The sequence below is a fragment of the Petaurus breviceps genome, unplaced genomic scaffold (assembly GCF_028583685.1).
Source record: "Petaurus breviceps papuanus isolate PSGF00001 unplaced genomic scaffold, PetGlider_PUasm1.0 457, whole genome shotgun sequence".
In the NCBI taxonomy this organism is placed as follows: Eukaryota; Metazoa; Chordata; class Mammalia; order Diprotodontia; family Petauridae; genus Petaurus; species Petaurus breviceps.
The window spans coordinates 1-54,941 of record NW_027186344.1 but is presented as its reverse complement, the minus strand read 5'-3'; the positions used below and the strand labels follow the sequence as shown (position 1 = coordinate 54,941).

Genomic DNA, 54,941 nt, shown 5'->3' with positions numbered 1-54,941 from the left:
AGAATGTAACAACCTTATTGACTCACTGGCCAATCAAGAAGTATCTACTGAAAAACAAGCCTCCCACCCCAGGCTTCAGGTGCACTTTAGCGTAGGGGCAGGGAAGATCTTTAAATTTGCATTCCCATTACAGGAGGGAAAGCACATTATAGTGAGCTCAGTCTCGAGTCCAGGTGAATGACTTCCCCAATCCGAATCCAGCTGATTTTTGAGAAATGACCTCTCATTTTTAACTGGCACCACAAGTCGAGATGTAGCCAGGGTGGGCCAGGCATGATATGGAAAAAGGAGGCTAGTAAGTGTTGATGTCCCTCGATCTGACAGCGGGGTAGATGTCCTCTCCTAACGTCAACTTCAATGCTTATTTGCATACTTTCTCTTTCCTTGGGAAATAGAAGTCACAGGCAGGCAGGATTGTGCCGAGAAACGGCCTGGGGCTGGGGGGTGGGGGGCGGTATGGAGGGGAACCGGAGAAGGATCTGTAGTCATCAGTCGAAGAAAAAAAAAAAGGTGAAATGAAATGTAGAAAGGCTGGCACGAAAAATTAAGGCAATGCACTTCAAGTGACCAAGAGGGTGCATGAAAACGAAATATTATATCCTGAATAAAAAAAGCAAGAGTCTCTGCACCATTTAAGCCATGGGAGGTTCGACACCTAAAGAGAAATAAATCATCGCACGAAAACGTGGCCGAGAAAGCTGGAACGCAGCCCCACGGCAGTCATCCCAATCAGCAGAACAAACGAAAGGAGTATAGCAATATTGTTTTACGAAGACAGTCGTAGCCCTGTTAGTTGGTCTTCGTACTTATTTCTCTGCTTGTCTTTTCTCTGTATTTTCTCCAAGTTCAGGGTGCTGACCTTTCCCCTGAACTAGTGAATGTAATTAAAAGTAGGATAGTTAGTTAACCCCTTTATGAGCAGTCTTTCCTTTAAAAGCAGCTAAAGAACCCGTACTAGCAGGCCATCCTGGGTGTGCTAGGGTGCTGGGAGGTTGTGCATTGCAGCAGGTGTCAGGTTTCAGGGTGTCTGGCCCAACTGTTCTCTTGCCAGGTTCCTATGGTTGTATGTGTGTGTGTGTGTTGCTTTTTGGAGGGCAACTGAGGTTAAGTGACTTGCCCAAAGTCACACGGCTAGTAATTGTGTCAAGTGTCTGAGGCCGAATTTGAACTCAGGTCCTCCTGATTCCAGGGCCGATGCTCCATTCACTGCGCCACCTAGCCGCCCCATGTATGTATATTCTTATGTTGATTTCAATTCTGCCTAGCACAGTGTCTGTTGAAGAGTGCTCCACAGCTTTAGGAGGGGGAGTGTATGTGTCATTTCAGTATTTTTTTTATTCAGAAATGACTATTTTCAGAGCTTATCACCTTTACCAAAACAAAGCAAAAAAAAAAAAAAGTAGGCATCACAACTAGCAAAAAGGTTTTCTGACATTCAGTACCAGTTTTCACAGAAGTCACAGACAATTTAATTGTGTCCTATATAAATATAGACATAGGTTTATTTTTCCTTCTGGTCTTATGCATTCAAATTGTCCCAGTTGCTTTGCTATAGAATCCCTGAAGAAGCAGCTGTCCCTTTTGAGTGATTTGCCTTAGTTTGCCAACAACAAAGTAAATACCTTTTGCTGCTGTGGCTGTTTGTTTAAAAACACTACTGAAATATTAAATGGATTGTGTATATGTTTACATCAGAACCAAGACTTTTATTCATTGATCCGACCGTCAGGGTCGGGGGTGGCCGGGCCTTACCTGCTTTGGCCTTTGGTGTGCACTGGACGTGGGCCAGCCACGTTTCCCCAAGAACGGAGTCACAAGCCAGGAGAGTCAAAGAGTAACAAGACTTTATTCAGCAGCTTCTTTTGCAATTACATCCTAACTTCCACCAACTCCCCTTGAGCTTCCCTCCTTCTATCCCCCTTCAGTCCCCCTTCTCCTCAGGCAGGAGTTGCCACAGTGCCAAGTCTGAGCCAAATCCAAGGCTACAAGTCGGGAGGTAACGGAGCTCTCCTCCTGGAACAGAGCATATCTCAACCTCTGAGTCTCCTCCACAGTGCCTGCGCCAAGGTCGGCATGCACGTTATCACTGCAGAGTCAGCACGTTCCTGGTCTCATGCCTCCAGGGGAACTGTACGTACACCCCCTAACAATTCATGATGAAAAATGATATCTATATCCAGACAACTAGCTACAGAGTCTGAAAGCAGATCAAAGCATATTATTTTCACTTTCGTTGTTGTTGTTGTTTTCTCGTTCCCCCTTTTGTTCTTTTTTTTTCCTTTTACAACATGACTAATGTGGAAATATGGAGAAACATGATTGCACATGTACAACCCATATCAGATTGCTTGCCCCCTTGGGGAGGGGGAGAGAAGAGAGGGGGAGAAAATTTTAGAACTCAAAATCTTATTTAAAAAGAATGTTGAAAACTATCTTTACATGTAATTGGAAAAAATAAAATACGATTAAAAAAAAAGAACCAAATCCTTTGTGATTCCAACTACTCAACTTCTTATCTAGTGCTGAATAACCAACTGTGCTTAACTCTTCTCTCCATCTTGGGAAGGAGATATGTTTAGATGAGGAAGCAGATGACTTGGAGTAAGCAAAATTTAATTTTAGAAGAATATTTTTACCTTACCACTGTGTTCTGTGAAGGATTTAGTAGAATTTAATTGCCTAGGTAAATTAGAAGCCAAGTACAACAATGAACTAGCAGAGGGGCGGCCAGGTGGCTCAGCGAGTAAGAGTGCCGGCTCCAGTGTTGGGACGACCTGGAGATCGAATCCTGGGCTCAGACGCTCAGCACCACACCCAGAGATAACTGGCCGTGTAACCTGGAGCAAGTTACTTAACCCCGATTGCTTAAAAAAAAAACAAACAAACAAACAAAAAAAAAACAATGAACTAGCAGGTGTCCATGGAAATCCGGGAAAATCAAATTGCAAAACTCCAAAAGCCAGTGCAACATACGACAACGCAAAACCATATGTTAGCAAATGTAATTTAGGGATATCAAAGACATTGTCATGCAACTATCATGAGCCTACAGCAGTAGTGGAGAACCAGTTCTTTAAAAGTCATCCAAGTGAAAATAAGATAAAATAACATCGCCAAATGTGTGATGCCATAAGCATATATCTTTAATATTTAAAAGATGAAAAATACAGTTAACTAAGAAAGAAATTGTTCAATGTGCAGAAAATATACGTGACCGTAAAAAATAAATTAATATTGCTAACTTACTCAGATCTTTGATAAAAAAAAAATTAAGTCATACCTGACTTACTTTTATTTCTTTCTGGGTTATCAAAATGCCTCATTCTGAAAATACATAGCTCTACTCAGTTGATCAATATCCTGACCCAACGGCTGGGCAGACAACTGCTGCGGATGCTTAGATTTTTTGCTTATCCTGAAAGTATCAAAGGCCAGCTACTTTTTAATTGATCAGTCACATGGATGACTGTCACTGTAATGGTTTGAAATCAGACCAAAGTAACTCTCCTACTTCGACCTGAAACTCTCTGGTTAATATGAACTTTGGGCACTCTAAAGGCTCTTCAGCAACTGCTCCAGCATGGACTCCTACTATGGTAAGGCATTATTTACATTATTTACACTATGCCATAACCGAGGAAGAAGAGTCTCAATATATGCCCTGCACCTGCAAAAAAAATCGTCATGTACTATTTAAAGTGCAAACTGCCCTCCTTCATTTCAAGAAAGTAAAGAAACCAATGTAGCAAGTTATTCGCATGTGTATCTTTTCTTCCCTGGTTAATCACTTTTTGCCTGTAGCATAAGTGAGTCTCATTTCAATGAATATTCCTCTTCCTCCAGTTCTAAAGGCTATCTCTGAAGACACAATCACTTCCTCACCCGCCCTGACTTCCAACCAGTTTTGACTCTTGTTTCTATCTTGTTACATAGAATTGATGATGCACTATCCTGTCAGTCATACAGAACTCTCCAGGGTTCTGATTCTGTACAATTTCTGTAACATCCAGTCATAAATTTATTGGGAATAAATCCAGAACTAAAAAAAAAGTTTTGGAAAGAAATTTATGACATCATCTAGCAGAGGCGAGAGCTAAAATAGATGACCCACTCACCTGGATCCCTGAGAGTTACATACTCAGGATTGAAACAATGGGGCTAGAACACCCTAGCCGACTGGCCAGCGTGGAGGTCGTTTCCAGATAAGGCTGGCAATATATTCAGCCAATAGATGGCGGTCTGCAGTGGGACAAGTTTGGTGAGTGACGTCGGTGAGGGACAGACCTTTATGCAGATGAGGAGACTTGTGTTAGCGTTTTCTGTAGGCAGATGGTGCGACTGGAAAAGGTGGTTTTAAGGATGGGTGGGGTGGGGAGCTTAGACGAGTTGGTAGGGGTTGAAGCGCTTATGGCTGAGAGGTTTGTGTATGTGGAGAGTGCGTTGTTGGACTGTCGCGTGAGTGATCGTGTGTGTAGAGTGTGTATGCGACGAGGGAGTGGTGGAGTGTGGTGATGAGTAGCATACTTACCTGGCAGGGGTGATTCCATGATCACGAAGGTGGTTTCCCCAGGGCGAGGCTTATCCATTGCACTCCGGATGGGCTGACCCCTGCGATTTCCCCAAATGCGGGAAACTCGACTGCATAATTTGTGGTAGTGGGGGACTGCGTTCGCGCTCTCCCCTGATCGAAGTGTCCTCAAGAGTAGTTGGTTGTCTTTCCAAGTTTTTTCTTCAGGAACCTCCGATTTCAGAAACTCGCTAGGTAGCTCGAATTGCTCCGCTGGAGAGCTTTACCTGTGGTTTAGGTCAACCTAGTTAGTATCTCCTATGTTCATGTTTCTTTGGAAACTTGCAGTTTGTAGCACTACAGCTCTGTGGTTGCAGAAATCTTCTTTCGACAATGTTGGATGCATGATGTTGTTTTCCCTTTCCTACCCCATTCTAATTTGGACCTCAATTCATCGCAATTATTATAAAACTCAGTCCCTCTTGCTCTGAATGGCTGAATGTACAGACTGACCAACGATACTAGCCATCCTTATCAACCTGATGGGATTTTTGAAAGTTGCATTTTAAGGCACCTGCTTGAACACAACCAAGTCATCTGCCTCCCTCTCTCCTCCAGAGTCACGACAGTACAATGGCAGCATACAGTCCAGACAACTGGTGATGGCTCAAGATGCAGTGCCTGACCTTGGAGTCTTCAATGTCTAACCAAGCTCTAAGCGCTCCAGAGCGCCTGCTTCAGCTGCCTTCGCCGCCGGTGGAACAAATTGCTCTCATCTGCCCATTCCACCGGGGAACATCTTCACATGCTTGAGGTAGACACTCCCATGGATCTGAGACCCCTCAGTTACCCTCAGTCTAGTTTTAGCCAATCTGCTGAAACAGCTCCCCTGGGTCTGAGGCATGTGCCTCTTGGAGGCAGAGGTGAGAGATAGGTGGAACAGATGGACACCAAAGGAGGAAAGCAGCCCTGAAAAGGACTTGGCAGCCTTCCCACCAGAAGTACTAGTCTTCCCTGCACCACACATACATACATGCACACACACGGATATATTTATGTTTATGTATGCATCTGCAAGTATATACACATATACACACGTATACACACACTAGGTTGGGGGGGGGGGGCAACTGTTGCTCCAGAATGATGAGTCTAGCAAAACTATAATATCTGTAACTTAGTGACTGTCCAATCCCAGTCAACTAGGAAATTTAAATTAAGTCTCAAAAGCACTATTTGCCTTATTTGCAATGAACCTACAGGGCATAGCTTGGACCTACAAGATATATGTCCCCTGAGAGAAAGTGTTCCTTCCTAGAGGTTCTGGAACTCATTCTTTAGCTCCCGCTTTAAGTTTGCCCACAAATAGCCCAGGAGGGTAATTTGTGCAAGTAGTTATTATGCCCATTTTATAGGGGACTTAAGTTCCATTTCTCAAAGATCATGAGTCCAGTCATGGTTTGGCCTGAGAATGGATCCCCATGTGGCATTTAGGGTTTTTCCAACCACATGGGATGAACAGACACAACGTCATATAACATATACATACTACATAATATAGTGTCTTTTTCCTTCTTCCAGCCCCCCTCCTTCCATTTCTGCTTCTTGAGACTCAAAACCACCTAGATGACAGTCCACGATCCTGCAAGATTTTTTTCTGATTTTTTCCTTAGTGTCCTAAGACTATTTTGCTTAAGAGTTTTTATTTGCACTTATATTCTCTTTATGTATTGGATGTGATTCATTCTTTCTAGCCCTTTAAAGAGAGGCATCATATGGTACACACTGCTGTATTCCTTCCTCCTGCCCCAAACCCCTCACCTCCTAGTCCCAATAGATGACACAGAATAAAGGCTTATTAAATATTGGCTTCATTAAGTTGAATTGCAGGGTACTTTCATGTACATGATCTCATTTGATCACCCAAATAGCCTTGTGAGATAGAGTACAAGTCCAATTTTTTTTTTTTTTTACCATTAGGTGTAGAAACCAAAGTTTTCATAAGTTCATGGGACTTGTCCCAAATCATAGCTAGACTCATTCAGAATCATGGAGTGTCTATGCTAGAAGGAGTCTCCTTGAGCAATGGATAAAGCACCTCATGTTCCAGATCAATTAGTCACAGAGACATAGAAAGATTAAATCACCTGCCCAATGTAAACAGCTATAGATTCTCTGACCTAAACCTGGATCTTCAGATTGCCACTCCCGTCCTTTGTCAATCCAGATGTAAATGTCTAAGCCTTCAGGCCCTCAGACACTAACTCTCATGCTTTTCCCACTATATAAAACATATAGCCTTCCTTTATTTCTTAATTATGTTCAGTCCCTGATACATCAGAGAATCAGCCAGGAGATATCTATTGGAGCAGTAGAGGGAGTCAGGTTTGAGGTTGGGAATTTGTCTTCTTCGCTCTGCTGTATTTTCAGCCCAGTCGTCCATTTATCCATCCACAACTATCACTCCAGCCATTATTTTACTCACATTCAGGAATGTATATATAAAGTTAAATCACCTATGAAAACCAGCCTTCTTACTTCAGAGTTCATATGAATGTGTGTATGTTGTATTCCCATACACATCAAAATGGAAGAGTCAGTAGTTTGCCCCACCAGAGTTACCATCACCTTCACATCCTCCCCTTAAAGTCAAAAAGTGGCAAAGACTAGGCAATAAGCCCAAAATGGTATATGACCCACTACAGGAATCTTTATGACTCCTCCAATTGCCCCCCATAGACTTGGTTGGGAAAGTGATTATTGTCAATCCAATGAAGAAAGTGAGGCAATTGATCTATGAGCCAGAAGCTATTACCCATAACCCCTGATGAGGGCACAAAATTTTTCCTCCATCTGAACAAAACTAGAGCCTGTGTTTAAAAAAAGAGCTTCTGAATCCCTCTTTATACTCACGAGTTGACTGTATTGATAGCAAAGGCACCACAAAATTCGGGTGGCTCGCGTGAGATTGTTTACCTGATCGGCTTTGGTGATTTTTTGCCTCTGGGTTCTCCTGTGTTGTCAGTGATCAAGGGACCATCTCTTGGAGCAGAGCATTCTGCCAGCTGCTGAAGATCAGGAGGCACAGCATATAACAAAGGCTTTGTCAAGGTGAAACCCTTATCTCCAGCTTAATGACCAGTGATGGACCAGGGGATTCTGCCTCTTCAAGGACCGAATCTTCTTCTCTGGCAGTGGATCTGTGAGGCGGTGAGTGTGACATTCTCAAAGCACATAGGAGCAGGGTGTTATTACCTGCCCAGGGCAGAATGAAGAGGACGCTTCACTCTTGAGTCCTCAAGCATCATCACTGTCAAATTTAGGGTCCCATCTGCACAGTTGGCATTGAGGCATTAGCTTGGGTCACTGACGGGTAGAAGCATTTGACTTTATGACCTTGCTTGCACACTGGAAAGCAGGAGTGTATTTAAACGTGATCTCTCCGCAGAAGAGACAATCAGGTCGATGGCTGTAGCAATCTTCACTGTGTGAGGTCGAGGGAAATGTGCTACAGCAATTAAGGAAGAGGCAGTATGGTAGAGGGGAGGGGACTTGGGATTTGGAGTCATTGAACCTGCTGGGTTCAGCTAGCCCCGGACTAGGCAGTGAAATGGAATTTTGGAAAAGCGGGACTGGCCCAGGAATATTCCATCAAAATGAAAATGCTTGCTCCCTCCTTCCTCCTAAGCCTTTTCTATTTTTCATGGTTCTGACAAGACAGTTGGTCATTTCAGGAAACCAGTAAATGGGGCGTCTGTGAAGGGGGGGTTCCCCATTAAAGAGATCAGGGCGTCCTGATTTCTTTTCCTGTGAGGCAGATTTCTCCACTGCTTTTGGAGGCTCTTGAAGAAGAAAGGGAGGAAGAGGAAAGGGAAACTGAAGAGAAAGAGAAAGCACAGAAGGGAGGAAAGCTATGCAAATGTTGAGCAAGCCAGGAGGCAAGGGTTTCTCGAGAAAGTAGCAGGAAAGTGTCTTCTTGCCCGAAGAAAGGGCTAAAATATGGTGCAGGTCCTTTTTCTGAAGTGTTTTTAGGCGATCATCTGTGCGCGTAAAGGTGCAGGTGTGGAGACCTTTTCCTCGGGTGGAGGAGGTAGCTGATTGCGAGCGGGGCTTGGTCAAACCTTTTGTATTGGGCTCCAGTGGAAAAAGGATGCTGTCTGGAAGGAGTAAAGGAGTGGGAGACTTGTTCTCTATAGGAAATGAGGTGGGAAACCCTTGCTCTGCAGGTCGCAAGTGGTCTTCTAGGGACTCCAGTATGTATAGTCCTTGAAATTTGAGCTTTGCAGAACAATTTAGTTATTAAAAGGACTTGTTCTGTGAATCTTCTCGTGGTCCAAATTTCACAGAGCAAATTTTATTCTGCGAGATTTGCATTCTCCAAGGACGTTGCTTGAGAACCTAGAAGGTCACATGTGGCCTAGAGGCCAAAGGTTACCCACCTCTACCTTAACTAGTATCTACTATTCCCTCATTCTGAGGGCAATATGCTAACTGGATTTGTAAAGTACTCCACTCCTCCGACAGGGTATTGCAGTACTGCTGGGAACTGGCCACTTTACTATGGGGAAAAGAAACTTTGATAATTGTGCTATTTCCTAAAAAGCCTTATAAACTTTTAGAAACAGTACAGTACTTCTGCTCTTCATTCTGTGTCACTAGGGCATGCAGTTGAATTTTGTTTCCTTGGGTGCGCTTGCCAGAGGTTGGCCAGAGTGACCTTGCATTTGTTCCACTAAACCTATTTTGAGGTACCTGAATTTTCAAGACAGCAATCTAAAGGACACGTGTCACCCTCAGGGAAAAAAAGCTTGTGGTTTCTCTTTAGTCACTTGCCTTCAAGCCCACCCTCCCAATACACAGTCACACAAGCAAGGTCCTAAACCCTGCAACACCCAAGATCTGTATAGAAATGGCCCCTCCAATGGCAGCAGCTTCTGGGCCTGCTTCGAGGTCTCCTAGATTCCACCTTCTGACAGAGATGATCCAGAATGGTCCAGACTGGAGGCAATTTTTAAAAATATGTCCAAGGAGGCAATTTGTTTTGCATGCCTACTCATGCTTGTTACAATAGTTTTTGTTTTCCCAAGGGTGAGAGGTGCAAGGTGGTAGGAGAGAAAATTAAATTTTTGTTCATTGGGGGAAAAAAGATTTCCAAAGCAAAATCTTTTTGACTTGACTACCATGGTCAGGATTACCATGGTCACCAGAATTTCCCCATGCAGTCCAAGACAAGAGGAACAGGTCTGAATGTCAGGAAAGTCTAAAAGCACTTTGGAATCCATTTCTTGGAAACCATGAAGCAAGGTATAATGTGGTAGAGTCTCTCCACTTTTGGGGAAATTACAGAGGTCAACACACTCAAAGTGCAAATTCCTAGGCCTTGAAAGGAGAAGGCCTAGTTTGATCAAGGTATCTCCCTGCAGTGCCAACACAATATTCACAGCACCTCTGGTGACTATGAATATGGCGGCACAATTCTGAATCACAAAATATATCAGACTCTCCATATAGAAGACAGAAACAAAACATTTATTCAGACACCAGAAAGTCAAATCCCAACACCAGGAAACCAAATCCATCATAGCAACAAAGAAATGAACACTGCAGCACAGCAGGAAGCCACACCATCCTTCAGTCTTCCCACAAACACTCACAAACCTCTGCTGTCTGCTTGCCTGCAGTCCTCTCTTTCCCACAGTGCTAGTTGCTCTGACTCCCAGCTTCCTGTGGGCTCTGCTCCACCCTTCAGCAAACTCCTCCCACCCCAGGCTCCATGTGATTACATTCAGCCTATTAGGAGGCAGGGAAGATCTTCAAAGCCCCACCAGCATTACATTCAGCCCCAAGATCTTTCATGTCCTTTCACAGCAAAAATACATTAATTGACATAGGTTAGTGGGAGTTTAGGGGTAACTGGTGTCAACAGAACTTTACAACAATATAACAGGGGTAACAGAAAATGAGCACATAAAACAATACCTTAGGGTGTGGGCTTGGGCACAAGCACATCTTAATGCCCTCCCCCCCCCTCCCCCATGAATGGGCCTTGAAATCTTGGAGTAAAGAGTGAAGGTCTCTTCTTCCATATTTACTTCCTGCTGAAATTGGATGTAGAGTTGCCCCAAGAGGTCCCATCCAAGAGGTTACTTCTTTAGCTGTCAACTAGAGCTTGTCTGATGCAAGGTCCAGGGGTGACACATCACATTCATGGACAGAGTGTAAGGCTTAAGGGATCAGGCATCTACAGGTGGAGGTTATTAAGCCTGAAGGGAACAAATCTTGCAAACAAGTTTAACAGACAGAAAGTCAAAAAGAAACAGATAGAGGGCCAGTTGTGCTTCTGGAGTACGTGAACTCACTATCATAGCCTCATTCACACTAGACTATAGGAGTAAAGGGTGCAATTTGGTAATCATTATCTCTCGAATAAGCAACAGTTACAGTATTATCTTTCACATGTGCTAGAATTTCTGCAACCTTGGTTACAGAACATGGTCTGGCTTATGCTTTACCTATACTTTAGCTCCCACTTTTATTCTATCAGTAGAACCAAACCCTTCAGTTCCTCTGATAGTTATTTCAGAAGGAGGGTCAGTTTTCACAAGGGGTATTGTTTCACAAGGCATAATGATCACTTGAACTATTCTTTCATTTTTACAAAACTGTATGGGTTCTTCACCCAAATTTTGGAATGTCACAAAAATTTCTCCTTGATAATTGGACTCTGTTACTCCAGTGAATACATGTATTCCTTGAGCTGCTAAACCTGATTTAGGTAATATCTGCCCCAAATGAATTTTAGGGATTCTTTTTTTTTAAATACTTTATTGACTTCTGATTTACATCATCTGTTTCCGACAGATTTTGAGTTACAAATTTTCTCCCCCTTTCTCCCCCAGCCACCACCCCAAAATAGCAGTCCCACAGGATATCCCCTCCTCCAATCTGCTCTCTCCCACATTTTCCCCCAAACCCCTTTGCACTTTTCCAGTGGATCTCTATGCCTCAGTGCCTGCACATCCCATTTCCCAATTACATGTAAGATGGTATTAATAATAATAGTATATATATATATATATATATATATATATATATATAATACACACACACACACACATATATTTGAATATTTGATTTCAAAACTTTCAATTCCAGATTCATTCCCCTCCTTCCCCGTCACCCACCCCTACTGGGAAGATATGCAGTTCAGTATAGGTTGGGCAAGTGTGGCTAATGCAAAACAATAACATAGTAGATACATTGTAAAAGACTGACTACAATTCCCTCCCTGCCATCCCACCTCCCACCCCCTCTACTCTCCACTTTGATCCCATCTATTTTCAAAAGTGAGTGCTTCCAACCTCCCTCCCCCCCAGCCTACCCTCCCTTCTATCATCCCCCCTCTCATCCCCTTCCCCCCCTATTCTCCTGGAGGGTGAGATACCCTATTTAGTGTGTATTTCACTACCTCCTCAAGCCAAATTCAATGGGAACAAGGTTGACCCATTCCCTTTTGCCTTCCTATTCTTCCCCTCCATTGTAACCATTTTCCCTTGCCTCTTCTGTATGAGATAGTTTACCCCAATCTGTCTCTCCCCATCTCCTCTCATTATATTCCTCTCACCTCTTAATTTCACCTTTTAAGTATCATCTCTTCCTGTTAAATTGGTCCTGTGCCCTCTATCTATGTATACCTGTAAACATATATACACACATTCACATATGTATTCATATGCCCATATACCCTCATATATAGACATATATAGACATATATATATATATATATATATATATATTTCTTATCCCTTCAACTACTGAGAAAAGTTTCATAAGTTACAATTATTGTTTTGCCATGTAGGAATGTTAATAGTTCAAATTTGGTAAGTTCCTCATGATTTCTTTTCCCTGTTTACCTTCTCATGCTTCTCTTGCTTCTTGTATCTGAATGCCAAATTTTCTATTCAACTCTGGTTTTTTTCAGCAAGAATGCTTGAAAGTCCTCTATTCCACTGAATGACCATATTTTCCCCTGAAACACGATACACAGTTTTGCTGGGTAGGTGACTCTTGGTTTTAATCCCAGCTCCTTTGCCCCCCGGAATATCATATTCCAAGCCCTTTGATCCCTCAGTGTAGAAGCTGCCAGATCCTGGGTTATCCTGATTGTGTTTCCACAATATTCAAAATGTTTCTTCCTGGCTGCTTGTAATATTCTCTCCTTAATCTGGGAATTCCAGAACCTGGCTATAATATTCCTAGGAATTTTCTTTTTGGGATCTTTTTCAGGAGGTGATCGGTGGATTCTTTCAACCTCTATTTTGCCCTCTGGTACTAAAACATCAGGGCAGTTTTCTTGGAGAGCTTCCTGGAGGATGATTTCTAGGTTCTTACTTTGGTCATGGCTTTCAGGCAGTCCAATAATTTTTAAATTATCTCTCCTGGATCTATTTTCCAGGTCAGTGGTTTTTTCCCATGAGATATTTCACATTGCCTTCTATTCTTTCATTTGTTTGGATCTGTTTAACAGCATCTTGATTTCTCATAAAGTCATTAGCTTCCATTTGCTCCTATTTAATTCTGAAGGAATGATTCTCCTCAGTGAGCTTTTGAGATTCTTTTTTCCATCTGGCAAATTTGGCTTTTTAAGGCATTCTTCTCCTCGTTGCCTTTTTGGGCCTCCTTTGCCATTTGAGTCAGTCTGTTTTTTAAGGTATTATTTTCCTCAGTCAGGCTCTCATTTCATAATTTTCTTGCATTGTTCTCATTTCTCTTCCCAATTTTTCCTCCACTTCTCTTATTTGGTTTTCAAAATCTTTCTTAAGGTCCTCTATGGCCTGTGACCAGCTTGTATTTTCCTTTGAAGCTTTTGGTGCAGGAGTTCTGACTTCACTGCTTTCCTCCTGTTCCATGCTTTGCTCCTTTTTGTCCCCCAAATAGGAGTGTATTGTTGGAATCTTCTGTCTGCTTTGTTTCCTTTGCCTGCTCATTTTGCCACTCAGTTCCTTGACTTATGGGCTTTTTGCCACAGTAGCACTCTGCCACCAGACAGGGGAGCTTTCGTCCCAAAAGCTGGGGTTTTCTCAGCTGCCGGAGGTATTAGATGGGTGCCCTCTCTGAGGTCTCCACACGCTCTGGCAAGCTGGACACACACCCCAGAACCTCCACCCTAGACTGCAATCCAGATCCAAGCAGGTTAAAGCAAGAGCGATTACCCCCTCAGACTGGTGCTTGGTCCCCCTACACTCTGCAGGGCAGGAGCTGAAGCCGGCGCCACGTGGCGCTGGCTGGCTGTGCTGGCGTCTCACCGGCTTCTCGCCCCAGGGGTAAAAGCCACGCACTCCCACTTACTGGACCCAAAGTCCAGACTGTACTGACCTCTCACGTTGTCCTTTGTGTTGATACATCTGGAAACGGCCACAGCTGCTGCTGATCTGGAGTCCCTCTGCCTGGAGACTGGTCAGGCCGCCCTGGGGCTAAAGCCTCGGCCTGGGGAGGGGCTCGGCTCTCAGAGCGCTGGGCTGGATTCCTGCCGGCCTGCCGGTCTGTCCTCAGCAGGAGGTTAGCTTCTCTGTGTCATTTTGTGGGTTCTGCAGCTCCAAAGTTTGTTAAGAGTCCCCTTTTTACATGGATTGGGGAGGGTGGAAGCCGGAGCTGCGGGAAGGTCGTGCTTCTACTCTGCCATCTTGGCTCCGCCAATTTTAGGGATTCTTATACATATTCCAGTGGAGATTTTTATTGGCCTTACAATCCACCTTTGCCACCTTGACTTAACGAATGCTTGAGTCTGTGAATTCATTCCAGATGACCCTTTCAGGTATTCCAATCTTGGGGGGAGGGTCCCTGAATCACACATCCCCACCGCCAACTGCATCACTGGGGTCTGTAAATTGTATGTCTCTGGTCTCTTTCTACTTTAGTAAGTGATTGCTTGCTACTCAAGGTAGGACATTTTCTGAAGAGGAAAATCTGTTCGATTCTGCTTTTCCCTTACTTTTTGTGAACCCTAAAATAACCAGAAAAATCCTGGTCCTATCAGACCCTTCCCTGTAGTCATACAGATTCAACATTTCACTTTTCTTCACTGCTACTTTCTCAGTCCCTCACATCTTTATTTCTAAATCCCAATCCATCTTGAGAACTAGTCTTCTTTACTCCACTGAATTTCCCCTTTGTAGATGAACATGTTTTGTTTTACAAATGAAATTCATTACAGGGCTTTTACTTTTCCCTGATCAAAATGGAAACTTCAGGGCTTACAGTCGGATTTCCATTTTGGCAGGTAAGTCAGTTCTAATTTATTTTCTCATGTAAGAGCTTGCAAATTCCTGGTCTGTTTTAATTCCTTTTAGGTGACTTTCTAATTTTCCTGGGCAATTAAGTGCTACTACATCATTTGCAAAAGACCACAGTGGAAAGGCCAAACCACTCTCCTAAAATGAAATACTTCCTAGGAACAGGCCCATCTTTCCCCTATCCTCAAAAACCCTCAACCTCATGTATCTAAACCCTGCAATTATTCTCCTTTAGTCAGTGAGAGTGTCAGTCAGTCCCATATCTCTGCTCCCTTTCTCGTCCTTCCTTTTTGAAGCAGACCAGTGACATCAGCAGGTGATGTCTTGACTTGGGGGAATTGGATTTAAGTGAGGCAATGGTGCACAAAGTAATCAGCCTCACTCTCACCCAGAGGATCCATGCTGGACAACACAGTCAGGAGGGCTTTGCTCAGCTGAGTGAACTCTGGGTATCTTCAATGCATGTGCTCATGGAATTGTCCTGTGATGACTAAACTGAATCTCCTTTCCTTAACTATGGAATGACCTGCAAGTGTCCCCTTTCGATCTTTTATTTGGGGGGTGGGTGTAGGGGGAGGCAAGGCAATTGGGGTTAAGGGACTTGCCCAAGGTCACACAGCTAGTAAGTGTTGAGTGTCTGAGGTCGGATTTGAACTCAGGTCCTGCTGACTTCAGGGCCGGTGCTCTGTTCACCGGGCCACCTAGCTGCACCCCATTGCGATCTTAAATCCAAGAGATTTAAGAGACCAGAGACCTGGCCTGAGTCATGCCTGACCTAGTCCAGTCTGCATTGGACCTAGGGTACAGAACGTCAGAGATCAGACTCTTTGGAGTGCGTTACAATCAGCAATTTTATTGACCGTCCCCACAAGCAATCATAACAAAAGTAATCACATTCCCTATTAACTTATATATAGTGTTCTGTGAAGCAATGCAAGTTCCAGGCACGGTCCTGTGAAGCTTTCCATACTTTCAAAGTTAACACTGGAGGGAGGTGACAGACAGTCCATGCCTTGATGGGGACAGAACTAGGGAATGGAAACGTCCAAAGAAAGTCCTAGTTCACAAAGATGATTTGGCCACAGTGGCCGACACTCCCGGCTCCCTGACCAAAATGCTTACTTTTTAAAACTGGCGGTTTGCTGCCCAGATAGTTGTGATTGGTGTACTTTCCGTGCGTTTTGATTCTAGATTTTTGCTTGGTTTTCAAGTCATTTCTGAACCCATTCTGTCCCTATGTGTCGTTACCAGTCGAAACATCTCTGCTAGGGCAAGGAGGCGCGTTGTAGCGGTGAAGCGGGTTTGAGCAAGAGCTTGCTCGCATACTCCCGTCTTACTGCCCAGGAGCGTCCCATCCCGTCGAAAATGCCATCTTTCTTTTGTACCCTTTTGTGTTGCTCGGGGCTCCGACAAGGTCGGTGGGGCACTGAGGAAGCCAGTACCGGAGGGCGTCTGTAGTGGTGAAGGAGGTCAGGGAGCCCTGGTTGCACTGCCTGCAAGGTGAGGTGGGTAGCTCGGCCGCCGGCAGAGGCGGGGGAAGAGAGCAGGGAGGGGAAGGAGCTCATAGGTGTATCCAGGCAGTTTCCGGGGCCGGGTGCCTTCTTTGCGCCTTGGCACCCCCTTCGGGAAAGCGATTGGTCGGCTCGGCGGGTAAGTGGGGAGGACTATGCAAATGAAGCGTTGCCGAGTAGGCAAGGTTTTCTGGGTGTCAGAAAAGAGGCTTCTTGCGTGAAGAAAGTGCTCAAAATCTGTTAAAGGTCCACTCTGTGGTGTGCTTGTAGGCGACCTTCTGGTTGCATAGAGGGACCGAACTGGCGACTGGGCTGCGTGTTCGGGTGTGGAAAATATAGGAGGAGGGTGAGGCTTGGTGAACTGTTTGTCGGTCGGCGCGTGTGTAAAATGCCGTGGTTGTGCAGGGGCGGGGGACCATGGGAAGGGGTGGTTATCGCTTCTCGGCCTTTTGGCTAAGATCAAGTGTAGTATCTGTTCTTATCAGTTTAATATCTGATACGTCCTCTATCCGAGGACAACATATTAAACGGATTTTTGGAGCAGGGAGATGGAATAGGAGCTTGCTCCGTCCACTCCACGCATCGGCCCAGTATTGCAGTACTTCTGGGAACGGTGCATCTCCTTTTGGGAGAAAGTCGTGGTTTGGAAAGTCAGAGTTATGTAGACTTGCTCTTTAGGAATGGTGGCTTTGTTGGTAAGCATACTGTGTGTTTCCTGCTCACACTTAACTTTCCTCAATTTCCTTTTTCTTGGCTTTCGCGCGCTTTCTTTGGGGTGAAGCGACTCTCGTAATTCCGCCTTATTCACGTTTTTCGCCCTGCAACACTCCCAGCTGCGGATGCCTATCATCGTTGCTGCCAGACAAACGTTTGGCCCAGACCACTCCCTACTTTTGCACTACTTACTTGGTGCCAAGCACTGAGAATTAAGTGAGAAACCTCTTAAGCCTATGAAATACCTAAGAAGGGCCTGAGGCCAGATTTAAACTGGGCTCAGAGATGTCTTCCTGATTCCTGATAGATTTGTAGTTTGATGAACACTCTTCCTGAATGACCAGCTCTGTAATTCGATGGGTCTTGAGAAAGATGAAAACTCTCGGGTTAATCGTTCTCCTCCACAAAGGGAGGCCCTTCTCTCTGACTTCGGAACTGACTAGTTATTTCCAATGTCACATTCTAGAGAACAGCAAAGCATCAGCATACTGGACCAGTGAAGGCCTGAAGAGTGACGAAGAGTTCCTGGCTCGGAAGAGGCACTTTGACCCGACTGGGTGATTTCTAACTAGAAGACTAAAAGGAAAATAATAAGCGATTCTTCTGATCTCACCATTCAAGACATTTCAAGCAGGAGCCACGAGTCCAGGGGACCGCAGAACAGTTGCTCTTCCATCTGTCCCTCCCCTCCTCACCTCCTTTGGCCTTCCCTTAATGGCTTAGGAACATAACTCTCCATTGCAGTAAATTACTGGTGATTGACATCAACAGCTTGCCTGTGGGCTAGCTTGGGATCACTGAGGAAATTTGCTTTTGATATAAAGATTGAAATGAGACACTTGTATATCGTTCCCTAGTTAACAAAAAAAAAAAGGGGGGGGGGACTTACTTAGCCAGAGCAAAAGGATGTGAAAAATGATTTTAAATCTCAGTGATCAATATCTTGGAGACTCAAAGTTCCAACTCTTCCTCCCCCCCCTCACCCCCACTCCCCCTTAGAAATCCACTCTCTCCTTTAGAAGGACATTACTGGTGATGAGACTGCATTGAATCTTCTCATCCTGGTCAAACTCCAAAGTGAGCTTGAATTGATTTAATCCACTCAGACTCGGGTGGAGTTAGGTTCCTCTGCCTCGATAGCCCAAGACTGGGAGTGCTCTTGCGTGGAGGAAGGTCTGAGAGAACAGATGTTTCCTTGGTCCAGAAGGTAAAATGATGGTGGGTGATATCAACCCCTGTTGGCAAGGTATATAACCCTATACCCCCAAATCGAGCCCATTCTGAACTGACCCACTTAGGGGGCCTAATTCTGGACTGCAACTCCCATGAAATGCATGTCAAGCCATCTTTTTCTCTTCTTTTGCTTTTTGGAGGGGGGAAGCCTGGGCAATTGGGGTTAAGTGACTTTCCCAAGGTCACCAGGCTAGTAAGTGTTAAGTGTCTGAGGCCGAGTTGGGGGCAGAAGGAGGAAAGGGCAGGAAAAAGGTTAGACTATTACTTGGGAGTACCATGCCCTTGTTCATAGCATCTATAAGAATGTTTGCTATTTGGGATTTTTGAAAGTGGAAGTCCCATTTATCTTTTGTAAGTGTAAACAAATCTATATTACTTGTTAGAGAACTTCTATTTGCTTGTGTTGAAATATTGTAAAGCTGAGACCACTTCTGCTTAATGTTAGAATGCTTGTAAAGTTCCTCCTCTTGTCCAATTTGTGACATGCCACATTCCTTTGTGAGATCCCAAAGTAAAGTTAAAAATTCTGAGCAAAAACTCTTTTTCTCACCCAAAGAGCAAAGCCACTTCTCACTAGCCAGCAGTGGTTTTGCCAGGGTGGTGCTAACATCTGGGACTAATTATCCTTCCTTTCCTGCTACCCGCACCCCTCCCTACCACCTGACCTAAGACTACTGACCTTTGAATTGCCCAGGGAGTTGGTGACAAATCTCCTTTGGTGTTGGAACAGCCTTCTGTAAGGGTTATGGGATTTAAAGATCTTCCATGCCCCGTTGGACTTGCTGACGTAGCAGGAAGGGGCGGAGCAAGAGGAAGCGGAAGCCAAGCTAGCGTTCCTTCGGTGGCTGGCGGTGGTGGTGACAGCGGCAGCAGCAGAGGCAGTGGCAGCGCGAAGCCCTTTTTGAGTTAGGACTGCTAAGGACTTTCTGCTAAGGACTCCTGCTGAGGACTGCCAGGGGCCGGAGCTGCTGGGAGCGCGCTTCCAGGACGCTGGGTGGTTGCTGTGAGTGGGGAGAGGAGGACCTTTGCCTGAGGTAGCCTGTTCTGTTTGAAAGGCTTGAAAATGTGGGTGCTTTCTACTTTATCTACCTGTGCCAATATCATAACCACTCTGATGGCTTTCACTTTCTGGTTTTGGGACTCAGTCTTTTGGTATCTTAATAAATTTTCTAGTTTATTTCCTCATATGGCAAACATGACGTATTTTGTAATGGATAATTATATCAGCATATTTGTAATCTCTATAGGCATTGTGAATATGGCATTGCTGATACACCTTCCAAAACTCATGAGTTGCTTGAATTGTGATCGTGTTCTCCTCCCATCCGTTTTCCTTTCTATAATCTCAAATAGTGTGTGAAACCTTAACAGAGGAACCTGATCTGAGGAGCAGTCCATCTCTTGAGTCATCCCAAGACTGACTCTACTGCTTACTGAGAAAAATGATTATTTCTTATATTAATAACCAATTATTGATTGAGGTTAAGATTTTTTCTATTTCTTCATTCAGAAATAAACCCCTGTAGGTTAACACAGGCAGTCTTTGAAGGACATTAATGAACTTTTTTACACAACAATTTATCCCCACCTGGTCTTTATCTGGATGGAATGGTTCCCACTGAACTAGAGAAACTTTACAAAGAGATCTAGGTGAAATCTAGGTGAATTCCTGTGCCAGCAATTCTACTCTACCGGCTTGGGTGGGTGGGGTAGATCTTTGTCCAGATGGCCCAGGCTGGGAGCAAGAGTGTACTCAAAGTCACTTTCCCCCAGACCCTCATTGGAATAGCACCTCTCCTGATGATATTCATTCTCCTTTAATTGTTAACCAATCAGAGTGGATTGCCTCCTGTCAGGATCATCCACTCTTCCAAGGGTGTATAAATGTCAAGAGGCCTTCAGGAAGGGTCTTTGGTTTGTAAGAGATGGCCATGTGATCTTCCTTTTGTGAAATATTCACTAGCCATAATGAATAAAATGATCACTTATCCAGAAATGATGTCTCTCAAGCTTTTTATACATCACGACTAATAAGGATTTGTAAATTCTATGTCTATGACTCTTTTTTTCTTCCCTGGGGGTGCCAGTGATTGATCACAAAAATCATGTTTTCAGAGGGTGACTTTTCAATTACCCTTTGTGAACCTTCAGAATGACCCTAACTGCTTCAGGGAAAACCCAGTAGGCATTACAACCTTGGACAGCAGCAACAATAATTCTGGGATACTGCCAGGGCCTTTCCCCATGTCTCTCTACCAAGCACAAGGCATGTTTTGTAGCAAACAATGTTCTCCTTGTGCTTTTCATTGGTGTTTCTACTGAAGTGGTTTCATCCAAAATTGCTATTCTGCATTGTTCTTCAACGATGCCATTACTTAGAGGTACTGCTGTGACCTGAAAAATCAAAAGAGAAAACATAAGGGGGGGCTCTATCACTTCTAGACTAGCTGGAGGCCATGGTCAGTGTCTTCAGGAATCAAAAAGCTAGGGCTTTGAGGCTCAGTTACCTCGATTGTCTTCCTACTGTTGTGAGTAGCTGGTATTATGGAAAGTATTTCTCCTGGGGGATATTCATCTTTCCTAGACAGAAACAATCTATCATCATGGTAACTTGTAAGTATCTAGGAATAATCAGCTGAGACGAATGTCTTCCTAATGATGTGTGATCCCTGGTATCAAGCGAATTGGCATCATGCACCTTAGATCATGCTAATGCAGTTTCTGTTAGATTTGATGAGTCAGAAAACCGAGAAGAATAGAGTTCTTTGTTCTGTCAGAAATCCTATGTTTTCTGAAAACACTGGAAGCAAGAAACTAACAATCACACAAAAAGGAAAGAAGAAGAGGGAAGACCTCACTGGAAGCGAATCATTTGTGGTCTGATCATGTGGTGTGTGACAACATCGTTTATGTATGGATGTATGTGTTTGCTTACCTCTGCAAAAAAACAAAATCAGTTTCTGATGCTGAGTGAAGGGAGCAGAACCAGGAGAACATTGTACACAGCAACAGCAGCATTGTATGATGATGAACTATGATAGACTTAGCTTTTCTCAGCAATACAATGATCCAAGAGAATTCCAAAAGACTCTTCTTGGAAAATGCTAACCACATCCAGAGAGAGAACTATGGAGTCTGGATGCAGATCCAGTCATGCTATTTGTAATTTTTTTTTGTTTTTTTTTTTCTTTCTTGAGGCTTTCTCTTTTTGTTCTGATTCTTCTTTCACAACATGACTAATGTGAAAATATGTCTAACATGATTGTACATGTATAACCTATATTGCGGAGGGAGGGGGGGAGAAGATGAAAGGAGAAAAATTTGGAACTCGCAACATTTTGCAAAAATGAATGTTGAAAACTATTTTTACATGTAATTTGAAAAAAATACTATCAAGAAAAAAGACAATATTCTTGTAGTACAAAAAATCAGTTATTGTCAATAAAGAACAAAAAAGCGTCTCTTAAGCTACTACCTGTTGTCTGTGAGAAAAAGTATACAAAAGGTACTTATGTACTGAATATATACGAAATAACAAGGTAATCTTAGGAGGGAGGACTTCCCACCTCTTAGGAGAGGTGCAGAATGGGACATAGGTTTCTCACAGGGTCAACAGTGGGATGCAGGAAGCAGGAAAGGGGACTGCTTTTGTTTAAAGTAAGCCTATTTGATACAAGGGAAGGTTTGAGGAAAATGGGGCAAGTGGGTAAGGAAGAGCTATTGAGTCCAGAAAGAGAGGGAAGAGAATCAGTGAAACATTTTAACAAACAGTGCTACAAAAAGAGAAGGCAGAGTAGTTCAGCTGGAAACAGAGAGGAGCAACTGGAAGGAGTATGTCAAAATTGTTACATACTTAAAAGAATAAAGCGTCCTGCAGTTTATTGTGTCATAGGCAATCTGCTGTCATCTCTCGTTTGCTTTTGGAAGCATTCACATTCATTGATGTCTGTCAAATTTATAATAATACACAATACACATTTTTAAGTGGGGGTGGGGGTGCAGGTGGGGGTGGGGCTGGCGGGGGAGGGAGGGCCCTGCAAGGGCTTCCTGGAGAAGGTGGTGCCAGAGCTGAGTCTTAAAACAAACAGGGGCTATTAAGAGGGTCAGGTAAAGAGAGAGTGCATTGTAGTGGTGGGAGAGAGTCCTGCAAAGGCCCAGAGGGGAGACGGTGGGTCCTGTGTGAGCAAAAGCAAGAAGGGGAGTTGGGCTGAAGTGTAGAATACAGGAAGGGCAGGAATCAAACTAGACCAAAAAGGTAGGTTCGGGTCATTTTGTGAAGGGCTTTCAACGCCCCCAAGAAGAACGACTATTTTATCCCAGCGGCAAAAGAGCCAGTGGAGTTGACGGAGTAGGGGAGTGAGGAGGTCAGGAAAATCAGTTTGGCGGGTGTGGGGGGAAGATGCGTGGAGAGAGGAGAGAGCTGAGGCAGGAATTCGGACCCGGAGAGGTGGTTTGATGTGGAGGCGTGGCTTGATCTGGGACCGATTGGGAATTGTGGAAAGAAGGAAGGAGAATCGAGGCAAATGGAGAACTCATTTTAATATCTCTGTAAAATGTTGATGGTCTCGGTTTAAAGGGGAAGAGAGGGGAGGGAGAAACAAAAACCGAACCCAGTGTCAGGCCATTGGCTAAGCTGGGGAAGTGGCAAGCGGCGCATACGGGCCGTGGCATTTCCTAGTACACGTTCGGGTGCATATACTGCGGGTTAGCTGACTGTCTCTGGAAGGCTGGGTGGGTGACATCACGAAGGGGAGGGGGTATGCAGATGTTGAGATTTCTGGTCCCATTTTCCGGGTGTTGCATAGGTCGATTTCCAGGTTTTGAAGGTAATGATGGTGCTGTTGTGGTTTGAAAGTCGAGATGTTTTGGGACTTTTGAGGATACGTTTGTTAGAAGTGAAGTGTAAGTGGTGTGAGCGTGCTGCCGTGTGTTGAGTGTGCGTGTTTGTTGAGGGAGCAGGCGTGCGTGGAGGAGCGCCGCATACTTACCTGGCAGGGGTGATTCCATGATCACGAAGGTGGTTTCCCCAGGGCGAGGCTTATCCATTGCACTCGGGATGGGCTGACCCCTGCGATTTCCCCAAATGCGGGAAACTCGACTGCATAATTTGTGGTAGTGGGGGACTGCGTTCGCGCTCTCCCCTGATTAGCGAGTCTCCAAAAACAGCGTTGTTGCGTGAGTAGACCTTGCATTCTGTGTCTTTCTGTGTTACTTCCTTTTCCGGAAAATCTGCTCTCCCCTTTGCACACGTGTTTTTAGGTTACTCCTCAAGTGTTTAGAACCGACAGCTCTTTCTTCCGTTGTCAGGAAGGTAAAAAAAGAAAAAGATTTTTCTTTTCTTCTTTGTCTTTCCAGTGCAGCCTTAGTCACTTGAAGAAGTTTCTCTGAGTTTTTCGCCTTGGTCCTGCGTTTCAGTCCCCATTCCTTTTTCATTCGCTATCTGATAGTTATAGATAGGTCCCTTTTTCTCGACTTAGTCGTCCTATTGAAGCCTTCCCTCTTGAGCTAAGGGAGTAAAAAATACGCAAGTAGGTTACTTAAAATGTCAAGATAAATCTGAATACAGCACGCATCTATCTACCTGTTGACTATTTTTAACCTTATTTTATTGCTAATTCCTAACCCTATTTCCTCCTCATTAACTTTATTCTAATTATTAGCCTTCATATTGTAGCATGAATATTTATGTTTACCAAAAAATAAGAATAATAAAATAAACCGCTAGATACGAGTGAAAGTAGAGACAAATGATTTTGAAGGGGATAAAGTACTGGAGTTAGACAGGAATCCAAATCCAGCCAGAGACACTGATGTGCTCTGTAACTTTGGGAAAATCAATTAACTTTTCTTTGTCTCAATTTCCTCAACTGTAAGATGGGGATAATCATACCTGCCTCAAAATGATATTGTGAAGATCAAATGAGATATTTGTAAAACCACTTAACAAAGAGCTTGGCACAAAGTCTCCACAACATAAATGCTTGTTCCTTCATTTGCCTCTCTCAAATTAATGGATAACTTAATATGTTATGCTTTAGTGAGCAGACACTAATGATACAAAATAGTAAGAATATGTACATATAGTTATATATCTATGTAAAAAAAAAAACGAGAGCCACCATCTTTTGAACCAGAAAGGGGGAGGGGGGCACATTGAGGTTTTCAAAAAGAAAGAATATAAAGTATAGCAGTTATTAAAAGAAGTTGTAAAAAGATGATAAAATAAACTATATGTGTGTGTGTGTTTTGAAAAAACAAATTTTAAAATTGCATACGTACATATATTGTGGTATATAATATATTATTAAAATATGTAACATTTCTATAACAGGCAGCTAGATGGTGAAGTGGATAGAATGTTGGGCCTAGAGTCGGGAAGATTCTTTTTCCTAAATTCAAAGATGGCCTCAGATACTTACTAGCTGGGTGACTCTTGTCAAGTCACTTAACTTTGATTGTTCCGTTTTCCTCATGTATCAAATCAGATGGAGAAAGAAATGACAAACTCCATTTTCTTTGCCAAGAAAACTGAAGAATTGGCCATGACTGAACAATAGCAGCAAATTACATAATTAATACAGTTACCATATTACATTATGTAGTTTTTATTATATAATGCAAGATACATTTTGTGTGTGTATGTATATATGTATCGTGTACATGCGTATATACACGATTTTTAAAAATTCACCAAGCACAAGGAGTAGAGCAGGGAACTTGGATCCAGAGTAGTAAAAAAAAATTCTGTAGAGGATAGATCCAGCAGATCACTGTAGGTATAGGTCTTCATGAACTAGGGATCACAGTAGTTAGTAAAAGAAAAAGCAAATGAGAGCAGATTTAAAAATATTCCATTAATCATGATTCCACTGATGGGGAAAAGGATACATTAATGAAAAAAGAAAAAGAAAACTGGGAACTCATTGACATAACAGAGAAGCCTGATTAAGGTAAGAATCATCATAGCTGGTAAAAGCAGGTGACAGAAGATTAAGACCTAGACTTTACATGGTTCATCATTCTTAATTACTGGTAGGTAGCATGAAAATATTACCTGGCACCTCCTATGTCTAAAGTGAAGCCTAAGGGGTGGCTAGGTGGTGCGGTGAATAGAGCACTGGCCCTGGAGTCAGGAGGACCTGAATTCAAATCCGACCTCAGACACTTAACACAAAAAGTTGCCGTGTGACCTTGGGCAAGTCACTTAACCCCAATTGACCTCCCCAAAAAAGGGCCAAAAATAAATAAAGTGAAGCCTATTCTATATCCATGATATTTTGATATGTAAATTTAAACATTAATGCAGAATCAGGGTCACACAGATAAAACCAGGTACCTTCGAAAGCACAAGAATAGAAAATTAGAGAATGAGATAGCAATAAACAAAGCCTAGAGAAACACTAAGCAGTTTCATATAGCCTTCTTTGTATGTCCAAATATTGATGATTGACAGGCTTACAATTAAAAAAAAAAACATTTTCTAATTATCGGTTCATTGCTGGAATCCCAACCTCCCAGAACTCTCATGACCAATGCATTTCAATATATACTTCGTGACTCATTGACCCTGATGCTGGATGTTTGGAATTTTTACTCTTTTGACTCAATCAGAGACAGTTTATTTTTTCAAATAAAGCCATTGCATGGATGATTGTGGCTGTCAGTCTTTGGGCTGGAATTCTCCTCATTGAGGCCTGGAATGATCTGGTTAATAGGAAGCACAGGCCCTCTAAAGGGATGCACAGGTACCTCCTTGTGTCTATGGCTTATGCCATTGCTGAAGTGGTGATGATAGAGTCACAGTACAGGAGAAGTGTCTCCTTTGATGCCTTATACCTAGAACCTTGAACCAAAACTTCATGCATCAGAAAAGAAAAATTATCTGATCTTAAACAATGCAGGAAATCCCAGTTTGGCAAAAAGTGTCTCCCAAAATGCTCTTCCTTAGCTGAGTTTATTAATCCAAAGTTGCCTGATGACCCATTAATTCTCAAGTTGGCCTAGCTGTGGAGCACATTTCATTCTGTTCTTTATTGTCTGTCCTTTAAAAAAAAGTGAAATAAAAAATTTAAAAAAAAAAATAGCAGAAATGACTCAAATCCACATACTTAATTTCAGTCCATGAACTATCGGGCTGATGTCAGAGGCAAAAGTCAAGGGCAATAAATGAACTTTTCATCTTCTAGGGTAAGTAGAGTTAAAAGCTTCATCTCTGGGGGATGTGCTTCAGGTTAAATCTCTGAGGCAGATTTAACCCTCCCATGCCTGAATAATAGATCTAGCCTTGGAGATCACACCATTCTTTAAATGAAATGAAGGGACAAATTTTAGTCAGGGAACTACCCTGGTTGCTCAGCCAAGTCCAGTTCTGCAATTCCTTTTACTTTGGCATCACTGACTGAATTTCCCATTGTCAATCCCAAATAGGCAGAGGCATTTTACCCTGTCATGCTAGAGAGAGATTTATCCTGGCTTTACAGTTGTGTGGGAATTACATATTTGTTTGGCTATCAGTAAAGACTTACTGTTTTTTGACATTAAAGTGAAATGCTAGCCATTGAATGAGCTCACTCATGATTTCAAAGATCCAAGGAAAGGTTTCTGAAGAGTCTGGATGATTATCTGCAAAGGGGAGAAGGTCTAGGCTCTTGTCATGCATCTGTGATGTTGATGAACAGATTGCATTATTATTTACATACGCTCATGATAACAACTGATAAATTGTGTAGTCCCTTAGTCTAGATCAGGGCTTCTTAAACTTTTTCCACTTGAGACCCCTTTTTGGATTTGGTCACATTTGTTGACATTGCAAGGCCCGGGGACACTGGAAGAGAAAGGTGCACATGCTTTGTGTTCAGAACCAAGGCTGCAGTGAACTTGAGCAATGCAACATGGGCAAGCATTGCCAGAAACACCTCAGATTTGTTACACACTTGATTTTGAATTAATTTGTGATTGTTGGTGTTCAGAAACCTTTTACTGTTGCCAATTTTTTCAGGACCCCACATGGGGACCCATACAGAGACCCACAGCTTAAGAAGTGTTGGTTAATTCCGATTGTTTCCTGGTTGTCATCATTTGATAATTGTAGCTAACTAGAATTGACTGCTTGGCAAGCAGGATGTCCATAGTCCTCCTCTTGATCCTTCCTAATGAAATTAGATATAATAGACTCAAAATCCAATTCTTAAAATATACAATCCAATTAGTCTAAAATGCTAATAAATGCAGATTGCCCTAACTAAACTCTAGTATCAGAATATTTTGGTTAATGTAATTAGAATATTTGACCTCAACTAAGGAAAAAAAAAACTGTTACCAATCTGGATAAATTCATTATGCTTCCAGTTTCCCAGGTGTACAACCTCTGGAATTATCTTAAGTCCTTTCTCTCCTTCACAACACAAAAGCAATTAGCATCGGTCTTGTTATTTCTATGTCTTTCATCTCAAACCCTTTCTATTCAGGTTACTAATACCACAGTTGAGGCCCTTTAACAGCTCTCACCTGTAAGTCTCCCAATGGGGCTTTCTGCCTCAAGTTTTCCCCCATTCCAATCCACCCTCCCCACAGCTGCCAGTGATTTTCCTAAAAATAAAGCTGACCATGTGACTGCCCTACTCAAACTCCAGAGGCTCCCTAAGTCACTCTAGGATTAAGAATCAATTCTTCTGTGTGGCATTTATAGCAAGGGTCTCATCATCTTATCTTTCCACATTACAAATTACTCTTTCCTGAGCTGTATGGCTCAACCAGACTCCCTCTTTTCACTCTTGTAGTGCCAACGAAATATTCACAGCATGGATGGTGACTGTAAATATGCTAGCATAGTTCTCAATCACAAGATAAATCAGACTCTCCATATAGAAAACAGAAGCAAAACATGTATTCAGACACCAGAAAACCAAATCCCACCACCAAGAAACCTAATCCATAACAGCAGCATAAAAGTTAATACACAGCAGAGAGCCACACCCTCCTTCAGCCTTCCCAGAAACCAACACTCACAAACCTAGCTGTTGAAACAGGGGGCAAACACTCACAGGTCTAGCTGTTTCCCTGGGTGTGCCCTCTCCTCCCTCCAGCTCTAACTGCTCTGACTCTCAGCTTCTTATGGGCTCTGCTCCAACTTTCAGCAAAACTCCTCCCACTACAGATTCTTTTTTATTTCTTTCAGCTTACTAGAGGGCACAGAAGATCTTCAAATTCCTTTAGGCTTATTAAAGGGCAGGGAGGATCTTCAAATTCCCATTACCATCGTAACTCTTCACACAAGATGCTTCCTCTTCTCTCTCCACATTTCAGCTGTCCAACTTCTGAGCCTGTAGTTTATTCTCTTCCTCCTTTCTGCCTTTTAGAATTCCTTGTTCAAGTATCACCACCAAAAATTTTCCATTAAGCCTTTCCTGAACCTACCCACTTGCTAGTCTCCTCAAATGACCTTGCATTTATTTTGTATATCCTTATATAACTTTGATGTTTCATTATTGTACCAGTCACACACAATTCTCTAGTGTCCTGATCCTTTAAAATTTCTATAGCATCCTAGCCTTCTCCTGTTGCAAGCTACAATTATTCATTGTCTTCAGAGAACATATCTATAAGGATAAATGCAGATGATGTTAATGTATGATTATCTAAATTCATGACTGCTAGCTTGGGACACTGAATCTGGAAACAATTCTTCTAAAGGAGACGGGAGACAGGGGAAGGTGATGTAAAGATGCTGAGGGAGGCATCAGGAGTCAATGAGTGCCCCATCATTGGAGATTAGTGATTCAATAAATCATAAATGTGAGCTCTCAGTTTTCCTAAACAGATGATCTATATGCTCCTGGTGTTCAGTCATTTTCATTCCTGTTACTCCTCATGACCCTGTTTTGGATTGTCTTGGCAAAGATCCTGCATTGGTTTGCCATTTCCTTCTCCACCTCATTTTATACACGAAGAACTGAGACAATCAGGGTCAGGTGACTTTCTCTGGCTGACATAGCTAATGTCTGAGTCCTGATTTGAACTGACTTTAGACCCGGTATTCTATCTAGTGTGCCACCTGTGGTATTTGTCCTTCATTCTTGACAAGGACCACGGCACCAGGGAATTGATGCCACAACTTGCAAGTGAACTGGATTTAAGTGATGGGGGACTGTGCAAAGTCACCAGCCTCGCTTTCTCCTCCAGGGTCATCTGAGTCCAGCGGCAAGTTGAAATCAGAATGACTGGAGATGGCCCCTACTGTGTTACCTAGATGCTCCTTTACAGACATTAAAAAACAAACAAAAGTGGTATCCAATTCAGATGAAGATAAGCTTCTCTCCATAACACCTTTGCAGAGATTGAATACATTCTCCTGCCTCCTATAAAAGTAGAGGAATGGTTCACAAACTAAACATCTGAAGTCAACATTTGTTAAAAGGGAAAAATGGTTCTCCATCAGTAGATCTGCAGTAAATGATCAATTCGTCTGATCCAAGAGAACACAGGAACCTTAGCAGAAAGAAAACACAAATGATAAATTTGCAAATAAAACCCGAAGAAAGGTAAATTAGCACAATTTCTTAGAGGAAATTACAGGAACAATGTAATATGAAAATTTAAAAAAATTATAGAAATAGAAACTTCAGTGAAAAATTCTTCCTGGAGACTTATAAAACACATGTCTTAAAGCAGAGACCAAAAAACATGTAAAAATCTAAATACCCTAAAATAGAAAAGCAACCACAACTTTAAACCCCTTTAAAAAAAAAAGAACATCTGAAAAGAAATCTTTGTGTATGTGTTCAATTGCTTTTAGTGTTCTTTGAATCTCTGTACTTCTGATGAGGGTTGCTATTAGGTTCAGCACAGGAACTCTGATCTTATCTAAGACCAGAAAACCTGCAATAGCATGTGGAAAGAATTCAAGAGTCTCAGGCTTAATTGGAGTGAGAGTTGTAAAAGTTTATTTTTATGCTTTTACAGAAGTGGGCAAGAGTCCTTAGGGGACTTTTTGCAAGTGAAAGGAGGCGCAGGCTTTTACTTTTAAAAAGGGTAGGGCTGCCATTGTCAGGGCTGAAGGGATGGATATAAGGCAACCAAGGCTAACTTGTGACTTCAGTGCATAGATAAAAGTTAGGGCTGACTGAGAGCAACTTGTGACTTCAGTGCATAGATAAAAGCTTGAGGAGTTTAACTTGGAGATGAGATTTTGGCCAGACTGGAGGAGACGTGAGGCAACTACAATAGGTCTAGATTAAGCAAGGACAAAGGAGTCACAAGTTGTTGCCTAGGCAGAGTGTGGATAGGGGGAAGGGGGCAGAATTTGAGGCAGGGAAAGGGAAATGTGATTTTAAAGACTGGTTTTACAAATTGGTTTTACAGACAAGTGATCTTCCTTAATGTATAAAATGATTACTTATCCAGAAATGATGTCTCTCAAGCTTTTTATACATCACAACTAATAAGGATTTGTAACTTTGTAGCAGCAAGCACCCCAAGCGTGCTCAGGGTGGCTGCCCATACAGGTTCTTGGATGTGCTTTGATAAAGGAAAGCAACTCAAAATGGGTTAACAAGCTTACTTTAATCAGTCAGACATATATCGTTTACCTTGTTCGGGGGAAAGGGTCAGCACCCCGAACTTCAGAATATACAGGCAGAATTATCAAGAGAGAAACAGATCAAGTAGACAGCTTTCCAAACTGTCCAGCCATTACATCCATACCCAGTCAACATCTGGGTTTCTCAAAGCCGGGGGGCCTCTGGACAACGGCTTTTCAGAATACAGATCAAATCACAGAACACTTCTCAAAGTGAGCCCCCAAAACAAAGCTACACATCAGGCCTTCTCCTGGCTCAGAGAATGTAACAACCTTATTGACTCACTGGCCAATCAAGAAGTATCTATTGAAAAACAAGCCTCCCACCCCAGGCTTCAGGTGCACTTTAACCTAGGGGCAGGGAAGATCTTCCAAATTTGCATTCCCATTACAAACTTCTACGTCTGTGACTCTTTCTTTCTTCCCTGGGGGTGCCAGTGATTGATCACAAAAACCATTTTTTTCAGGGGGCGACTTTTCAATTACCCTTTGTGAACCATCAGAATGACCCTAACTCCTTCAGGGAAAACCCAGTAGGCATTACAACCTTGGACAGCAGGAACAATAATTCTGGGTTCCTGCCAGGGCCTTTCCCCATGTCTCTTTACCAAGCACAAGGCATGTTTTGTAGTAAAAATGTTCTCCTTGTGCTTTTCATTGGTGTTTCTACTGAAGTGGTTTCATCCAAAATTGCTATTCCACATTGTTCTTCAATGATGCCATTACTTAGACGTATTGCTGTGACCTGAAAAATTAAAAGAGAAAACATAAGGGGGGCTCTATCTCTTCTAGACTAGCTGGAGGCCATGGTCAGTGTCTTCAGGAATCAAAAAGCTAGGGCTTTGAGGCTCAGTTACCTCGATTGTCTTCCTACTGTTGTGAGTAGCTGGTATTATGGAAAGTATTTCTCCTGGGGGATATTCATCTTTCCTAGATAGGAACAATCTATCATCTTGGTAACCTGTAAGTACCTAGGAATAATCAGCTGAGACTAATGTCTTCCTAATGATGTATGATCCCTGGTATCAAGTGAATTGGCATCATGCACCTTAGATCATTCTAACGCAGTTTCTATTAGATTTGATGAGTCAGAAATCCGAGAAGAATAGAGTTCTTTGCTCTGTCAGAAATCCTATGTTTTCTAAAAACACTGGAAGCAAGAAACTAACAATCACACAAAAAGGAAAGAAGAAGAGGGAAGACCCCATCGGAAGCGAATCATTTGTGGTCTGATCATGTGGTGTGTGACAACATCGTTTATGTATGGATGTATGTGTTTACTTACCTCTGCAAAAAAACAAAATCAGTTTCTGATGCTGAGTGAAGGGAGCAGAACCATGAGAACATTGTACACAGCAACAGCAGCATTGTATGATGATGAACTATGATAGACTTAGCTTTTCTCAGCAATACAATGATCCAAGAGAATTCCAAAAGACTCTTCTTGGAAAATGCTAGCCACAATCAGAGAGGGAACTATGGAGTCTGGATGCAGATCCAGTCATGCTATTTGTATTTTTTTTGTTTTTTTTTTTTCTTTCTTGAGGCTTTCTCTTTTTGTTCTGATTCTTCTTTCACAACATGACTAATGTGAAAATATGTTTAACATGATTGTACATGTATTACCTCTATTGTGGAGGGAGGGGGGGAAGATGAAAGGAGAAAAATTTGGAACTCGCAACATTTTGCAAAAATGAATGTTGAAAACTATTTTTACATGTAATTTGAAAAAATACTATCAAGAAAAAAAGACAATATTCTTGTAGTACAAAAAATCAGTTATAGTCAATAAACAACAAAAAAGCGTCTCTTAAGCTACTACCTGTTGTCTGTGAGAAAAAGTATACAAAAGGTACTTATGTACTGAATATATACGAAATAACAAGGTAATCTTAGGAGGGAGGACTTCCCACCTCTTAGGAGAGGTGCAGAATGGGACATAGGTTTCTCACAGGGTCAACAGTGGGATGCAGGAAGCAGGAAAGGGGACTGCTTTTGTTTAAAGTAAGCCTATTTGATACAAGGGAAGGTTTGAGGAAAATGGGGCAAGTGGGTAAGGTAGAGCTAATGATTCCAGAAAGAGAGGGAAGAGAATCAGTGAAACATTTTAACAAACAGTGCTACAAAAAGAGAAGGCAGAGTAGTTCAGCTGGAAACAGAGAGGAGCAACTGGAAGGAGTATGTCAAAATTGTTACATACTTAAAAGAATAAAGCGTCCTGCAGTTTAGGGTGTCACAGGCAATCTGCTGTCATCTCTCGTTTGCTTTTGGAAGCATTCACATTCATTGATGTCTGTCAAATTTATAATAATACACAATACACATTTTTAAGTGAGGGTGGGGCTGGCGGGGGAGGGAGGGCCCTGCAAGGGCTTCCTGGAGAAGGTGGTGCCAGAGCTGAGTCTTAACACAAACTGGGGCTATTAAGAGGGGCAGGTAAAGAGAGAGTGCATTGTAGTGGTGGGAGAGAGCCCTGCAAAGGCCCAGAGGGGAGATGGTGGGTCCTGTGTGAGCAAAAGCAAGAAGGGGAGTTGGGCTGAAGTGTAGAATACAGGAAGGGCAGGAATCAAACTTGACCAAAAAGGTAGGTTCGGGTCATTTTGTGAAGGGCTTTCAACGCCCCCAAGAAGAACGACTATTTTATCCCAGAGGCAAAAGAGCCAGTGGAGTTGACGGAGTAGGGGAGTGAGGAGGTCAGGAAAATCAGTTTGGCAGGTGTGGGGGGAAGATGCGTGGAGAGAGGAGAGAGCTGAGGCAGTAATCCGGACCTGGAGACCAGAGGGGATGCCCAGGCAAGAGTTCACTGCCCTGGTCTGAGGCTGAGGTTATTTGGAAAAGGCTTCATGGAAGAGGCGTGGCTTGATCTGGGACATATTGGGAATTGTGGAAAGAAGGAAGGAGATTCGAAGCAAATGGAGAACTCATTTTAATATCTCTGTAAAATGTTGATGGTCTTGGTTTAAAGGGGAAGAGAGGGGAGGGAGAAACAAAAACCGAATCCAGTCTCAGGCCATTAGGCTGGGGAAATGGCAAGCGGCACATACAGGCGGTGGCATTTCCTAGTCCATGTTCTGGTGCATATACTGTGGGTTAGCTGACTGTGTCTGGAAGACTGGGTGGTGACATAACCAAGGGGGAGGGGGTATGCAGATGAAGAGATTTCTGGTGCCCTTGTGTTTTGAAAGTCGAGATGCCTTTGGGACTTTTGATTTTTTTTTTGTGACTGTGAATTTTTTGCAAAAATTCATTTTTACATTTGTTATAAGTGAAGTGTAAGTCCTGTGAGAGTGCTGGCGCGTGTTGAGTGTGCATGTGTGTTGAGGGAGTGTGCGTTGGTGGAAGAGCATAGCATACTTACCTGGCAGGGGTGATTCCATGATCTATTCTCTTTTCTAAATCTTGAAACCAATTTTCACTAATCCTAATTTCCACCTAATAATATACTTAAACATACTTTATACCTATTTCAGTATTCCATTCCTATTCCCAAACCCTTTCCCTCTCATTATCCTTAGAACTGCCTTAACATATCCCTCAAAAAAAAAAAAAACACCAGATGAACTATCCCTAACATGAATGAAGTCTATTTTTAACCTTATTTTACTGCTAATTCTCCTCCTTATTAATTTTAACCTAGTCATTAGTCTACATATCTTAGTGTGAATATTTATGTCTATTAAAAAATAAAAATAATAAAATAGATAGATATGAGTGAAAATATAGAGGCAGCTGATTTTGAAGGGGAAAGAGTGCTGGAGTTAGGAAGATTCAGGAATTCATATCCTGCCAGAGATACTCATGAGCTCTGTAAACCTGGGCAAAGCAACTAACCTTTGTTTGCCTCAATTTCCTCAACTGTAACATGGGGATAATCATACCTACCTCAAAAGGATGTTGTAAGGATCAAATAAAATGTTTTTAAAACCACTTAACAAAGTGTAGCAGCAAGCACCCTAGCATCTCCAGGGTGGCTGCCAACACTGGTTCTTAGATCTGCTTTTCTAAAAGAAAGGAACTCAAAATAGGTTAACAATCTTGCTTTAATCAATCTAACATATCATTTACCTAGTTCAAGGGAAAAGTCAGCACCCCGAACTTCAAAGTATACAGGCAGAAATTACAAGAAAACAGAGAAACATTTGAACCAGACAGGTCTCCAACTGTCTGACCATTACATACATCTATCTATACCTAGTTACCAGGGAGGGAAGCATCAATATCTGGGTTTTCAAAGCTGGGGGCTCTCAATGGCTTCCTAGAGTCTCCTCTGGTCAAATCACACAGCACTTCTCAAAGTGAACCCCCAAGCAAAGCCTCCCATTAGGGTTTATATAGCCTTCTCCTGACTCAGAGAATGTCACAACTCTCCTGAAAAACAAGCCTCCAACCAAAAGCTCCAGGTGCCCTTAAGCCTATCAAAGGGCCTAAGGGCAGGGAAGATCTTAAATTTACATTCCCATTACACAAAGGGCTTGGCACAAAGTCACCACTGTATAAATGCTTGTTCCTTCATTTGCCCCCCTCAAATTAATGGATAACTTAATGATTAATGCTTTAGTGAGCAGACTAATGATAGTAAATAGTAAAAATATATATACATATAGTTATATATATATATATATGTAAAAAAAAAAAAAAGCAACCATCTCTCAATCACTGAACCTTAAGTGAAGCAAACCAAAGACTATAGAACCCCTTCCCATCACAGAACTCTGCTTCTGTAACCTAGAGGAGGTGGTCTGACCCCCATAGAATTGATTCCTGAATTGTTGTTTTTCTAGATTTGTGGGTTCCTTGTGGGAAACCACTAAAGGACTGTTTATAATCCACCTTCCTCCCTCCTTCCCCATTTGTGATTTCAGTATATAACCTGTGCTTTTACATGAGCTATGAACATTCCTTGCTCTGAAACTGATAAATTAAACTACATGATTATTGGACCTCTCATCTCTAGGCCTGTTTTATCTAGCTCTGAGCATTCTCACGTTAGAGACTGGCTCAGTAAAAATCCTATTAACAATACAGATATTCAGAGGTGGAGCCAAGATGGTGGAGTAAAAGTAGGAACTTGCTTTAGCTCCCAAACCTACCACCTCTAATACCTGTGAAATATAACTCTAAACAAATTTTAGAGCTACAGAACCCACAAAGTGACTGAGGGAAACAAAGCTCCCACTGAAGGCAGACTGGCAGGCCTCCAGGAAGGGTCTATGGCACCTGGCTGGGGGCTGAGCAGTCCTGTGTGAGCTGTGTGGGACCAGACCTGGGGTGGCTTGACCAGTGGCCCAGACTGGCCAGAGCAGACTTCAGGAGAGTGAATCCCTGGCAGCTGTGGTGGTTTCCAGACTTCTCAACCCATAAACACCAAAGTGAAAGTAAAAGGTAGGTAGAGAACTCAGTTGGAACTGGGTGGAGTAGAGTGAGGTCTGGCCCCTGCCTCCAAGGCCAGAGGTGGTGGAGACCCAGTGGCTGCAGCTGTTGTCTGCCTCCAGAGCTCCTGGACTACAGATTGTAGGGGAACCAAGAGACTATTCAAAGGGTAATAAGGATCTTTACTCTCTCTGAACTGGTTCAAAGTGGGAATAATATCTCCATCTTCATCTATATTTGTATCTATGTCTATAGATATGTCTATATCTATATCTATATTTGTTGTCCTTTGTTCTCGAAGACAACCAAAACAACACCAGTATTCTAGAGTTAAGTTACAGTGTGTCCAACTGGCAGGTCAGACCAATACAAGCTGGGAATGCTCTGCCACAGGTCGGCACAAATGGTCCATGTGAACATTTGGGGTGGATTCTCTAAATTTATGCATCTTGCATTTCTTTTGGGCTACTTCAGTTCTGCTTTGCTCAGAGAGCACAGCACCTTCTCTGATGAGGGCACACCATGCTGGGTGGTCCTGTGCCAGTGTCTGCCATGTCACACAATCAATTCCAAAGTTCTTAAGAGAGACCTGAGAGTGTCCTTGTATCATTTCAGACCACTACATGAATGCTTACTCTCTGTGAGTTCTCCATTAATAGTCTTTTTGGCAAGTATCCATTATACATTCAACAATGTGGTCAGCCTATCAGAATTGTGCTCTCTGCAGTAGAGTATGAATGCGTGGCAGTTTAGTTTGAGAAAGGACCTCAGTGTCTGGTATCTTATCCTTCCAGACAATCTTCCTAAAACAATTCTCATGGAAGCAATTCAGTTTCCTGCCTGGCACTGGTATACTCTCCAGTTTCACAGGCATACAACAGTGAGGTGAGCATTGTAGCCCTTCAGTTTGGTAGTCAGTCTAATACCTCTTCTCCCTGACACTTTACTCCAGAGCTCCCCAAGCACTGAGCTAGCTCTGGCAATTTGTGCATCAACCTTAGTGTCAATGTGTACATCCCTGGAAAGTACACTACCAAGGCACTTGTGAATTTACACATAGCATTCAAAACTTCTCCATTTGCTGTAACCAATGTTTGTACATATGGATGGCATGGTGGTGGCTGTTGGAGTGCCTGTATTTTCTTGGTGTTGATTGTTAGGTCAAAATTAGCACAATCATCAGAGAAGGGATCCATACATTTTTGCATCTCAGTTTCAGAGGCTGCATTGAGTGCACAATCATCTGCAAATAGAAGATCATGCACCAATGCTCTCTCCACTTTGGTCTTGGCTTTTTCCAGTTGAAGAATTTACATCAGCATGGTATAACTGATCTTGGCGCTATGTTTGTCCTCATTGAAGGCATTTGACAACATGGCTAAAAACATCATGCTAATAACCATGGGAGAAAGTACATAGCCTTTTTTACTCCATTGGCGATTGGGAAAGCATGAGAGTATTGTCTACTATCCAGAAGCCAGGAATGCATGTCATCATGAAATTGATGCCGGTGAACTTTTCCAGGCAACCAAATTTTAACATAATTTTTCATAAGCACTAATGACAGACACCATCAAAGACCTTGGTCAGATCTACAAATGGGGACAGACCTCTTTTCTGCTCCTGGTATTTTCTCCTGGAGCTGTTGGGCAACAAAAACCTTATTGCTCATTCCTTGGCACTTTCTGAAACCACACTGGCTCTCAGGTAGATGACCATCTTCCAGGTGAAGGATCAGTCTATTAAGGAGAACTCTAGCAAGAATCTTGCCAGCAATGACTAAGAGACCCTGCCCCCCACCTCCCACCCCTGCTTTGTGATTGTCATAGGAAGATCTATTTCCTTTACCTTTATAGAGATGGACAATGGCGGCATCCTTGAACTCCTGGGAGATAACCTCCTCTTGGAAAATTTCAGTCAGCTTTTTTTTTGATTGATGATGGTCTGTTGAGAACATTTTTGAAATGTTCAGCCCATCTCTGTAGGATCACATCCTTATCACTAATTAATGTAGCTCTATCAGCACTAAGTAGTTGAGATGCACCATAGGTCTTTGAGCCATAAATAGCCTTCAGAGTATCATAAAAGTGCTTTGGATTGTTACTATCAGCATAAAACTGAATTTCATCTGCCTCTTTTTTTTTTTAAGGAAATCACTGTTAAGTGACTTGCCCAGGGTCACCCAACTAGTAAGTGTCAAGTGTCTTAGGTCAGATTTGAACTCAGGTCCTCCTGACTCCAGGGTTGGTTCTCTTTTCACTGAGCCACCTAGCTGTCCCTGTCTGCCTTCTTACTGAGCCAAGAATCTTGCAGCTCTCTAAGCTTTGCTTGTACTTTACTATTGATGGAATTAAATGCTACCTTCTTAGAGATGGATGAACTATTCTGTTGATAAACCCTATAGAGTTCTCACTTTTAACTTAGCAGCTTCTGAATTTCCCCATCATTTTCATCAAACCAGTCTTGGTGTTTGGGAGTTTCTGGCCCAGACATGCAAACACAGTGGTATTCACAAGATGTTTGAAAGCTGCCCACTCCTTTCCTCTTGCCAACTGTGTGTTAGCTTAACTTTTCCTCCAATTTACCAAAGAAACTGTTCCCTTTCAGAGAAGAACTCTAGTCTCTTGACATTAATTCTTCTAAAATTAAATGACATTAATTAAATTACTTTTCCTTGGGGACACCACTTTTGTTGAATGTGAATATTTAGCTTGGAGAAGATAAGTCTATGATCAGTCCAGCACCCTGCCCCACTCATTGCCTTTTGCACTCTCAGATCCTGTCTCTTCTCCTTACAAGTACATAGTCTACTGAATGCCAATGATTGCTACGAGGGTGCATCCACAAAATTTTATCGTGTTTAAGTAAATGGAAGACAGTGTTGGTAATGAGAAGGTCATGAGATGAACAAGTCTTCAGTGGTAAGTTACCATTGCTGTTGCTGTTTCCAGATCCATTCCTCTGTAGGAATCTTTGCAAGTCTGGTAGTCTGAGCCTACTTTAGCATTAAAGTCACCCAGAATGATAAGCTTATCCTCTTTTGGCACAGTAATAGTAAGGGTCTCCAGGTCTCCATAAAATTTTTCTTTGACCTCATTAGGGTTTGTCAGGGTGGGAACATAGGTACTGATGATGGTGGCATGACATTTTCCTGCAAGTGGCAATCTCATCATAAGCATGTCATTTACTCCTTTTGGTAAGCATACAAGCTTAGTGACTAGATTAGTTTTGACTGTGAAGCCTACACCAGTTTCCCAGAGCTTCCCTTCACTGATCACTCCAGAAAAACAAGTATCCAGCTCCAGCTTCAGTAAGCTGGCCTTCATTTGCAAGCCTTGTTTCACTCAGGGCTGCTATTTGGATGTGCCAAGTTCTCTTGCAACAAGAGCTATGTCTTTCAGGTCTACTGAATTTTGTGTTGTCTGTATGCACATTCCATATGCAGATGGTGAGTGGAATCGTCTTTGCAGACACTTTTGTACATTTTTTTGTGTGTTTCCAGCCCAGGGTAGGATCCCTGCCTGCTGTGGTAATCAGGTCAGGGTTGAGTAAGCAGAGAAGTGTTAGGGCACCTTTTCTAGCCCCTTTTTCACTCAAGGAGGTAAGCAGTGTGATCCTGAAAAGATTGCTCAGACATCCAGAGGGCTTCCAAAAACCACTGCTGCTTCCAGTGAGGTGACCTGGGCTGCCTGTGTGAAGGATTGTGATTACAGCTCCCAGTGTACCCATACCTGCTGCTTTGTCACTTGCCTGTCCCCACAGGACTTTGAGATAGGTAAAAAATGGTAAAATGGTATGGGTGATGTCTGATTCTGATTCATGAGTAAACTGGATTTAAATGAGGCAGAGTTGCATGAAGTCATCATCCTCACTCTCTTCTCCAGGGTCATGACAGTCCAGTAGCAGGGCAGAGTGAAGACCATCTGGTGAAGGATCCAGATGCAGTGGATGACCCTGGAATCTTTGATGTCTAACCAAGCTCTAAGCACTCCACAGCACCTCCTTCAGCTGCCTTTATGGACCCTGGAACAAATTGTTCTCAGCCACCTATTCCACCAGGCGAAGGCTTCACATGCTTGAGGTAGACACCCCCTAAATCACCAAAGGGTTTGAGACCCCTCTGTTACCCTCAACCAGGTTTTAGCCTGTCTGCCGAAATGGTTTCCTAGGGTGTGATCTCTGTGAATGCTACAGTTTCTTGGAGCCACAGGTGAGAGTTAGGTGGAACAGGTGGGCACCAAAGGCGGAAAGCAGCCCTGAAAAGGTCTTGATAGCCTTCACACCAGAGGTGCTAGACTTTCCTGAACACCCTTCCCCCCCCCCCCCCCCCCCTTTCTGAGACCGGATTTAAACTCAGGTTCTCCTGACTCCAGGACCGATGCTTTATTCACTTTGCCACCTACCTGCCCGGCTTTTTCTTATGTTTGTTCCCCCCCCCACCCCACCCCCCAGGGCTTTGACAAGACAGTCGGTCATTTCAGAAAGCCAGTAAAGGGGGCGTCTGTGAAGGGCGAGTTCCTCATTAAGATCAGGACGTCCTGATTTCTCCTCCTGTTAGGTGAGATCCTCCACTGCCTTTGGAGGCCCTTAAAGAAGAAAGGGAGAAAGGAAAGGGAAATTGAAAGGAAAGAGAAAGTGCGGAAGGGAGGAGAGTTATACAAATGTTAAGCAAGGCGGGGGGCGAGGGTTTTTCGGTGGCAGGAAAGTGTCTTCTTGTCGGAAGGAAGCGCTAAGATTTGGTGAAGGTCCCTTTTCTGGCGTGTTTTTAGCCGATTTTTCGTTGGGTAAAGCTGAGGGTGTGAAGACATTTTTTTCTGGTGTAAGAGGTAGGCGAGGGCGTGGGAGGCTTGGTCAAAGGTTTTGTTTTGGGCGCTAGTATAAGGTGCTGCCGGGAAGGGGGGGAAGGGTAGGGGAGTGGGCAAACTGTTCATTATTCCCTAGGGAACCGGGAAACCTTTGGTCTCTAGCCCATGGTCTCCTTACCCTTGAAATTGGATCTTTGCAGGATAAAGTTGGTCAAGAAAAACATTTGATATGTGAAACGAGGTCCTTTGAGGTAGCTCTTTGTCTAAGTCCAAGTTTTACAGCACAAATCCTTTGATTAACCACATCGGCTCTGCTAAGGGCCGCACTCTGAGAACCTAGAAGACCACCGATGGCCCTGAGGCCAAAGATTTCCTACCCTTACCTTATCTAATAGCTGATACAATCTCAATCTGAGGGCAACATAAGAAGTGTATTTGTGAAACTGGAAGATGTAGTAGGAACTGGTTCCGTCTGCTCCATGTGTCCACCCCAGTATTGCAGTCCTTCTGGGAACGGGCCACTTTCCTTTGAGGAAAAGTTTCTTGCACAGAAAAGAAACTGATAATTGTGCTATTTCCTAAAAAGCGGTAACTTTAACCAGTAGTTCCGCTCTGCATGCGGGGAAACTAGAGCACGCAGTTGAGTTCTTTCTTCGTGTGCACTTGCCAGAGGTTGGCATGAGTCACCCGAAAACAGCCACAAGCAATACTTAAACTAATGAGTAACCTTGCATTTATTCCAGTAAAACAATTTTGACATGCCTGAAGTCACAAGGCAGCACTCAGTCTAAAGGACAAGCGTCACCCTAAGGAAAAAAAAAGTCTGTAGGTTTTCTTTTGTCACTTGCCTTCAAGCCCACCCTCCCAATACCCACAAATACACGTGCCAAGCCCCCTGCCCTGCCCCTGCAACACCCAAGATCTAGATGAAAATGGCCCCTCCAACAACAGCAGCTTCTGGGCCTGCTAGGCGGTCTCCCAGATTCCAGGGGACTGGCAATAAAGTATGCTTCCCACCTTCTGAAAGAGATGATTTACTCTGGATCTGGAATGAGAGGCATTTTTTTTAATGTCAACAAGGTCATTTGTTTTACAGGTCTACTAATGCTTGCTACAAGTTTTTATTTTCCCAACAGTGAGAGGTATGGTGTGGTAGGAGAGAAAATACAATTTTTGTTCATTGGGGGAAAATAATTTAATTCAAAAGTAAAAGTTTTTGAATTCACTGCCCAGGATTACCATGGTCACCAGAATTTCCCCATGCAGTCAAAGACAAGAGGAACCAGTCAGAATATCAGGCTATTCTTTAAGTACACTGGAATGGGTTTCTTGGAAAGCTTGAAGCAACGTGTAATGCGATAGAGCTTCTCCAGTTTTGGGGGAAATTACAGAGGTCAACACACCCAAAGTACAAATTTCTAGACCTTGAAAGGAGAAGGGCTAGTTTGATCAAGGTATCTCCCCTGCTAGGGAAGGAGGAGCAACAACTTTCAACTACCCCTCCAATGCCCTGAAAGCAACATTTGAGGCAAAAAAGGTAAATCTTCAGTGCCAGTAAAATGTAGTCTATTTAATGAATTGAACACTTAAACTGCTCCATATTATTGGGTGACATAAAACAATTTATCCAGAGAAGACATTCTGTCATCTAGTGAAAGATTGCTTTAAAGACATTTTGGCAGAGTGCTAGAAGACATTACAGACAACATTTGGCTTAGGGAAGTAATGAAGACTTCAAAACCATGCCTTTTATGAAATCCTCTTTCCTACCATTTGAGGGGGAAAAAATAAGGACAAATTTTAGGAAAATATTTTTACCTTGCCACTGTGTTCCGTGAATGATTTAGTAGAATTTAATTGCCTAGGTAAATCAGAAGCCAAGTCACCTAACAGGAATTAGAATAGATGGATTTACAAGTTCTTTTAAAAAGAAAAATTTTTTTCTTTACTGTCTGTAAAATGTGAAGTTTCCATTTTGATCAGGATATATTAAAGTCTTACAATTATCTGGTATCATATAAGAGAACTTGTGCTAATGTGCAGGGAGAGATTTAGCAGAGTGAAGGAAACCAGTTCTGAGCATAGACTTGGGATATGATTGAAAAATAAATTGAGTAGGAATGAAGAAGTAATGAAGGTAAATAAAGTGTGAAATCAGAGTATTTAAAAACTGTTTTGAGTTCATTTTGGATCTCATTAAGATAAGAAGGAGATGGAAAGATTTCCTTGCTTGTAAATTTGTGAACACTATATAGAGAAATGCCTATTAGAATTAGTTTTGAGATTTCTCAGGATCTCTGTATTTTATGTAATCAATTTGGATATTCTTGTGGATGTGGGAAAATAGACATGGAACATCTTTAAAATTACAGTATTCTCTCTGACTACATTTACCAAGTGGAGAATATAGAAATAAATTTGTATCATGGGCCTATTTGAGTATAGCATACTGAAATTCTGACCTTGAAGGACCAAAGAAGGGACTCTTTTGACCTTTATGTGGGAAGTATATTCATAATTTCATTAATATGTCATAGACATAGTTATGTTTGCAATTTCTACCTTACAGGAGAACCTCATGGACCTCAAAAGGGAAAGACTGAAATGAAGACTGACATGTCCCATCTTTGGAAGTAGATTTACTAAAAGTAGTAGGTCCTATAATGTATGGTGACTGTGCCTTGGGAAATCTGAAATTCTGCACGGTACCATTTGTAACTGTGGACTGAGATTTGATGTGCCTGATATAATTTGATAGTACAGTTTTCATACTCAGTAGTCAGACAAATCATAATATAAATCACTTCTATACTACAAACAAACTTGTAAGCCCCCTGACTTCAGCAGTGAGTGTTTGTGTTGCGGGATGGGGAGAAATCTCAGTTTCTCAGTAAACCAATTCACTATTCTAGAATTTATAAGGTTTCTTCTTTCAGAGAGTTGATAAGATTTGATGGCCTTTCCATGGATGATGATCCAGAGGACTTAAGATGTAGCAACTCTCCAAAGATCTTTATAGATAATGAGAATTTAGTACAAGTACTTCAAATTATAGGGTCCACTATCTTTAGGTATGTGTATGTGTGTGTATTTATTTTTTGTTTTGTTTTTAAATCTATTTCTATAAATACATTTTGCTTGATCAGAAATTGGTCCATTTTTCCAGTGTTAGCTGCCAGTTTGTCAAATATCTCTTATATGCTACATTGCCTGATACTGCTAAAAATACCCCAGTATCAGCCAATAGGGGTTAGGATTGCACAATGATAAGAGAATACAAAACACCCTATTCATAGGCTGGTGTGTGTATGCGTATATGTATGTATGTGTGTATGTATGTATACATCACATACATGTCACTGACATGGCTTTAAAAGCACCCCAAATGTCTATTAAAATTGCACCTTTCTATTACCCCAATGTACCCCCAACTAAAGAAAAATTGACATACTTTTTTTTCTTTCATAGATATGCATTTGAAACTGCCTCTGTCAGCACAGTTTGACCTTGGGGAGATTGGTCCTGGATATTGTCCTAGATATTGGCACAGCCCCTTGTATCAGCAATGCCATATTCACAATGCCTATAGAGATTACAAATATGCTGATATAATTATCCATCACAAAATACATCAGGTTTGCCATATGGGGAAATAAACTAGAAAATTTATTAAGATACCAAAAGACTGAGTCCCAAAACCAGAAAGTGAAAGCCATCAGAGTAGTTATGATATTGGCACAGGTAGATAAAGTAGAAAGCACCCACATTTTCAAGCCTTTAAAACAGAACAGGCTACCTCAGGCAAAGGTCCTCCTCTCCCCACTCACAGCAACCACCCAGTGCCCTGGAAGCAGGCTCCCAGCAGCTCTGGCCCCTGGCAGTCCTCAGCAGGAGTCCTAACTCAAAAAAAAAAAAAGGCAACCGCCGCCAACTGCCAACCGCAGGACCGTTAGCTCGGCTTTTCACTTTCTCTTGCTCTGCTACGTCAGCACGTCCATGGGGCATGGGAGATCTTTAAATCCCATAACCCTTACATTCGGCCCCAAGATCTTTCATGTCCCTTACTTGGCAAAAATACAGTAGGAATAACTGGTGTCAACAAAATTTCACAACAATATAACAAGAATAGCACACAATAAACACAAAAAACCATATTTTAGGGTGGGGCTTGAGCACAAGCTCCCCATCATTCCCCCCACCCCGAACAAATGGGGCCCCAAAATCTTGTGGTAAGGGGTGAAGATCTCTTCTTCTATGGCTACTTGCTGCTGAAATCGGATGTAGAGCTGTCCCTGTCCTAAGGGGTCCCATTTGAGAGGTCAGTTCTTAATATGCTTGATGCCAGGTCCAAGGGTGACACATCACAGTTGCAGACAGGGGGTGACATCCAGCTTAAGCTATCAGGCATCTACAGATGGAGGGTACCAAGCCCGTGGAAACAAATCTAACAAACAAGGTGAACAAACAAAAAATCAAGAAGAAGCAAAGAGACAATAACCAGACTATTGTAGCCTCACTCACGGTAGAATAAATGACTTAAGGGTACAATTTTGTAATCATCTTCTCCAGAATAAACAATAGTTACAGTGTTATCCTTCCCATATGCTATAATCTCTGCAGCCTTTGGAACATCATCTGGCTTCTGTTTTACCCATACTTTAGCTCCTGATTTTATTCTATCACTAGAACCAAATCCTTCAGTTCCTGTGACAGTTATTTTGGAAGGAGGGTCAGTTTTTACAAGTGGCATTGTTTTACAAGGAACGATAATCACTTGAACTATCCTATCATTCTTGTGAATCTGTATGGGCCCCTCACCTAAATTCTGGAATGTTACAACAATTTCTCCTTGATAATTAGAATCTATTACTCCAGCCAATACATGTATTCCTTGAGCTGCTAATCCTGATTTGGGTAAAATCTGTCCAAAGTGATTTTTAGGGATTCTTATGCATATCCCAGTGGAAATTTTTCTTACTTCTTTCCTGTCCAACCAAAAGTCCTCTAAACAATGTAAATCATACCCCACCGAACCAGGTGGTCCTAGGTACGGTGCTGGGACATCTGGCCTCAAGGTCCAATACTCAATATTTGGGATCTTGTGTGTTTGTTGTTTTCTAATTTGCAGATTGGGGGTCATCATTCTGGCTAGAGGTGTACTTCCTCCCAATGGTCTATTATTCAAATTACACAAAGCCATGAACAAATTATCCTTCCAATGTTGATATGAATTATTGGAACTTAACTTCCTCAACTGTTCTTTCAGTAATCCATTCATTCTTTCAATTAACCCAGATGCTTCTGGATAATATGGAATATGATATATCCATTCTATATTGTTTAGTATACAATACTTCTTCATTTCATTGCCTTTGAAATGTGACCCGTTGTCACTTTGAATCTGCATTGGGGTTCCATAATATAGGCTTATGAGATCTAGAGTTTTACAAGTGTTTTTCTGGGTTGCATTCTTATAAGGACAAGCTACTAGTACACCTGAATAGGTATCAACACAAGTACATATAAATCTGCATCCTTTATCCAGTGTTAGTGGACCAATATAATCTATTTGCCAGATTTGGGCTGGGACTTTTCCTCTTGCTATCTCTCCAGTTACTACCCGAGGAACAGTTCGCTCCTTTTCCAATTGACATATATGACATTCTTCTGCTATCTGTTTTAACAGTGAATGAGAGATACTAATACCTCGATCTTGTGCCCATTGGTGTGTGGCCTGGACCCCCAAATGGCCTGCCGTTTGGTGGACCCATCTTGCTAATACCGGATCATCAGTTGTTGTCAAAGTAGGAACAATACGTTCAGTAGCAATCTTTGCCAGTCGATCAGCATGAGCATTGTACTCACGTTCTGGTGTGGTGGGGGCCACGTGAGCATCTACATGAAAAACTGACAAGTCAGTGACCAAAGACATGGTCCAGATATCTTCCCATAATTCTTTGCCCCAGACTTGTTTACCATGAATTTCCCAATTTTCATCTTTCCACATGGGCATCCATGTAGCTAAACCATTAGCTACCGCCCATGAATCAGTGAATATATGACACTGTCCTCCTTGTTCTATTTTGATGGCTTGATATACTTCCATAAGTTCAGCATATTGGCTACTTGCACCTATCCCAGTACTTTCCAAAGTCCTTCTAGTACATGGGTTATAGGCCACTGCTTTCCAATAGAGGCCTGACATTTTGTGATCACATCCTCATTGCCAAATGTATCAGCAATGCCATATTCACAATGCCTATAGAGATTACAAATATGCTGATATAATTATCCATCACAAAATACATCAGGGTTGCCATATGGGGAAATAAACTAGAAAATTTATTAAGATACCAAAAGACTGAGTCCCAAAACCAGAAAGTGAAAGCCATCAGAGTAGTTTTGATATTGGCACAGGTAGATAAAGGAGAAAGCACCCACATTTTCAAGCCTTTAAAACAGAACAGGCTACCTCAGGCAAAGGTCCTCCTCTCCCCACTCACAGCAACCACCCAGTGCCCTGGAAGCAGGCTCCCAGCAGCTCTGGCCCCTGGCAGTCCTCAGCAGGAGTCCTAACTCAAAAAAAAAAAAAGGCAACCGCCGCCAACTGCCAACCGCAGGACCGTTAGCTCGGCTTTTCACTTTCTCTTGCTCTGCTATGTCAGCACGTCCATGGGGCATGGGAGATTTTTAAATCCCATAACCCTTACACCCCTATCTCACTAGCCTGTCTAATTCTTTCCTGGCCAGTTAAGCCCTATGTTGCATGCCTCCTTCAGCTTGCACTCCCACCTCACCTGGTTGCCTAGCTCTGGTCAGTCAGGACCAAACCTAAGGATGTGGATAAATCCTAAAAAAAAGCTAAGGAAGCAAGATGTAATGTATTAGATGAAGATAAATAGGCAAGATAAAACCATATTCGAAAGATCTTCAATGTGTTCAATGTTTCTGTTGAGTTACTTCCCATATTCCCTCTGTCTCCTCAAAAGAGCCTAACTTATCCACCTCTACTTAGATGGCTAGTATTTAAGTCTTGTCCCTTCCTTGTTCCCTTTTACTTTCTGCTGCTCCACATGGATAGCCAGTTGTATATGTGTCTGCCTTTTTATTTTTTTTGCACAGCGACATTTTTATTACTACTTAAGGCTTCCCTGCACATTCATTTCCTCTCTTTGTTTTTGGCATTTAAAGAAATTGCAGAAGAATAAACATTTGTATCATTCTACTAGACAGACCCCCTACCCCAAAGCAAACCAGGTGAAGCTTGTACTCCCTGGGGAGACAAGACAACAAGAGAGAAGCAGAAAGGGAGCTGAATCAGCTGCAGCAGTAGGAGGGAGAGGCCTGTGTGTGCAGGGTCAGGAGAAGAAGCCTAAGAGCTGGGACTTGTAGTCCTTTTCTACACAGCTCCCAATGATTTTCCATTTGATTTCTATTCAGTAATTTAGATGCCCACTCTGGTGATTCCGGAGGGATTCTTGGAGAGGGAGTCTTTCTTGCAGGAAAGGTCTCACTGCAGCTTTGCCAAGTCCCAAAGATCGACCCATCCTTGGTGGGTGGGTGAGGAGCAGAAGCAGCGAGCCTGGACTAACTGTGAAGAGGGGAAGACCAATGGAAGCTGTGCTGCCATTGGGTGTTGGGGCAAGATCCAGAAAAGCAAGCTAATGTGCTCAGTAAACCCAGGAGGCTGAAACCCCCGGGGGGGGGGGAGGGACTGCATGCCTGTTCAAAGACCTCTTGCAATATCTTGAGGCTCTCATCAATACCATTATTTACCAGCGTGAGATCAAAATAATGTGCATATCTGTTGTGGATAGTCTCAGAATCCTTTTTTTTTTTTAATTTAATTCTTTAATTTATTAATTTGTTTGTTTCCTTTTAGTTTACAGGATTCAATTCCACAATTCCTTGAATTTCACATTTTTTCCCCTTCCCTCTCCTCCCCCCCCCCCATGGCGTCTTATAATAAAGTGTATAATAAATACTTTCACATTATACAATGGTCAGGTTATAAGGATGGATTGTACCAGCTGGAATGAAAAATGGTAAAGAGGACATAAAATCAAATAAGAGAACAAAATAGATCAGGTATTTTGCTTCCACCTGGATATAAATTTAGTTCTTTCTAGTTCTTTCTCTGGATGCACGTTTTTCTCTCCATCATGCGTCTTTTGGGATTGACTTATATCCCTGCATTGAGAAGAGTCCAGTCTATCAAAGTCGGTCATCACACATACATTGTGTCTGTAATTGTGTACAAATTCCTCCTGGTTCTACTCTTCTCACTCAGCATCAGTTCTTTTAAGCCTCTCCAGGTAAATATGAAGACCGCCTGCTTCCCGTTTCTTATAGCGCCATACTATTCCATAACATTCATATACCACAACTTGTTCAGCCATTCCCCAATTGATGGACACCCCCTTAATTTCCAATTTTTTGCCACAACAAAAAGATCTGCTATAAACATTTTTGTACATATGGATCTTTCTCCCATTTCTATGATCTCTTTGGGATATAACCCTAGGAGTGGTATTGCTGGATCAAAGGGTATGAAAGTATTTATAGCCCTTTGGGCATAGTTCCAGATTGCTCTCCAGAAAGGCTGGATCAGTTCACAACTCCACCAACAATGCATTAGTGTTCCAATTTGCCCACATCCTCTCCAGCATTTGTCATTTTCCTGTTTTGTCATCTTAGCCAATCTGACTGGTGAGATGCGGTACCTCAGATTTCTTTTGATTTGCATTTCTCTAATCAATAGTGAATTAGAGCATTTCTTCATGTGCTTATAGATAGCTTTAATTTCTTTCTCTGAAAACTGCCTGTTCATATCCTTTGACCATTTATCAATTGGGGAATGACTTGTATTCTTATAAATTTGACTCAGTTCTCTGTATATTTTAGAGATGAGTCCTTTGTCAGAGACATAGGTCGTAAAGATTCTTTCCCAATTTCCCACCTCCCTCTTAATCTTGCTTACATTGACTTTATTTGTACAGAACCTTTTCAATTTCATGTAGTCAAAATTATCCATTTTACATTTTATAATGTTCTCTAATTCCTGTTTTGTCATAAAGTCATTCCCTCTCCACAAGTCTGATAGGTAAACTATTCCTTGTTTTAGCAGACTGCTTACAGTATCAACCTTTATACCTAGATCATGAACCCATTTAGACTTGATTTTGGTATATGGTGTTAGATAATGGTCTATGTCCAGTTTCTGCCATACTATATTCTAGTTTGCCCAGCAGTTTTTGTCAAATAGTGAATTCTTATCCCAAAAACCAGGGTCTGGGGGTTTATCAAACAATACATTACTGTAGTCATTGACTTCTGCATCTCGTGTGCCTAATCTATTCCATTGATCCACTCCTCTATTCTTAAGCCAGTACCAAGTAGTTTTGATGACTGCTGCTTTATAGTACAGATTGAAATCTGGTAAAGCTAGTCCACCTTCCCTAGCATTTTTTTTTTTCATTAATTCCCTTGATATTCTGGACCGTTTATTCTTCCAGATGAATTTTGTTACTATTTTTTCTAACTCCATAAAGTAGTTTTTGGGTAAATTAATTGGTATGGCACTAAATATATAATTTAATTTAGGTAAAATTGTCGTTTTTATTATATTAGCTCTACCCAGCCATGAGCAATTGATATTTTTCCAATTAGTTAGATCTGACTTTATTTGTGTGAAAAGTGTTTTGTAGTTATGATCATACAGGTCCTGGGTTTGTTTTGGCAGGTAGATTCCCAAATATTTTATAATGTCTACAGTGACTTTAAATGGGATTTCTCTTTCTACTTCTTGCTGTTGGGTTTCATTGGAAATATATAGGAATGCCGAGGATTTATGTGGGTTTATTTTATATCCTGCAACTTTGCCAAATTTATTTATTGTCTCAAGCAGTTTTTTACTTGATTCTCTAGGATTCTCTAAGTATATCATCATATCATCTGCGAAGAGTGATAGCTTGGTCTCTTCTTTGCCTAACTTGATTCCTTTGATTTCTTTTTCTTCTCTAATTGCTACTGCTAACATTTCTAGTACCAGATTGAATAAGAGGGGTAATAGTGGACACCCTTGTTTCACCCCTGATCTTATGGGAAATGCTTCCAGCTTCTCCCCAGTGCATATAATACTTGCTGATGGCTTTAAATAGATGCTATCTATTATTTTAAGGAAGGTTCCATTTATTCCTATACTTTCTAATGTTTTTAATAGGAATGGACGTTGTATTTTGTCAAAAGCCTTTTCCGCATCTATTGAGATGATCATGTGGTTTCTGCTAGTTTTATTCTTGATATGCTCAATTATACTGATGGTTTTCCTAATATTAAACCATCCTTGCATTCCTGGAATAAATCCTACCTGATCAAAGTGTATTATTCTTGAGATAAGTTGCTGTCGTCTTTTGGCTAGTATTTTATTTAGAATTTTTGCATCTATATTCATGAGGGAGATTGGTCTATAATTTTCTTTCTCTGTTTTATCTCTTCCTGATTTAGGTATCAGTACCATATTTGTGTCATAAAAAGAATTTGGTAGAACTCCTTCTTCACTAATTTTCCCAAATAATTTGTAGAGTATTGGAATCAATTTTTCTTTAAATGTTTGATAGAATTCACTAGTGAATCCATCTGGTCCTGGAGATTTTTTCCTAGGGAGGTGACTGATGGCTTGTTCAATTTCTTTTTCTGAGATGGGATTATTTAAGTAATTTAATTCCTCTTCAGTTAATCTGGGCAACTTGTATGTTTCTAAATATTCATCCATTTCCCTAAGATTGTCAAATTTATGTGCATACAATTGGGAAAAATAATTCCTAATTATTGTTTTGATTTCCTCTTCATTGGAGGTAGATTCACCCTTTTCATTTTTGATACTCATAATTTGGTTTTCTTCTTTCTTTTTTTTTTTTATAATATTGACTAAGGATCTATCAATTTTGTTGGTTTTTTCATAAAACCAGCTCTTGGTTTTATTTATTAGTTCAATAGTTTTCTTAATTTCGATTTTATTAATCTCTCCTTTAGTCTTCAGTATTTCTAGTTTAGTATTTAATTGGGGATTTTGAATTTGTTCTTTTCCTAGGTTTTTTAATTGCATGCCCAATTCGTTGAGTTCCCTTTTCTCTAATTTAATCACGTATGCGCTCAGGGAGATAAAGCTTCCCCTAAGAACTGCCTTTAATGCATCCCACAGATTTTGGTATGTTGTCTCATTATTATCATTCTCTTGAATGAAATTACTGATTGTTTCTATAATTTCTTGTTTGACCCACTCATTCTTTAGGATCAAATTGTTTAATTTCCAGTTAGTTTTTAGTCTGTCTTTCCCTGGCCCTTTATTGCATATAATTTTTATTTCATCATGATCTGAGAACGATGCGTTTAATATTTCTGCCTTACTGCATAGAATTGTGAGGTTTTTATGCCCTAGGACATGGTCAATTTTTGAGTATGTGCCATGAACCGCTGAGAAGAAAGTATATTCCTTTTTATCCCCATTCAGTTTTCTCCAGAGATCTATCATACCTATCCTCTCTAAAATCCTGTTCACCTCCTTAACTTCTTTCTTGTTTATTTTGAGGTTGGATTTATCAACTTCAGATAGGGGGAGATTAAGGTCTCCCACTAGTATAATTTTGCTATCTATTTCTTCCTCTAATTCCTTTACCTTCACCTCTAGGAATTTGGATGCTACACCACTTGGTGCATATATGTTAAGTAGTGATATTGCTTCATTCTCGATGGTGCCTTTTAACAGGATATAGTTTCCTTCCTTATCTCTTTTAATTAGGTCAATTTTTGCATTTGCTTTATCTGAGATAAGGATTGCTACCCCTGCTTTTTTTACTTTAGCTGAGGCATGATATATTTTACTCCAACCTTTTACCTTTACCTTGTGTGTATCCCTCTGTTTCAGATGTGTTTCTTGTTAACAGCATATTGTAGGATTATGATTTCTAATCCATTCTGCTATCCGTCTCTGTTTTATAGGAGAGTTCATTCCATTCACATTTACAGTTATGATTGTTATCTGTTTCTTTCCCCTCATCCTATTCCTGCCCCTGTTAATGTTCGTATTTTCCCTCCCTTCTCCCTCCCCCCCCTTAATAGTTTTCCTTTTGACCACCGACTCCCTCAGTGTTCCCTTTTCGGCCCCCCTCCCTTTTCCTCTTACTACTTCCCTCCCTACAAACCACTCCCACCCCCCTTTTGTAACCCTTTCCCCCTCCTACTACCTGTAGGATATTGTTATACTTAATGAGGTATGCTATTTTTTCTTCGCATGAAGAATGACAGGAACAGATCTCATGCAAAGCTCCTCTCCCTCCCCTCTTTCCCTCTAAAATGATGTGTGTTCTCCTTGTTTACCTTTCTAAGTCACTGTTGCTTCTCGTAATTGGAGGTTGAATTTTCCATTGAGTTCTGGCTTTTTTATCAAGAAGGTCTGGAACTCTGTTATATCATAGAATGACCATCTCTTTGCCTGGAAGAATATGCTCAGTCTCGCTGGGTTTGTGATCCTTGGTTGTAATCTGAGCTGTTTTGCCTTCCTGAAAATTGTATTCCACTGCCTCTGATCTTTCAGTGTGGAGGCTGACAAGTCCTGTGCAATCCTCACTGTGGACCCTCGATATTTGAATTGTTTCTTTCTGGCCGCTTGAAGTATTTTCTCTTTTATCTGGTAGTTCTGGAGTTTGGCCACAACATTTCGAGGATTTTTCAGTTTGAGATCTCTTACGGCAGGTGTCCAGTGGATTCTGTCGATTTCTATTTTCCCCTCAGGTTCTAGTATCTCAGGGCAGTTTTCCTTAACGAGCTCTTGGAGAATGTTGTCCAGGCTCATTTTTTCATCATAATTTTCTGGTAGGCCTATGATTCTCAGATTATCTCTCCTGGATCAGTTTTCCAGGTCAGTTATTTTTTCTTTGAGGTATTTTACCTCTTTTTCTAATTTTTCATTTTTGTTGTTTTGCTTGGCTACTTCTTGGTTCCTCATAGAGTTATTTGTTTCCATTTGTTTAATTCTGGTTTTTAGCAAATCATTTTCCTTGGTTAATTTTTGAAGCTCCTTTTCCATATCATACACTTTTCTTTTTAGAGAGATGTTTTCCTCGTTATAATGTTTTTCGAATTCTGCTATTTTCATTTTGAGAGAATTATTCATTTTGTCTTCTATCTCGCTCATTTTGCTTTCAAAGTTCCTTTTGATCTCATCTAGGAGAGCCTTCTGTGCTTGGGATCCATTCCCTGTTGAAGTCTCAGCTGTGGGTGTGGAGTCCACATTGTCTCCCTCTGAGGTTGGTTCCTCCCTCTGAGGATAGTAGGACTCTAGAGTCTTTGTCTTTGTAGTCTGTTTTCTACCCATTTTGAGGCAGGGTCCTAACCATGCCCTTCCTCTAGGATCCCAAGCCTTTACTGTAGAGGGTTTTGCCCTGGACAATAGTTACTATATTTTCAGGGTCAGAGGTGGGGTTTGGAGCAAGTGGGGTTCACTCTGTCATCCTTGTCTTTGGAGGTCCTGAAAGGGGCTTTTTTTTTTTTAAAAAGATTTTTGGGCTATGAAGTAGTAGCCCCAGGAGTGTTTGCTGTCCAGTATAGAGGCCCCTGTATTTGCTTCTTACCTTGCTCTTTCCAGTCCCAGCCCTTTGGTGATAGGCCTGGTAGTGGACCTTGTGGTTGGTGGGAAGACTTGCCCTCCGAGTTGATCAGGCCCCTTCCCAGCCTGTGTCCGCCGAGCCGCAGTGCCGCCACCGCCGCGCCTTCCCGGACTGGGTCCCGATCCCATCCCTTTTCAAAAGTGGGTGCTTCCAACTTCCCTTTCCCGCAGCCTGCCCTCCCTTCCATCATCCCCCCTCTCATCCCCTTTCCCCCTACTCTCCTGTAGGGTGAGATACCCTATTTAGTGTGTATTTCATTCCCTCC

At 42.0% G+C, this 54,941-nt stretch overlaps 2 long non-coding RNA genes and 3 other non-coding genes across 8 annotated transcripts; 4 read left to right on the top strand and 1 right to left on the bottom strand.

Annotated features, from left to right (window-relative positions):
* Positions 1–4,520: 4,520 nt before the first annotated feature.
* LOC138171715 (U1 spliceosomal RNA) lies at positions 4,521–4,684 on the top strand. Its single transcript, XR_011170954.1, has one exon. It is a non-coding gene; the product is annotated as a U1 spliceosomal RNA (small nuclear RNA).
* Positions 4,685–16,455: 11,771 nt separating this feature from the next.
* LOC138171713 (uncharacterized) lies at positions 16,456–44,158 on the top strand. 4 transcript variants are annotated; one of them, XR_011170950.1, is made up of 4 exons: positions 16,456–16,656; positions 17,491–19,291; positions 40,089–40,285; positions 43,579–44,158. It is a non-coding gene; the product is annotated as an uncharacterized lncRNA (long non-coding RNA). The 4 variants fall into 4 exon arrangements; XR_011170951.1 differs by having other exon boundaries at positions 17,092–19,291; XR_011170952.1 differs by lacking the exons at positions 16,456–16,656; positions 17,491–19,291 and adding exons at positions 22,327–23,083; positions 39,004–39,125.
* LOC138171717 (U2 spliceosomal RNA) lies at positions 16,744–16,934 on the top strand. The gene has a single exon (XR_011170956.1). It is a non-coding gene; the product is annotated as a U2 spliceosomal RNA (small nuclear RNA).
* Positions 20,403–23,384, bottom strand: LOC138171714 (uncharacterized). Its single transcript, XR_011170953.1, has 2 exons — positions 23,246–23,384; positions 20,403–20,651 (listed from the first exon to the last, which is right to left on the bottom strand). It is a non-coding gene; the product is annotated as an uncharacterized lncRNA (long non-coding RNA).
* LOC138171716 (U1 spliceosomal RNA) lies at positions 23,238–23,401 on the top strand. Its single transcript, XR_011170955.1, has one exon. It is a non-coding gene; the product is annotated as a U1 spliceosomal RNA (small nuclear RNA).
* Positions 44,159–54,941: the final 10,783 nt, after the last annotated feature.